The 70,420-nt window shown below is 46.3% G+C and overlaps 3 protein-coding genes across 8 annotated transcripts in view; 1 reads left to right on the top strand and 2 right to left on the bottom strand.

The window, feature by feature from the left end:
- The window catches only part of PRXL2A (peroxiredoxin like 2A), a 19,904-nt gene extending 7,461 nt beyond the window's left edge, over positions 1-12,443 (bottom strand). Inside the window, exons 1-4 of one of the 4 annotated variants that reach the window (XM_035715416.2) lie at positions 12,425-12,443; positions 9,746-9,847; positions 2,036-2,215; positions 1-16 (exon numbers count right to left, since the gene is read on the bottom strand). The exon at positions 1-16 is cut by the window's left edge and continues 76 nt beyond it. In XM_035715416.2, the coding sequence (XP_035571309.1) occupies positions 1-16; positions 2,036-2,213 (194 nt within the window). In that variant the 5' untranslated portion in view covers positions 2,214-2,215; positions 9,746-9,847; positions 12,425-12,443. Of the gene's footprint in view, positions 17-2,035; positions 2,216-4,928; positions 5,090-6,912; positions 7,207-9,745; positions 9,848-12,424 lie in introns of those variants that run through there. The other 3 variants (XM_025434328.1, XM_025434329.3, XM_025434330.2) reach the window with 3 other exon arrangements.
- A 24,695-nt stretch (positions 12,444-37,138) lies between these two features.
- Positions 37,139-47,028, bottom strand: DYDC2 (DPY30 domain containing 2). The gene is given in 5 exon segments (XM_025434900.3): positions 37,139-37,651; positions 41,763-41,885; positions 42,240-42,396; positions 42,718-43,056; positions 46,901-47,028. Coding segments are annotated over 4 exon segments (549 nt in total). The 5' UTR covers positions 42,726-43,056; positions 46,901-47,028; the 3' UTR covers positions 37,139-37,390.
- Positions 46,962-61,851, top strand: DYDC1 (DPY30 domain containing 1). Of its 3 annotated transcripts, none has more exons than XM_025434903.2 (7): positions 46,962-47,111; positions 50,648-50,803; positions 51,282-51,383; positions 57,213-57,305; positions 58,832-58,888; positions 59,347-59,451; positions 61,768-61,851. In XM_025434903.2, the coding sequence occupies exons 2-7, from the start codon at positions 50,657-50,659 to the stop codon at positions 61,795-61,797; spliced, it is 534 nt and encodes a 177-aa protein (XP_025290688.1). In that variant the 5' UTR covers positions 46,962-47,111; positions 50,648-50,656; the 3' UTR covers positions 61,798-61,851. The 3 variants fall into 3 exon arrangements, with proteins under 3 accessions (XP_025290688.1, XP_025290689.1, XP_025290690.1); XM_025434904.3 differs by lacking the exon at positions 46,962-47,111 and adding an exon at positions 47,136-47,288; XM_025434905.3 differs by lacking the exon at positions 46,962-47,111 and adding an exon at positions 49,293-49,439.
- The last annotated feature ends 8,569 nt before the right edge of the window (positions 61,852-70,420 follow it).

Raw genomic sequence — 70,420 nt, 5'->3', positions numbered from 1 at the left:
TTGAAAGTCCTTGGTTCTGGGGAGAAAAAGCAACTTAATACTCTCTCCTCCTGGCCCAGCCTCCCCTCAACCATGAGGCAGCTCATAAATGGCACCAGCCTAGCAGAGGACTTGGAAACAGGAAACAGGAACTAGTCATAGTCACCCTTCAGAAGAAAATGAACACAGTGTAAGGATCCTACTGTATACCCAAAAGGGCCCTCCCCCATTGAAATCTATTGGCAAACTTGAACATCCCAAACTGGAACATTTCTGAAAAAATGGCAAATTCCTTTGCTGGTATCAGTGGACACTGTAATGATGCTTTCAGGCAGATACATGGCCAAAACCTGAAAGAGATCCTGCACTTTGATCAAAAACACCCTTAACTTTTATTTATTTTTTTATACCCCTAACTTTAAAAAAAAAGTATTCTAAATAAATAAATAAATAGATAGATAAATAAATAAAAGTATTCAATGGGAATAAGTTAACAAATTTTTATGAAAAAAAAATTTTTTTTTAGATTTTATTTTTAAGTAATCTCTACATCCAACATGGGGCTTGAACTTACAATCCTGAGATCAAGAGTCACATGCTCCACCGACTGATCCAGCCAGGGACCCCAAATCGATTCTTTTTTTTTTTTTTTAAAGTAGAGCTTGAAGTCATGACCCTGAGATCAAGACCTGAGCTGAGATCGAGTCGAACACTTAACCGACTGAGCCCACCAGGGGTCCCCTTACAAAAACAATTTTTGATCTAAATATGTTAACTGCGCTATTTACAGAGAGGATAGAGGATGCCCAACATGGCAATGCCTCAGGGCAGTACGGTTCTGCACCTCAAGCCAGGCCGTGGTCAGACAGGGCCTGCATCTGGCGGGCTGGTCTTGGAGACACACCAGCTCCTCCCCAAACCTCAGTTTCCTGATTCGTAAGTGTAAACAGCTGGCAGCTCCACTGTGACTGCAGGGGGCATCAAGGGATGGGTAGAGGAGTGCCCCCCGCGGTGTCGGCTAACACAGAGTTTGCGAGGGCTCGGCAAGTACTGACTCCTGCCGTCTTAGCATTTCTCGGAGGAAGCTGTGTTCCTGTGGGATGCTACATGGAAAAAAAAGGAGCAGGCTGGGTCCTGTGATCGAATGAGACCAGGAAACCCTGGGATGAACACAGCCAAACGGGGGTCCCTCCACAGGGCTTCTTCGTCCTCCAGAAGGTGACCTAAGCCCTCATTCTGTGGTCACAGTCCCTGCCTGCCCTTGACAATCAGCTTCCTCAGTTACAGAACAGGTGATGATGGCCTCCCTTGGAGGGGCCAACCTGGAGGCCCCTTGGGTCAGTGAGCCCCAAGTTTCATCAAACTCATGCCAACTTTATCCGCACCACTGGCATCCCTGAGCTACCAATGCCACGAGCACACAGTGGGGCAGCAGAGGAACCACATGCAAACCTGTGGCTCTCAGGTGTCCACCAGGGACTCCAGGTGGGCTCCCCAAGAGGGAGACAGGTAGGTCCATTCTCAAAGTGTGACCTTGTGCTCCCCACCCTGCCGCGTGTGTGCGGCAGCACAGGTGAGGAGGGCTGCCCAAGGCTGTACCGGTAACAACCCAGACACTGCACTTCGGTAAGCAGGGGCCTGTGCTGAGCATCAGGAACGTGGAATTGCATACAGTGATTCTCAAACGTAATGGACCCAAGAGCTCCCTTTTTATGAAGATCCAGGAAACAACAGCAGATAGTGAAAAATGCTTTTGATAAGAGAAAGCTAAGTGTAAGATACCGTGTCCAACAAGATCACAACTGCATACTGTGTACACATGGAAAGGAATGTGCAAAAATAAAAATGAGTGCTGTGTCCGGGTAACGGGCTTATCAGTAATTTAAAAGATGTTATCAAATCTTTCCTAATGTTGTTATAGTGCCTTCTCAATTAAAAAAGAGAGAGAGAGAGAGAGAGAGAGAGAGAGAGAGGGACCTTTTATAAGGAAAACAATGAGTAAGTCTGCATCCCGGCACCTTGGAAAAGTACTGAGGCCCGTGGGATCACCGCTTACCCTTCTCCAGGGTTTTCAGGTCTATGTCTTCCAGATACTCCAGCGTCGCCTTCTGGGACTTAGACAGAAACACGTCTGTGTTGGCCAGGAGCAGGGCCAAGGCAGCCGCCCCCAAGGCCCCCGCGCCAATGGACCACATGCCCACGCTGAAGAAACTCGGATCCTGGAGGAAAGACATTTCTGGAGATTGAGAGGAAGGAAGATGATGTTACTGCTTCCACGTTGAAAGAGCTGGAGTCTGGTCTCCGTGCAAGTCTCTGGCTGGGCAGCCGAGCAGGAGCCCAGAGGCAGAGGACGGGCGCAGGGGCGTCAGAGACGGGGCCGGACCAGGGCATCTGAGCACCTGCCACTGCAAGAGCTTGGGGTTATAACAGACACGCGGAGGCTCCTGCCCCGAGGAGCTCGCACACGCATCTGAAGTGAGAACAGAGAAACGACAGCCCCCTGAGCCGCCCGGCCCGCCGTCCGTTCTCCTGTGCCCAAGGCCGGGGCTCCAGCTCTGTGGTGTGTCCACGCCAGGTCCCCTGGAGGCAGCCTCCTTCCCTTCCCCTCCCTGTCAGTGGCTGCTTTTCCTTCATAGTCCGGGAGTCTCTGCTATCACCCCCCTTGGGGACAGGCAGCTTTCTCTTCTTTGATCAAAAAAGCACTCAGAACACCAATCACACTGTTTTGTTACCTTATCCTTCTTCCTCTTCTGATTACAACTCTCCTCCCATACCCTTCCTTCAGCTCCCAGACAGTGCCCAGCAGGCCCTCACTGGTGGGTGGGAGGGAGGGCAGGCAATCTCAGTACTTCCTTGCAACTGAGAATAGCTTTATATTTCATTCATTACACAAATAAAATAGACTCATATTGAAAATAAAACAAAGGTCAAAAAAGAAGCAATACCAGGCAACCCCAGTGACCCAGTGGTTTAGTGCTGCCTTCAGCCCAGGGCGTGATCCTGGAGTCCCGGGATCAAGTCCCATGTCAGGCTCCCTGCATGGAGCCTGCTTCTCCCTCTGCCTGCGTCTCTGCTTCTCTCTCTCTCTCTCCATGTCTGTCATGAATAAATAAGTAAAATCTTAAAAAAAAAAAAAAAAAGCAATATCTAAAACCAGAGTCAGTGAGAAAGTAAACCACCCCAAGTGTCTACCAGCTATTGAACGACACAGGTGAACAGCGGTGCCCACCACTGAACACCAGTGTCTAATCTGATGTGCCCCCTGCCATGGCAAGAACTACACAGCTGTCTGTCGAACATAGGGGAGTGGACAAGAGCAGGCGTTACGTAGGAGAGAGCACGCTGCTGGGTATCTGGCACGAGGTGGCTGCGTGGGTCATGGGGCTCTGCAACTCAAATGGGGTTCCAGGCGGGTCCCACAGAGCCCAGCCTTGCTCCAGCTCATTCCTGGGGGCCTCCCTAAGGCTTCCTCTGGTTGGGAAGCCTCGTGCTTCTGAGCGGGAGCTCCTCGAAGCAGCACACCCCTCAGACAGCAGCAGGTACCCCACCTGGCCCTCCTCCTCCTGGCAACTATTGAAAATACCTGTCCCCATGGCCCTCCAGCCAGCCTAGGGTCTTATACCGGAGCCTTCCTTCCTAAGTACCAGCATGACTGCGTGTGGAGATCACTGGGTACAGACCCGGTGTGTAGGTGTGTGGCACACCTAACCAGACATGTGTCCCCTACAGCACTCAGCTGGGGAGAAGATTTCTCCAGAGGATTACGCAAAGGCCCAGAAATCCACATGCCACTGCCAGAGGATGGGCTTTGAGAGATCCTCCACCATAAGGTGGGGCTGGGAGTACCTGGTGGTAAGGACTTTGGGAAGAGAGGGCAGGCCAGGCTTATGTGGGGCCAGCGTGAAAAACTGGAATTTGAGTTAAGAAATAAAAGAAATGGCCCCCCAGGCAGGGAGGCAGGGAGGAGGAAGGACCACATGCAAAGAGCACCACAGAAAGGAATCTGGCATCTGCACGCTAGGGAAGGGGAGAAGCGGAGGCTGGTGTGTGCTGCCAAGAGGGACCGGACTGGAAGTTTCTCGCAGCCTCACTTCTGCCGGCCCAGCAGCATGGGCATCGCATCGAGGTGCAGATCTCAGGCCTGCCCTCGGACGAGCGAATCATCGGCTGCCTTTCAATCGGACCAGGCAGGCAGTTCACAGGCACACGAAGCCTGAGAAGCACAGTCTCAGCACAGAATCCAGGACTTTCCACTTGGGTGGCAGGAAGCCAAGTACAGGCTGGCTCCCTTCTCCCAGCTCCCCGCGGCGGGTGGCGGGGCTCACGGGGGACACAGCTCCTGCCTCCTCCCCGAACGGCCCGCCTCGCCCGTCCCACCCCCCAGACCCGGGCAGCCCCACCAGAAGGCTTCCTGGGACTCTGCCCGCCTCGCCGCCGCCAGCCATGGCACTGCCCACAGGCCCCACACGAGACACGGACCTACGGGCTCTGACTCAGTTCCCCTGGACTCTGCCCCTCAGTTCGTCTCGGAACTGCCGGGCCCACACCTGCCAGCGTGGGACACAGTGGGCACCTGGAACTCAATGGAACTGAATGATGAGGACGATGACTCATGGAGAGCCCAAGTTCTTGGGCCAAGTGGGAAAGAACCTTCCAAGGTCGGCTTCCAGTTCTTTTGTGAAACAAAGTTACACATTACTGGATTAGAATTCACAGAACAATTAGGGGCATTCATGGCTCTCACCCGCATGCTGTCAACAGGAGATCCCCCAGAGCCTGGAACAATTGCTACACCTTCACTGCAACCCAAACACGCCTGGATCTCCTACATGTGTGCGTGATTCAGGAGCATACAGCGCGGCCTCTGATCACAGATCTGATCATGTTTCTGTGGCAGCACACAAAGACCAGCTTACGCCTACCCTACCCGACACAAGGGCTCGCCTCACCTCCTGAAACACTTGGGTGCGTTGCAGGAAGTCCATAGAGCCTCGCACTCCGCTCCACGTCCTCCCAACACACCACGGCTGCTCTTACCGGCCAACAGGCTCCATCTTCCCACCAACAGCCTGTTAGCCTGTCTGCTCGTGACTCAGGGAACAGGACTCAATGAGACTCAACATTTATTTCCCATCATTGATTCAGCACCAACCTGTTCAATAAATGGCAATCTGGGAGGACGTACAACGGAATGATACCCAATCCTCAAGGACACACAGGCCTAGAGCACAAAGAATAGAAATTCAAGTGGAAAGGGAAGCCACCTTGGGCTGGGTATGAACACAAAGCTGTAGGGGTGAAAGCCAGCTCCATCTGATCTGGAAGCACCCAGAAGGAAGTGGCTCTGGGGCTGCTGTGGGACTCAGGGGCTGAATGGAAGGCCTAGGCCTCGCCTGGGCTGAGTAAGCCTGGGGAACACCAGGCTGGCTGGGGGTGGACATCAGTGCTCAAGGCACCAGGAGATTGCAAGCTTCCATGTCCCAAGGGCCCCCCAAGCCCTTACCTCAAGTTTAAGACAGAATACAAGATGTGGATGTGGCTTACCACCCCACCCCACCTCGAGCTGTGACCCAGGAGCATGGACTTCACTCTCAGGCCCAACAGCACTAAGAGGTGAGAGCGGTATTAGCTCCAGGGGTGAGTCAGGCCTCCCCGTGAACGTGCGCTCCCCGTGGGCCTCTAGCAGCTGGCTCTTCTGCTGGGGTTAGCGGTGAAAACTGACCCCTGCAAACACCTAGAGAATGTGCAGGTCCAGCCCCTCAGCCAAGCCTCCCTGAGCTACGAAGCGATTCCCATCCTGGCACGTCTTGGAGCATGGACCGCTGCAAACGCTGCAGAGCGAGACTGACCGAGGATCCTGGATCACAGCTCTTCCCACGACAAAGAGAGAGGGGAGGGGAGGGGAGGGGAGAGGAGGGGAGGGGGCCTCACTCCCTCAACAGAACAAAGCATGTCCACATGGGCCTCTAAGCTACTGGGGGAAATAGGGAAGCCAGTAAATTAGCATCTATTTGGTGTCACTTGACACTCAGGGCCTAATTTCATTCACACAACAGTCTTTGATGCAGGTATTACCCTGTTTTGCAGTTGACAGCACAGAATTCAGAGTTCAGGACTTTCTCCAGAAAGAGAGGGCCAGCAAGCAGCAGTACTGTGGCCTGGACCCAGATCACTAGGGTTCTGCAGCCACACTTCTACTACTGCCGTACCTTGCCACCCCGCGCATTCATTTGTGGGTTTCTGGGGGGTCAAGGGGGATGATCCCCTCTGTCTTAAAGAGCATTAAAACAGACTGACTTGTTTTCCCAGTCATCAAATACAGCCAAACTGTTAAAGGAAATTTACCATATGGCAGATGTCCCTTCTCCGTCCGCCCCCCCATCCTCATCCGTTCAGAAAAAGGTCAATTCTCCGAGAGGCAAGAGCGAAGTCATTTACAGAAGCCAGCCCCCCACCTGACCCGGCTGCAGCCCTCAGTTCCCAATGTGGGGCTTCTCTGGTCTCATCCTCTCCCACAGAAGGTGGTGAAGCGTGATAAGACCACAGGCAGAAACAACAACGGTGGCAGCTCAGAGTGGCCGCTCTGGGGGCTGGGGAGAGAGCATGGTGTTGCAGGGAGAAGACCCAGCTGGGCTCCCTAGGCTATGCTGGGGTGCCCCCCTCTACCAGCCTCATTTTCCTCCACTCCAAAATGACAGGGTGGGACCAACTGAATGCTAAGGCTCCTTCAAGCTCCCCCGGTGCCATCATGTGGGTCTATCACTAAGAGCTCCTTTGGAGTCGCCCCCTTCTTGGGTCCCCATCAGAACTCTCCCAGTCCATTCCAGTTTCCACACTGTCTCTTCCCTGCAGCCTAGAGCTCCCCAAGCCACTCCCCACCACGGTCCCTGATCCCCAACCTGGGCAGTTCAACCCTGGGAGCAGGGCACTCACCATCCACAGCGTCCACACTCGCGCTTCTGCCGACAAAGAGGCTGACCCAGCAGGAGCCTCGGGAGGCAGGCTGCCGGGAGGGCTGGGGGCGGGGCTCTGGAGTCCCGCCTCTGGCCTCAAGCTCTCTCTCTCCCACCATGGGCAGGACCTGGCCACCCAGAAACCCTGGGGCTCCTTCAGCTGTGAACACTCAATCTCCAGAAAACATCGAAATGGGACAGCTGCCAAGGCCCCCAGCCCTTCAAATAGCTGAACACAGTTTGAGTCATTTGCAGTCATGCAGACTGTAACATTTATCAAGTGCCAACAGACCTTCCCTGCTAGCCTATCCGGCGCAGATGAACCAAGTGAAGGCCTTAACACAGCCCACGTGCCACGCTGAGAGCAGTGGGACATGTCCCTCTCGCTGCGGCTCATCGCCCCACACCCAAGGAGTCAGCTGGCACCACCCAGGCCCCCCACCTGCGCTATCAGTTCTTTCCCCTCCCTTTGCCTTCCCTTCTTGCTTCCCCGCCTACGCCTACGTGGCTCCTCTCACCCTCACCCTCACCCCTTCCTGAGGACCTCACCTACCTCCAGCTCACCACTCCCACGCCCTGGTATTGACTTCCAGGTTCTGACTGCTGTTCCTGACTCAGAGTTTGCACTTGGGGGTCCTGTAGGTCAGCAACTTTGCACCATGTCCAAAACTGACCTCCACCAGAGTCAGGGTTTCTTCCGGAGTTCCCCAGCCGACCCAGGCATCTGGCTGACCGCTCAAGCTAGAAGCTGAGAGACACCACACTCCTTCTCCCTCGCTGCCCACCTCTAATCAGTCAGGAAGTTCAGTCCATCCCATGAAACATGTTTGCCTCCCGACCCCCGGGTCCCTCGTCAGCCTCCCTGAGCCAGGTGGGCCCAGGTCCCTGTCACTGCGCCGGCCAACTCTGAGAACTACAGAACAGGCTTGGCCCAAGCCAGGGCATCTCCTGCTCGCTCTCCAGGCTGCAGCCAGACTCACGGTACAACACCTTGACCTGCTCGAGTCCTCGCCTTGTTCTGGGCTCTCAGAACTCCTCAGCGGGGCCAACGTGGCCCTTCATAGCTTAGCTGCAGGCCACTGTTCTGACACTCCGTGAGGTGCAAAGACTGTGACGTGTCTTGTTAGGCCTCCCAACTGTTGCTGTGTTGTTTCCTTCGCCCAGGATGCCCCTCCCCGCCATGCAAACCATGTAAAGGCCCCGCACAAGCAACACTCTGTTCTCCAAAGTGTCTTCCTGAAAGCCCCAACTATCAGCTGTTCCCTCACCTCTGATGATAGAGCAGGCATGTGGAAAAACACACACACACACACACACACACACACCTCTGCACACCACACAAGCAAATGAACTCCGCATGTTTTAGTTACTGGCACGACTTTGTACACAGTGTGGTAGAGCAATCTGAGGGCAGGGGCTGCTGTCTTATTCACTCGTGCACCCCCAGCACTTAACACAGATCCTGCTAATCAGCAGCCCTTCGAGGTCTAATGAAATTATCTGAACATTATCTTTTAAACTCCATGTTGGAACAGACTTGGAGGCACCCAATTTCAGCTCAGTAGCAGGAAGTAATTTTGCACAGGGCTGGCTTGACCTTAAATAAAACACTCAAGCCTGGGGTTTAGGTGATCTTAGGTTGGGTGCTCACTCCACTGTTCAATGGCAAGGCAATCTGACATAAGCTATGAAGACACTCTGTAGCGACAGAGGAAGGAACTAGCAGCAAATCTATGAGGTTATCCCGGTTCTGACATCCAAAGACTCTAAAGTACCGCACTGGCTGCAAGTCCAGGGTTCTGACATCCAGAAAGCCTTGGGGGCACCTGCCACCACCGCTCTCCTGCTGGGTGTGCAGTCTCACTCCCTGTTTCCCCAGGACTAATTCCTGCCTGTTCAAGGAGCTGCCTCTGGGCAGGAACTGATAAAGTCTTCATAAAACAAAGTATCAGCACTGGGTGGGATAATTCATGCCTGAAACAAGTAGAGACAGCATCATATTCTATATACAGAGGGTATATCTGCCCAGCCCAGCCCCACCCAGGGAATCCTCCCTCCCCAGAATGAGCTGGCTTGAGACAGGCCAAAAGGAAGAAAGGGGTGCTGAGGAAGGCAAAGGAACCTAAGAGTGCATGTGGGCCTCCTTGCCTCCAGCCCTCAGTGAAGAGGCTGGAGGGACATTTCATCTTCCTTCTTTGCTCTCCTGTCCCCTCTCCTTCCCTTAGAGCTCTGATCAGCCCCTCCGTCACTGAGTAAATGAGGAAACTAAGGCCCAGAGAAGGGGCTGGCTAGTCCAAGGTCACATGACTGTGCTGGGACTCAGGTCTGGGTCTCCCAACCCCCAAACCATGATTATTTATCCTGCATTAGACACTCCTGCAGAAGCTGAAACAGGGCGGGGCGGGGTGTTGTGGGGTCCAAGGTTCAGAAAGACGGGGGTGAGGGGCGGTTCCTGAATTCTGCTCACTGGCCTGAAGAAGGCTGAAAGCAAAATTGCTCCTGAACAGGGCCTGGGAAATCTATGGCTAGAGGGAGCACCAGTCTTTTTCACAGGCCTAGTGCTTTGCAAGCAGCTTACAATGCAAAGCCCATGTTTTTGCCCACTTCGAGCTGAGAGGCCATTCTGCATCTCTCCTCCCCATAGTAACAAGGTCCTGTCACTCCTGGAGGATACAAGGACAGGCTGAAATATGCCAGTTTAGCAGGCTGGTGACCTAGGGCCCCAGGAGCAGTAGAGGATGCATTCCCGCCCACCCTTGTCATCAAGGACCATGGACCTAGCCACATGGAGCCGCAAGCTCTCTCCTACTTGCCTCAGTCTCCAACTTCCTGTTCTGCTCCGTGGGGTGATGGTCTGTCAAGCTCTGGCTCAGCTGTCCTCTCAGATGCCAGAGCCAGGAAGTTCTGAACAGATGCTGAAAGCAGAACAAGAGGACATAATCGGCTACTGAGAAACCGTGAGACAAAGACAAAAATCCTCTCATCAGTGATTGAAGCTACAGAGCCCCCAAAATACGTGGCCATTCTGTCCCTTGCTTGCACAGCCTCCTGACTGGGCTCAGAACACCAGCTCTATCAAGTTCTATGGGTGCTGATGGGAGGGCAAGGGCGGTACCACAAAAGACCCTGGGCTTTGGGATGAAATTCCTGGGTTTCCACTCTTTGAGAGGTCACCTGTCCTTCAGTATCTCCTTCCTAAAAACAAGGGAACTTTAAGGGGTTGTCCAGAAGAATTTACAAGAGCATCATACAACACGATAAAGTACTGCAGGATACTTTGATTTTTTTAGTACTGCAGAATTTGAGGCATGCTCTTTCTCTTCTTTAAGGGGCTCAGATTCACTCATTCTCCGCAGGCAGGTAATTTGAAGAACACAAAACACTGAACAAGTTCTCCAGCTGTGCCACTCTGGCTGTTTTACTGCAGGCCTGCCTCCTGGCTGTACCTCTGGGCCTGGAGGGAACCATGGCTGGTCCCAGGCCCCTCTGGCCTAGCCGTCCACTCTACGAAGCATACTCCCTGCCGTGCCTGTCAACACTGTCTTCCAGACCAACAGCACCAGGGAAGGCAAGGGTACTGTCCAGCTGAAACCTCCTGGGCCAGAGGCCACTGAGCCCAGAGGTGAGGCTGGTTCCCCCAGCCTCTGGACAGTTGTTGCCACACAAGCCTCAGCAGAGGGAGGCTTGGGAGTCTCTCAGCTCCACATTTCACAAAGAGGCAAGAATTTGGCTGGCAGGAGAGCAGTATTCTGAGATACTGACAGAGCCTGGGGTTTCGAGCCCCAGAAATCTAGTTCCTAATCAGTGACACAAGCTGATAAGACAATCATCAGAAATGTCTTCCGTCAGAACATGAGAGACTAACTAACTTCCTTCCTTCCTTCTGTCAGAAAATGAGAGACTTCCTAACTCTGGGAAACGAACTAGGGGTGGTGGAAGGGGAGGTGGGTGGGGGGTGGGGGTGACTGGGTGACGGGCACTGAGGGGGGCACTTGATGGGATGAACACTGGGTGTTATATGTTGGCAAACTGAACACCAATAAAAAATAAATTTGTAAAAAAAGAAAAAAGAAAAAAAAAAAAGAAATGTCTTCTGTACTCCTAGGGGACAATGTCTAAGATCTGAACGCAATGGCAAGCCCTTGCACAGGGGGACATGGGAAAAAGTCACACCAGGAATAAAAACCTACATCAAATTCCTACAGGTTGTAGAACCTGGACAAGGCACTATTGTAGAACCTAGACTCATGCACCGAATAGTAGATAAAGAGTACCCGTATCTTTGTGATTACTGGAAAATAGTCAATGGTGAACGATTCCCGAATGACCTTCTACCGAGTTGTAAGAATCAGATTAAAGGTACAGATGGTGCCTGGGTCGTGCAGCTGGTTAAGCAACAGACTCTTGATTTCAGCCCAAGCCCTGATCTTAGGGCTGGGGCCCTAAAGTGGGGTTCCAGCTCTGCACACCAGGCTCCCCTCGCAGAGGGCTTGGGATTCATCCTCTCCCTCCCCCCTTCTAAAAACAAATCTTTTGCAAAAACGTATAGATGGTGCTTTGTAAGCTACCTCACTAAAGCGCAACACAAATACAAGGTATAATTCTTGCTTCTAGATTAGTCAAGCATTGCCCCTAAAATGTAGTCCATAAACAAAATGGTAGCTTTCTGATGACTGGGTGTGCATTCAGAATCCCAATTCTTGGGCTCCAGGACTAAGCGAGAGCAGGAGCATCCAAGCAGGTTCCTAGACAATGTTTTTCAAATAAATCCTAGATGATTCTTTTTAACCATCTGCCAAGTTCAAGGGAAAACACACTGAAATAGAAAACTAAAACTAAATCGAAGTCTAAGAAACTGAACCGCGGAAACAGCATGGTCTTGAAGGACAAAAGGCCCAGAGTCAGCTGGGTCTGAACCCGGGCCAGCCTCGGGCTCCCTCCACCCCCCCCCCCCTCCCGGGAGCCCGGGGCCTTCACCCTTTTGCTTCCTCTCCTTCACCTCCCTGCACCTGCCACAATCCGGACAGGGTCAGATCTGCGCCTCGTCCATCTTTTCATTCCCAGACTTCAGCACAGGGATTTTACATGCACGCTTGGGACTCTTTCCAAGCCTGGCAGGGACGTGTCACTTGTAAAAGGAGGGAGCAGGTGCATGTAAGAAAGAGAAAAAGGGACCGTAAGGGAAGGGGGGGAACTGGGTGGGGAGACATCAGAGAGGGAGACAAACCAGGAGAGGCCCCTGACTCCGGGAAACACACAAAGGGTCGCGGAAGGGGGGGCGGGCGGAGGGAGGGGGTGCCTGGGTGCCGGGCACCGAGGAGGGCACGTGATGGGATGAGCACCGGGTGTTATAGGACCTGTTGGCAAATGGGATTTAAATGAAATATTAGAAGAAAAAAAAGGGAGGGAGCAGGTGCCTGAGATTCCGAAGGAACCGTGGCCCCATAAACCCCGACCCCACGGAAGCCGGTCGCGACCTCGGGGGGGCTCACCTGCGGCTGGCCCGCCCGCTCCCCCGGGGCTAGAGCCCGCTCACTCGGGGCCTGGGGACCGGAGGCGGCAGCGGGGCGGGGCGGGGCGGGGCGGGGCTGCGGCGCGGGCCCCCGCTGACCCGGGCGCTGGGGGCGCTGGGGGCCGCCGGGGCCTCGCAGGTGCGGCCGCGCCCCGCGGCTCCGAGGAGCGCGCACCCGGCCCGGCCTCGGTTTCCTCACCTGCGCCGCGGACGTCACGTGCGCGCGTGCACCTCGCCCCGCTCCCCCCGCCCTCCGGGGCCCCGGCGCCCGCAGGCTCCCGCGCCAAGCCCGCCCCGCCCCCGGGGTCCGGCCCCCGCGCCTGCGCCCCTGGGCGCCTCTCCCACGTGACCGGCCCCGCGCCTGGTAGGAGCCCGGCCTCCACGCCACCCAGGCCCCGCCCCCTGTGGGCGGAGCCTCGGCCCCGCCGCCGTCCTGCTGCTGCGGCGCCGCGCCTCTCCCACGTGACCGGCCCCGCGCCTGGTAGGAGCCCCGCCTCCACGCCACCCAGGCCCCGCCCCCTGTGGGCGGAGCCTCGGCCCCGCTGCTGCGGCCCCGCGGCGGGTGCGGCGGGTGCGGCGGGTGCGGGGCTCGCTTTTCCCCCCGCTGACAACCCTCGACCCGCCGCTCGCGCGGTCCCTCGTCGCTTCGTTCAGTCCTCCGTGAGCGGTGACCTTAGGCCCCTGACCCCTTCCGTAGGGGCACTGCCGTCGCTGCCTTCCTTGGATCTGAAAGCACCTGCCCTGGAGCCCTGGGCCCAAGACACCTTTTCAGCTCGGGGATTTTTTGAGCAGGTTTTTTAGGGACTCTTGAGGAATCTTTCCGACAGATGCATTCCGATGAGGGTCCCTTCAAGCTTTAGGGACGAATTCAGAATTGCTAGACCGTAACTCCATTGCACATTCTCTTCACACACACACACCCATCCTGGCCATTGGGCAGAAGATAGGGGGCAGTGGCCTGGAGCGCGCGGTGGCCTGGAGCACACGGTGGACTGCAGCACGCAATGGCCTGGAGCGCGAGGTGGCCTGCAGCACGCGGTGGCCTGGAGCTCGAGGGGGCCTGCAGCGGTGGCCTGGAGTTCGCGGTGGCCTGGAGCACGTGGTGGCCTGCCCCACGTGGTGGCCTGGAGCACGCGGTGGCCTGCAACACGCGGTGGCCTGGAGCACGCGGTGGCCTGGAGCACGGGCTCCTGGGATGTTAGTGGACTCCTGGGAGTCTGAGTAACATGGTCTGGTTTGGCCCATACTCCTCTCTCCATTCGCTCATTCTGTACTCCTCATATATTAGGTGTCCACAGTGTTTCATGAAAGTAGGCAATTGGGAGAACACCTTTTCAGAGACAGGAAGAACTGACTCACACATTTAAAATATCACTGGGACAGTGGGGTCAAAAGTCACAGTGTGGAATGGAGTAGCAAAGCGGGTGGACAAGCCCCATCTGCCTGCAGGGTCTTCCCCTCATTCACCTAACGCACCACTGACTGGTGTGCAAAGTTCAAAGGCTTCCCTGATTTATCTTGGCCTCCAACTCAGTCTCCAGGTTCTTTGTAAACTTATAGACCTGAAGGGCCAACTCAAAAGTTCTCTCCTTTACCCAGACTGTGAGTTCTTTTGCTCATCTGTGGCACCCCAGAGTCTGGCCCAGGGCCAGCAGCACCAGGACATACTTGGGAAGCGTTATGAAAAAGAGAGTGTTTCTAGATTGGGAGTGAGAAGGATCACTTTAGGGGATCATGCAGCCTTCTTGCAGGAGTAGGTAGATATTTAATTCGAAAGCCTGGAAATGAGGAATCCCTGGGTGGCTCAGTGGTTTAGTGCCTGCCTTCCGCTCAGGGCATGATCCTGGAGTCCCAGGATCGAGTCCCACATCAGGCTGCCTGCATGGAGCCTGCTTCTCCCTCTGCCTGTGTCTCTGCCTCTCTCTCTCTCCCTCTCTCTCTCCCTCTCTCTCTCGCTCTCTCTCACATGAATAAATAAATAAAATATTTAAATATATATATATATATTAGAAAGCCCAGAAATATTTGGTATAATTTGGTACAGGGTAGGTATACTCATGAGACAAGACGCACGTTCTCACTCCTACCTCATTCCTCCTCACCCCTTGAGGGGGAGGGGATAAAGGCCCATTATCTCCACCCTGCAATAGGATCATCAACAGTAGGAAGGTTGCAAGGAAGAAGGGCCACTTGGAACAAAACAGGAAGCCATTTCCTTTGGGTCTGGGTCCCCAGAGACCAGCCATTAATGACAGAACTATTCAGGAGTCAGAAGTAGCAGAATCCTGAGGTGGGAATCTCCCTGAGGTTTCAGCTGAGATATAATTAAGAAATGCAAAAAGCCATGATTGTATTTACACTTCTGTAACATTCCAAAGCTCTGAACTTCAAAAGCCAGGCTAGATCTGATAGCTAATTAACACACTCCTGATTTGTCCAAGAAGGCACAGACTGAACTCATTAAAAAACAGTCATCAGACCAGAAGAATAAGTTATGGGCAAGTAGGCACAGGAAAGAAAATTTACAAAGCTCAAGGATTAAAAACAAAAACACCAATCTGCCAAGTTTTAAAGAAAAAAGTAATTCCAGCTTTGTAAAGGCCATAAAATAGCCTACATTTTGAATTTAAGGGAGTAGACATCAAGGTTGACTAGCTTTGTGACAACTTCTGTAACTTTGGTATATTGTCCTCCTGACGGGGATTAGGAGAGTGTTTTGTCCTTCACGAACCCCATAGGGAAGGCAGAAAACGTTGCTAGCAGGAAGGAGATGTGGGTAAAGACTTGTGATTCTTACAGCATCGCAACTACTTCTAGATTCAGCTAGCTTCGTCTGCTCACTCAGCAGCGATCCATGCCAGCAGTGTAACACAATTTTTAAAGCTGATTGGTCCTGCAGTCTGTCTGGGCTCTGTGAGAACAGTTTGGGAAGCAGCTAGCATTAAAGTGAAAATAAAGCAAAAAATGGGTGCTTGACTTCATCAGGCCTAAATTCTCATTTTGTGGATACATGAAAGTCTTAGCAAGATCGAGAAATATATGAACCACAACAATGTGCACATATCAGCTGCAAATATCTTTTTACTTGCCAATATCCCTGATTCCCACTCTTTCTAGTTTTTGAAAAGTATATAAAGATGCCCTACTTCCACAGTGTGCCTCACACCAAAGCCTTCCATGAGGACATGGAGTCTTCAATAGACATAACCAATGGCTTACCAGGTGGATCAATGACTAACTGGGGGTTGGATGGTGGGATCATTCCATTCCCAGGTTGGGGAAATAAGACTGCCTCTAGTGTGCCCTCTAATCATCGTTTGTTCTATTCTTTGACTTTTATTGAGCCTTCCTTTGGCTGGGCAACTTTGATTTGCAAGAAACAAGAAAACCCAACTCAAACTGCCTTGAGATTGTCCATAATAGACACCAATGTTCCACGTTCTTTAGCTTCTCTGCTTTGTTATTCATGTCTTGGTTTCATGTTTGGGCTGGTTCCTCCTGTGGTCATAAGGTGGCTTTCAATAACCCAGTATGGGGAGGGGGCATTTAGACCCAGGGGTGAACCAAGCCCAGAACCTCACTCTGACTGGCCAATCGCTGTGGCCAGCTACTGCCTCACTCTGCTTGGTCTAACCTGGGTTAGTTTCCATCTCATGCATCATGTAGAAGTGAAATAAATGTGTTAAGGTTTTCCTAAGTCTCACAGGCAAAGTCTAACACTTCTCTATCATTTTTGGACTCAGAGTCACTGATGTTTGCATTTGTCACACAATAGTATCCTTTGGCTGTTAGGAACACTGGTGATGGAACATTTCTTAAACAGTGCTCCACTATTGTCTTCTGCTCAAAGTTGGCAAGAAGTTTTGATAAATAGATTTTTGACATCTTAATGATAGTCTTTCAAAACACATGAATTGATGGCACCACCTCTCATTGCTTTGGAATTTATTTTATCTATTTCAAGAGTTTGAGTAAATTTTCCATTGCATTACAATCCTTTTGCATGTATCCTTTTGCAAAACACGATAGATTTTATTTGGGTGGGGGGGTTGGGCTTTCTTTCGTAGTTTTAGAAAGCTCTTGATCATTGCTTTGCAAGAAAATAGAAAAATGAAGTCATTTCTCTGATGACAGATTTCCTTTACTAATACCAAATTTATGTTCCACTGCTGCTTATATGCATTTCTGCATTCACAATAACTTTTTCACTTCAGTGCCAAATCATCATGTAATGTTTGAGAAGATTTTTATACAGCAATTAAACTTAACTCGTGGAGCATAAACAATGTGCACTTGTAACTGAATGCAACTTAACTAATACAGAATTCAAATTTGTTAAGGACCCTAAATGTCTGAGAGTAGTTATGAAAGATACATGAAAGAACAATGAGGCAAAACTTGCCTTACCAAATATCAAAATACATGATAAAGTCATTGTAACTCAAATGAATATGGCTATTGTCTAAAAATCTTGCTTTATCTGTAGTTTCTCAATCATGGTATGAATTTACTTCACCCTTTTTTTTTTTTTTTTTTTTTTGCTTGAATTTAAAAATGGGTAGACCCAGATAGTAACAATGGGATTTAGGGTAAGGAGACTGAGATTGGTCACATGGGCCACCATTCAGACTCACATGATTGAGTCTCAACAAAAACTGTGGACACCAAGGCGTGGGTGAGCTTCTCTGGTTGCTAATACTCTGTATGTGTTGTCACACATCACTCCTGGAAAAGTAACGCTGCTCATGACTCCACAGAGGACAACTGGAAGCTCTGAGTTTGGTCCTTTCTTAAACTCTGCCCTCTGAATCTCTTTCTTAGGTTAATTTTCATCTGTATCCTTTAACCTATAAAAAACTACAACCAGGAACATAAGAGCTTCCAATGAGTTCCTCCAGTGAATTAGCAAACCCAAGTGTGACCTCAGGAGCTCTGAACTTGCAGTTGGTGTCAGAGGTCAGGGTAGTTTGTTTCAAACTCACTGTCCTTGTTAGGTGTGGGGGTATCTGGGTTATGTTAGCATGGTAAAACTGGTTAAGAACTTGATTCAGTTTATTAAATTCTACTTTTCTGAAACATCGCTCATTTCAACTAACTTTTAAGATGTATTTATTCAAAGTCGTTCCCTAAATAATTTTCTCAAAACTCTGCCTTATAGACTTATGTCCCATTTCTCAATCCAGGTCTCAATTTCTTTGTCACTTTATTTTTCTTGAATTAAACATCATCTTCATCTTTATTACATATAAATATTTATTAAGTTATAGTTGAGGTAAACACATTTTAAGTGTTCAATTTGAAGAGTTGTGACAAACATATACAGTCATGTACCAGCAACACCGCAATCATCATAGAGAATGTTTCTATTTCCCCCTATAGATCTCCCATGGCCTTTGGTGGCCAATCCCCTTCCCCAGGCCCCTGGCCCCAGGAAACCACTGATCTGCTTTCTATCACTACTGTTTTGCTTTTTGTAAAATCTCATATAAATGGAATCACGCAGTATGTCGTATTTTACGTCTGGCTTCTTTGACTTAGAATAATGTTTTTGAGATTCAGCCATGTTGCAGTGTGCATCAGTATGTTATTCTCTTAAAAAAAAAAAAGATTTATTTATTTATTTATTTGGTAGGGGTGGAGAGAGTGAGAGAGAGCATGAGTGGGAGGAGGGGCAGAGGGCGAGGGAAAGGGAGAAGCAGACTACCTGCTGAGCAGGGAGCCCAACTCTGGGACTCTATCCCAGGACCCCGGGATCATGACCTGAGCCGAAGGCAGATGGTTAACCAACTGAGCCACCCAGGAGCCCCAGGATGTCATTCCTTTTTGTCGCTAAGAAGCATCCCATTGTATAGATATGCCAAAATGTATTTATCTATTCACCAGTTGATGGATATATTTGGGTTGTTCATAGTTTTTTGGCAGTTGTGACTAAAGCTCCTATGAACATTTGTATGCAGCCTTGGTCTGGAGATATGCTGTCATTTCTCTTGGATCAATACCTAGGAGTGGTTATATGGTAAGTGTATGCTCAACTTCATGAGGCACTCAATCTGTGCTCCCAAGTGTCTGTATGATTTTCATTCCCACCAGCAACATATAAGAGTTCTAGTGCTCCACATCGTCACTAATATTTGGTATTGTCGATGGCCTACTGTGATTCCCTCCGCTGTTAGCACACCTGCCCTGAGACCCTGAAGCCACTCTCCGTGGTTTGATGCATATGGTTCAGTCTCTACAAAGATCCTGCAGGAATCCAGAGACTGAGAGGACTCAGACCCTCCATCATGTTGGGTGTCTCTAATCCCATCGCTCTGTTGGTCTTAGAAATTGCAACATCCCAATGCACCTGGCTTCTCCAACCTTTCCTCCCCTCGTATATTGGCTTGTTTTTCTTTTTTTCCCTAAAGAGATACTCCAATAGGTCAAGGTCCTTCTCTCAGTTGGCTGGAAACAAAAACTCTTGCTCTTCTTTCTGTGTTCACAGGATCCTACCTCTTCAGATTCCCTGTCCTGGGTGAACAAGAAGGAATCACCGCCACCAGATAGGTCTCTAACCCTATCTCTATCCCAGTTCTGGTTCTGTCTCTCTGTGTCTACACCTAGCTATGTAGGTCTGTCTCAACCCACTGACATTGTATGTGCCTCGAACCAGGGTCTCCTCCATGCAGGTTGCCATCAAGTGGTACCTATGCCACTGCGATGCAATACCTTTCTCCATCCTTGGCCTTAGGCGCTCAGGTCCACAGGGCAAGCTGTGGCTTCTCTCTGGTCAGACAAGGTGGACACCCAGGGAGACCAGGAACCTGACTGGCTCTGCACTGGGCTCCTGGTGGGAGTCCCTGTGGGTAATGTGGCCCTGTTCTGGAGCACCCACCCTTCATCAAGAGGGCCTCATGTGTCTTAACCTCACATGCCATCTATTACTCAGCCATACTGCCATTCTTACATGTTTCCAAACAGTAGGACATCTCTGCACACATGCTGTTCCTCTAGCCCAGATGGCCCTTCCTGCTGCTTTCCTGCTTAACCCTCCTCTTCATTCTTCACTGCCCAGGTCAAATATCATCCATGCAATGCTGCCCCACGCAGTCTGCCTGAGGTAGCTGCCTCTTCTGAGCTCCCAAGGTTAGTTCCCTCTTCTACTACCACAGCCCCTCCCTCTGCCTCCCCCACTGGACCAGCGTATGCTCTTCATATCCACCCTCCCAGACTGGGGCTTGGGGTGGTTATTAAGGCTTGGTTCTCCCCATATGTATCACCCCTGAGACAGGAATTCTGATTATGGAAATGAACCCAGCCAAGGAAGTTTCAATGCATCAGCCAGGTTTCGTTACAGTTTTCTCTAAAGAGGATTTGGGGATTAGTGACTGAAGTTACTTCTGTACCACAACCAGCAGGCACACCTTTGCTAAAAAATTAATCATCTAACAAACACCCACCACCCCACTGAGTCATTGTGCTGGAGGGGCAGGTTCCAATATTTAGGAACATTGCTGCAAGCCTGATCCTTGGCCAGACCTTTCAACCGTGCCATTTAGGAGAGAGAAGCAAACCTTTATTTCAAAGGAAAATATATGGATTCGAAGTGTTTTTCCCCTGGGGGTACAGTATACATGACTGAATTTGAAGGATGTTTTTCTGCACAACTGGCATAAAACCTTCCATATTTTCGCAACAAGTCCATGCATGACTCATCCAGCAAATGATTTATATTAATAGATACCCATTATCCGTAGAAAGGGTTTTCTGGATAATGTTGTGACCGAAGTTGATAATTATGCTACGGAATGCCAGGACTCTCTCCCGGAGTGGCCCAGACTTAGGACTGTCCTCTCCTCCCTGTGGCGCAGCTTTAGGAATTTGTTGAACATCAAAATATTACTTTTGAGTTTCCAAATGTCCTAAAATAAACTTGCCCTGCAGCATCTGATGTGTTCATTTCAATTTGTTCACTCTTAAAGATATTCTGTGTTTTGGGGGTATTTTTTCTTGTTTGTTTTTTTAAATAAAGCAGTAATAAAACATGCAACCAGACTTGTTGCGTCTTAAGCCTGGGAGTCAAGCAGAGTCTCAAAAAGATATTTGCACACGCACTTGTATACCAGCATGATTCACAATAGCCTGGAGTTAGAAGCAACCCAAATGTTCACCGATAGGTGACTGGGTAAACAAAACTTGCCATATATATATATATCGGAATATTATTCAGTCTTAAAATGGGAGGAAATCCTGTCACAGGCTACAACATGGATGCACCTCAACGACATTGTACAAAGTGAAATAAACCAGTCACAGAGTGACAAATATTGTATGATTCCACTTATATAAGGTATGCAAAGCAGTCAAACTTCTAGAAACAGAAAGTAAAGTGGTGGTTACCAGAAGGGCAGGGGAGGGGTGGATGTGGAGAGTTGTTTAATGGGTATGAAGTTTCGGTTTTACAAAATGAAAACGTTCTGAAGATCAGTGGTGCAATGAGTGATGTGAGTATACAGCATATTGAAGTGCAGGCTTAAAGATGGCTAAGATGAGAGATTTTATGTCTTGCAATTTTTTTTTTACCATGATAAAAAAAGTGGAACAGCAACAACAGCAAAACAAAGTCTGAAGGCTCTTCAGGATCACCTGGTCTGTCCTACTATTTTACAGATGATACAGAGATCTACCCACAGCTGGCCACTTCCTGTGCTCCAGCAGCCTGCCTTTCCAGCAGTTCTGTTGAGTTTTCCTCCTCGTCTATCAGGGAAAGGAGGGACCCAAGGTCCTGTGGTGCTCCCAGGGCAGTGGGGAGAGGGCCTACAAGGCACTTGATTCTCACCACTAGCAGTTTGTTTGTTTTTTTTCTCATACGACCATCAGCCTCTTGGGTGGTTCATTTTTACTGGGTACAAGTGTAGATAACTGTGGAAACAAGTCACATGCCCCTTTGAGTCCTGAAGAGGAGAGAAACCCAGAGTATTGCCAAAGAATGGCAGTGTGAGCATACCCAGTACCTGGGAAGCCTTTCCCTGTGCCCTGGATCTGGAGTCCCACTCCCAGCAGACACCGCCCTATACCAAGTCAGAGAGTTTCTGGCCTGTACATTGGGTTGTTTGTTGGCTTGAGTCTGCATGCAGACCTTTCTGCTCAGGCTCACAGAGGCTCTGCTGCATCTTTACAGCCTCCAAAATGTTCTCACTGCAGAGCTTTAGCACCGCTGAAGGTCACATGCTGCTAGGTATTCAAGGCCATCTCTGACCGGACCCTAGTGTACTTGTCCAGTCGTATCTCACTGGAAGCCAGCACTGCATAACGGCTTTAACTAGGGATTGGGGTCTGGGTTGAATTCCAGTTTTAACAGCCTTTAAGAAACCTCTCTTAAAGAATAGAGATGATAGTATTTAGTGTGCGGGAGATATGATGAGGTGATGCATTCCAAACCTGAGCCCGGAACCCTTAAAACAGAAGCAGTCTTTGAAGCTCCTGGAACTGGAGCTCTTGTCAGGGCCACAGGTGTCCTCTGCTCCAGCAAAATAGGCACATCTAGACATGGTCTGTGCATTCCCACCTCTGCTGCTATCTTATTTGCTCTTCTTCCTTCCCGGGCCATCTTCCCCAAATCTCACCAAGGCCCAGATCAATGCCACCCGCTTCTTGAAGCCTTCACTGACCTCTCCAGGAGGCAAATGTCTGTAGTAGTGGTTGACTTGTATGGCTCCGGGCTATAATTAGCCATAAGGAAACCATGTTACCCGTGTTATAGGGTCTTGCTAAATGCATCTACAGGGGTGGTGGAATGTAAGAAGTTCCAGCACCGGAGATAAAGGCTTAATCTTTCTCTAGGCACTTTGGAAAGTTCTCTGAGCAAATTCCACAGTTCCTCTCTTCACAGGAATTCTGTGAGACCTCAGGGAGGTGCCTTTGTGACACCGTTTGTCAGCTACTGCAACCGTTAGGGAAGATAGAGGCTTTTTGAGTATATTGAATGGAACCTTCTAGATGGCTGCAGGCTGTGTTCTGATTTATTCAGCAAATGGAACACTGGGTGCTAAGGTTGACTTCCCTCTGCACCACCTTGGGTACATAGGGCTGACCTTTGCCCCTGTATTCCCTACCCATGTTTAGATACAAAGGTCTAGGCTAATTTTCCTTTCCTATCTTCACAGCAACTTCTCCTGCTTTGGAGTCTCTGGGGACTTGGGGTTCCTCTCTTGGGATATGATTCCAGTCAGCTTGAGTAATTATTATCTGGTATATGATTTGCTCCTTAATCGGATTAGAAGCACCTTGGATAAAGGATTATGTTGGACAAATTTCTCTATGTGTGCAGAGCCAAGCATGGTATCGGCTCATATTTGGTACTTACTGGTCTTGTGTTAACTCTTATCACAGTGAAGACAATAGCTACCAGTTGCCATATACTCACGACTGGCCCCGTTCTGCGTTTTACATCCATCATCTCAGGAATCTTCACGTCAGTTCCGTAAAGAAAGCATTACTATTCTCTGAAAGATGAAGATTAGAGAGGTTCAGTGACTTGGGGAAGGTCACAGTGCAAGGAAAACATAGAGATAGGGTATAATTCATTTCCACATAAATGGATAGATGCACGGATGGCCAAGTGAAACACATATTGACACATCAATTTCCACCTCACACCTGAAACCAGCCATGCAAGCCTGAGGACAGCTGGCCTCCTCCAGACAATAAGGCCCAGCATCATGACATGGTCTGCCTGTCTGGGGGCTGTGGTTTGTCCAGACCCAGGTTGGGGCTGCCAAATTCATAAGCTGCCGCACTGAACAAGATGATCTGCACTGTGGCTTCCCTGCCTTCTTTAGCTTCATCTTCATAGCTGGCATCAATTTACTCTGTAAACTCCACGAGGGCAGGGGCTTTCTCTCCCAGGACGGTGCCTGCACCAGGGAAGTGCTCAACAAATAGCCGTTATTTGTAAGTTGCTCCTTATATGAGGTCTACTTATATTTTCTTTTTTTTTTAATTAAAAATTTTTTAAAGATATTTTAATTTATTTGAGGGAGAGCAAGCAAGCCCACAGAGGGAGAGAGAAAGAGACAGAGAGAGAGAGAGAGAGAAGGAGACTCCCCACTGAGCAGGGACCCCAACATAAACCTCATGACCTGAGCCGAAGGCAGATGCTTAACCCACTGAGCCACTGAGGCTCCCCTTTTTTAAATTTTTATTTATTTATTTTTATTTAAATTCATTTAGCCAACATGTAGTACATCATTAGTTTCCGATGTAGTGCGCAATCATTTATCTGTCGCCTATCACACCACATGCCTTCCTTCATGCCCAGTTACTCCATCCCCCCACTCCCCTCCCCTCCAACCACCCTCAACCTGTTCCCCAGAGTTAAGAGTCTCTCCTGGTTTGTCTCCCTCTCTGATATTTATATTTACTTAATGAGAGATTTGGAGGCTGAAGCAGGGGGATTTTACACAAAATAAAGTCGTAAGTAAACTTCCATGGAAACAAATGCAAAAAAAGGCATCCTGTCTGCCATCTATCAAAAGTCTGTCTGTCTGTGCCTGGTTCTTTGTGTAAGTAGCCACGTGGGCCGATGAGCCTCCTTGGGGAGAGGCCTTCTCAGACCACAGTCTGTGAAGTGCTGGTGACACCATCTGGCTGTGAGAGGAAGCACAGCCTGGGGCTTAGGTGGCCTTAGAGGGGAGAAGGGTGCAGGTGCTGGGGAAGGAGGTGGGGGTGCGTCCCCACAGCGCTGACGCTGCTACAGGTTTGAAATTATGTGATGTTAGCCTAACCCCAGCGGGAGGGATGGCAGCAGCCCCTACCCCGGAGGATCTGGCCCCGTGCCACACACACCCCTCTGTGCACTGTCTGTGACTTAACTCATTTCAGTGTCACCGGGGCTAGTGGCAGCCAGAGGTGGGTGATCACAGGTGGAATTAGCAGAGACTGACTTTCCCGACAAGGAGGCCCCTGATGCTCTATGCCTCGCAGAGGACAGTTAGAGCTGTGCTGATGGTGGTTGTGTTAGTGACCGAAACACTGGCTGCGGGCATCGGATCATGGCCATTGCAAAGGCTGTTGCAATCATTCTAATTGGAAGGGCAGCGTTATGACACGAGAGCAGGTTCAGTGGGTTAGACGTGCAGAGCCTCTGACAAGAACTTAGGCTCCCGAGACCATCCGGAGGGCACCAAACAGTGTCACGTTGAATGCACTTCATCTGCCCAGCAGAGAAATGGAACCCCACGACCAGCAGGCACACAACAATCTCAACTGCAGGGAGGTCAGTTCCCTTCCCAGGGGGAAGGACCCTGGAGAAAGCAGCCAGAAGAACTGCGGTCACATTCCAGAGGCTGGTGCACAAGAATCCTGTTGAAACCCAAACACCGGGGAATGAAGCATCCCAGCTAACAGTCACAAAGAAATGTATATTTCAGACTTCTATTTTTTTGAAGATTTTTTATTTACGGAGAGACACACAGAGGGAGGCAGAGACACAGGCAGAGGGAGAAGCAGGCTCCCTGCAGGGAGCCCGATGTGGGACTTGATCCCGGGTCTCCAGGATCACGCCCTGGGCTGAAGGCAGATGCTCAACCACTGAGCCACCCGGGCGCCCCAGACTTCTTAAGGTAAAAAAAATTGAGCTGCTTAGATTCATATGGATAAATTTTACTTTTATTTATTTATTATTATTATTTTTTATTTTTTATTATTTTTTAGATTTTTTCCTAATTTATTTATTTGACAGAGCACAAGCTGTGGAAAAGGCAGAGGCAGAGGGAGAAGCAGACTCCCCGCCGAGCAGGGAGCCCAACTCTGGGACTCTATCCCAGGACCCCGGGATCATGACCGGAGCCAAAGGCAGAAGCTCAACTGACTGAGCCACCCAGGAGCCCCTAAATGTTACTTAAAAAAAAAATTATTTCCTTAGTGGGAAAAATTGTTTTATTTCTTTTTAATTTTATAGCATCCATGATCATTGTTAAAGAAGTTTAAGTGATCCAGGAAAGTGTTAATGACGCCAACATTGAGCAACGGTCCTATGGCTCGGATGAGCGTCTCTGGGTAGGTCTCTGTGCACAGAGCGCACACACGCATGCACACAGGCCCTGAGATAGCACACCGGCTACGTCCTCACATATGTCTCTACGTTATTGCTTTTGACGGCAGCGCTATAGTCACCACAGAATGTTTTCGCAATGAATTCTGATAACGCCCCTGGTTGTCTCCATCTACCCCTCTGTCCCAAATACACAAACCACTAAACACCAAATCAAAGCTCTCCTTTTGCAATCGCCCTTAAAATGGTCAGTCTCTGCATCTATGTCTCTGCTTTTGGTGTTCAGGAAATGTCCCTCTCTCTGTTTTAAGGAAAGTTTCCACGCTAAGCATGGTGGAACCTGGGATGCAACCCTGAAAAAATTCTGGAGTTTGTTTTGACAGTTTTGTAAAACAAAACCCTTAGAGGGGACTGTGGGGGGCAGGCAGGGCTTGCAAAAGCTCCCTAAACCTGGAGCCCCTCCCCTCCCTCTGTCCCTCCTCCATCCTCTGTCCTGCCTCCCGTGGTAGTGGTGGCGCAGTCAAGCCAGAGGCCCCAAACCCCCATCACGTCCTTTCCTCCTCTTCCCGTTCACAAGGATGCTAAAAGGGCTCTGCTTACGCAGGGGGGAGAAATGATACGAGACAGAGAACCTTTATTTCTAGTTATGTGGATTCTGAGTCTTTTAAAACAGTTTTTGGAATAAGGCAAAAGGCCCCGATCCCTTTTACAGCATCTTTTCAAACCCCTGACCTTTCTCCCACCTCCTTCTCTCTGTCTGTCTCTCCTTTTTTTTTCAATATTTATTTATTTATTTATTTATTTATTTATTTATTTATTTATTTATTTATTTAGAGAGAGAGGCAGAGACACAGGAGGAAGGAGAAGCAGGCTCCATGCCAGGAGCCTGACGTGGGACTCAATCCCGGGACTCCAGTATTGCGCCCTGGGCCAAAGGCAGGCGCCAAACCGCTGCGCCACCCAGGGATCCCCTCTGTCTCTCCTTCTGTCTCACACACATACACTGACAGACACACATACCAAAATCACAGGGTCACGCAGACCTGCTACCACGGCCCCCCTGCTTGCGGGCATTCTAAGTGCTTTGGGCTTTTCATTACCGTAAACATATTTTGCTGGACAACTTTGCACATACGGCTCTGTACAGCTTGATACATTGACAAGCGCCTTCTCATGCCGCGCTTCCTTTGCAGGAGCAGAGGAGGAGCAGGAGGCACAGAGTGGCCAGAGGTTCCTTTCCCCACCTCTACCAGAATGCCCCAAGGGCTCAGAGCACTGTCTGGGGCCTACGGTGACGGTGATGGTGACGGTGACGCTTCAGCCCTCGGAGGCACCCTGCAGGTGGCAGGGAGCAGCGACTGGTTGGCCACCTCCAAGCCACTCTTCAGAGAGCAGAGGAGGCAAATTCACTGAGCAGGAGAGACCTAGGTGGCATCGTATGTGTGCTTACAGGACATATCACCGGGGATGACACAATCTAGGGAGGAATCTGAACTAGTATGTGGGATAAGATCGCTAAAATATGGGTAATCACTCTCAAGCAATAGTCTTCAGAGGCCATATTGAGCTGGGAAAACATGGCAAATAGCTGCTGTTTATTGAGCACTTCTATGGGTTGCCCCATGGAAACCCCAAAACAACCTTACATGGGAAATCCTACAAGTGTGCTGGTTTTAGGGGAGGCAGCATCTGGGGCACAGAGAGATTAGTAGCTTGCTTGCAGCATGTGGCTAGTAAGCATCAGGGCTTGGATTTGTATGCAGGTCCTGCTGAACCCAAAATTTTTGTTCTTAATCATTATGTTATGTTTCTTTCTGATTAAAAAAACAAATTACTTGAGGGGAAAATCAAGTAGAAATTGACCAATCGGGATCCCTGGGTGGCGCAGCAGTTTAGCGCCTGCCTTTGGCCCAGGGCGCAATCCTGGAGACCCGGGATCGAATCCCACATCGGGCTCCCAGTGCATGGAGCCTGCTTCTCCCTCTGCCTGTGTCTCTGCCTCTCTCTCTCTCTCTCTCTCTCTCTCTCTGTGACTATCATAAATAAATAAAAATTAAAAAAAAAAAAAGAAATTGACCAATCTTACTATCAATTCTTTTTGTTTGTTTGTTTTGCTTTGTCTCCCATCTTCATTGAGCTAAGAAGCTACACACCTCTCATTTTTTCCTTAGGTGCCCAGATAGTCATTTACGTTTTCTTCTGGAGTTTCCAAAGCATTTGAGGCTCTTTTAGTCTTGGTATTTTGTTACGTTTCGTATTGATGATCTATTAAGAAACAGTTTCTTAGGTGACTTCACCATTATTCTTTTCTCCCTTCTTTCTTTTTTTTTTTTTAAGTAGGCTCCACGCCCGACTCACAACCCCAGGATCAAGAGTCAGATGCTCTCTCGACTGAACAGGCCAGGCACCCTTCACCATTACTCTTCATGTCGAAGGAATATCATGTAAGCACAGTCCAGAAGTTAGTCTCCTGTAAAATAACCACTTTTGAGAAGGAATTTGAATCCGAGTGTGGGGGTATGAGGAGCAGTGCAGCTTTGATGAACAGCCTCCAGGGAACTTCTCTCTCATGATGAAACTTCTTTGAAACACTGGTATCTGCCCACTGGCCTTCCCTCCCACATCCACCTCTCCTGGAGAAGCAGTTTGGTAACATCCCCTCCCAGCTGCTGACTTGTCTCTGAAGGCAGACACACTCTGGCAACTTCATCCCTCTTTAAAGGGAAGTCTTTGGGAGTCCTTCTTTGGGTACTTCTCCTGAACGACCTCGCTCTATGGTGCCGGACTTTCATTTTTGTTTGCTGAGATGTTCATCTGAGTCTGGAGTCTTCTCTTGTGAAACCTTTTTTTTTTTTTTTTTTTTTTTTAGGTTTTTATTTAAATTCCAGGTAGTTAACATACAGTGTAACATGAGTCTCAGGAGCACAATGTAGTGATTCAACATGTCTATACGTCACCCTGTGCTCATCACAGTAAGTGCCTCAATCCCCATCACCTATTTTACTCATCCCCTCACTCACTTCCCCTCTGGTAGCCTTCAGTTTGTTCTCTATAGTTAAGAGTCTGTTTCTTGGTTTCTCTCTCTCTCTCTCTCTCTCTCTCTCTCTGTCTCTTGTTTCCCCTTTGCATGTTTGTATTGTTTCTTAAATTCCACATGCGAGTGAAATCATATGGTATTTGTTTTTCCCTGATTAATTTTATTTACCATAATACTCTCTAGGCCCATCCATGTTATTTCAAAAGGCAAGATTTCATTCTTTTTTTTTTTTTTAAGATTTTATTTATTTATCTGAGAGAGAGAGAGAGAGAGAGAGAGAGTGAGAGACAGCACAAGCCGGGGGGAGAGACAGAGGGAGAGGGGGAAGCAGACTCTCCACTGAGCAGAAAGCCCCCAGTGGGGCTTGATCCCAGGACCCTGGGATCATGACCTGAGCCGAAGGCAGACCCTTAGCTGACTGAACCACTCATTCGTGTTTATGACTGAATAATATTCCAGCGTGTGTGTGTGTGTGTGTGTGTGTATGTGCATGACATCTTCTTTAGCCTTTCATCATTTGATGGACAACTGGGTTGTTTCCATAATTTGGCAATTATAGATCTTGTGAAAACTTTTGAAAAGATTGTTTTTGAAGTAGAGGGCAAGCAAATTAAACTAAAAGTGGAGAAAATCTTCACACCTTCGTGGACACCTAGAAAGGGGTCATAGAACACGGAGGAAGACTGCCCTCTACAGCTGTGGCTTGGGTAACACTGACTCCAGAGTTCGCACTACTATGTGACATCTGTGGGACTACGTGGCCCGGATGTGCTTTCCCTTGGTTATCTAATTTTCCTGAAAAGAGATTAATTGAGACCATGGAACTTTTTTCAGCAGAGGTAATTTCTACAGGAGAGACAATGCTGAGCACTTCTTCCTGATGGGCTTAAGCAGATGGCATCGTGAGCTCAGTGGCAGCTCAGCCTGGCTCTAAACTACTCCCGATTCCTAAGACATTTGTCTTGGCTATCTTTCTCTAAAGATTTTTTTTTCTCTTGATTAATGTTTGCCAGGGAACTTCACTGAGTTGGATCCTCTCCACAGATTTTCTGACAGCATATGCTGGGGAGAATTGCCCTGCCTCAAAGTATTCATTACTTGTTCCTCTTCTAAAGAATTGCTTGGGAGATTTTTAATCTGACTAATCTTATACTTGAACCTTTTAATCTCCAGATGGCATTATTTGACCAGACTCCTATACTACTATTTGTGGTGACATTTGCTGAGAAACTTGTTCTTTCTTGGGGTCTTTTTACTCAGTAGCTCTACCCATAACAATGATAATTCTTTGGATATTTTGTTTTGAGGGGATCTGGAGGTGGAAACTAATGTGTCTAAAGTCACGTTCTCAGGAATATTGTCCTGCAGAACCTCGTGGGCAAACCTGTTACTCCTGAAGAGTAAATCCCAAGAAACTCTGCCCAGGGGCTTGCCCTTATACATGGGTTAAATTCCTCTTGATTTCACGATTTACTTAGTTTTATCATTTCTCAGTGATTCAACAAATCATCCTTCAGAGGCGGCCTCTTTTGAGGTTTTGTTCTGAACATTTTGATCTTGGGGCATTATTTTTATATATGAATTTTCTGAGTGCCTTCCTTTCTGGCCAACCCTATTGGTGGAAGCTTCTCTTTCTAATGCCATTTTCTCTGTAATTATGTCCTAAATGGAACAGTTCTTCCAGACCAGACTTTTGGGGGGAATTTCCTTCTGCATTTCTGCTAATTGGATCCAACTGCTCCTGAATAGACTTGTGAGAGAGCATATCTTTGTCGTCATCTTTTCTGCATGATAGCCTCCCCTGAGGGAGTTGCTTGAGGAGCTGGTCCCAGTCACATTTGCCCACTGATGAGATATCCACTGATGTCACTTAAAGAATATGCCCCAATCACGTCTTTAAAAGAGAGAGAGAGATTGAAGTCACCAAGTATAAGTGTATTATTATCTAAGTATTTCTTCACTTTGGTTAATAATTGATTTATATATTTGGCAGCTCCCACATTCGGAGCATATATATTGAGGATTGTTAAGTCCTCTTGTTGAATAGATCCTTTAAGTATGATATAGTGTCCCTCTTCATCTCTCACTACAGTCTTTGGGGTAAATTTTAGTTTATCTGACATAAGGATGGCTACCCCTGCTTTCTTTTGAGGACCATTCGAATGGTAAATGGTTCTCCAACCTTTTATTTTCAGGCTGTAGGTGTCCTTCTGTCTAAAATGAGTCTCTTGTAGACAGCAAATAGATGGGTCCTGCTTTTGTGAAAGGGAAAATAAGGGAAGGGAGAAGAAATGTGTGGGAAATATCAGAAAGGGAGACAGAACGTAAAGACTGCTAACTCTGGGAAACGAACTAGGGGTGGTAGAAGGGGAGGAGGGCGGGGGGGTGGGAGTGAATGGGTGACGGGCACTGGGTGTTATTCTGTATGTTAGTAAATTGAACACCAATAAAAAAATAAAATAAAAGAGAGAGAGAGAGAGAGAGAGAGCTACGTGCATACACACACACACACACACACACACACGCATGCACACAACTTTAAAAAAATTTTTTTTTAAGTAGGCTCCAGGTCCAACATGGGACTCAAACTCATGACCCTGAGATCAAGAGTCACATGCTCTACCAACTGAGCCAACAAGGCACCCCCACATGCACTACTTTTTGAAGAGCCTTGTCTTGAATATGTTTATCCAAGGATTCAGGCCTCCAAGGGACCCTGTTGAGCTAATTATTTTGTGGCTAATTTTACTCGTGGAATCTCTTTATTCAGCACCTGGTTTTTGAGGGGTCTCATAAACACTGATTTTTATGTACTGTTGATGACAGTGATGAATATCGAGGAATTTTCCCTTGGCTAACTTTTCTCATAAAATTGCTTCCTATTGGTCATTATTCACAAAGGTTTTTCCTTGGTCAGGCTCATCCTTAGAATTTATCTCTCCTGGTGATAATTCTTGCAAAGTCTCTTCCCAGCTATTTGCATCCATCTAGTTAGTTTCTCCAGACAAATGGTGTGGAGATATTGCATTATGCCCCATTTTGGTTCTGGAATATGTCCCCAGGAGTGACTATCTGAGAGGAGGGGTGGGGATTGATGGCAGTCTGGCTGAAATGGCCATGAGTTTCATCATTAGGGGCAATGCTTTCTTACAAATTTCTCCCTTCTTGGCATGATATGTGGATTTTTCTTTTCTGGTGCCTCTTACAGAGCAATTTTTGCTCCAACGACCCCTATCTATGAACTGTCGTCTCTTGATATTTTTGATCATTCCATTTCACTTTGCCTCAACTTATCTACAAGTGTGATATTTTCAGACAATAGTGTCTTTGGATCCTGTCATCTCTATTCCTAAGAGTTGTCCTTTTGGACATTGGCAACCACAGAATTGTTTCCTTTTCTAAACATTCCTCTGGAACGAGTGTCTTTTGACCATGACTCTAGAGGACACAGACCCAAGAAACCCTATCAGGTGCCAGCATGACTTCTGACCATGACTTCCAAAGGTCTGCTTTCTGGGAACACTAACTGAAATTCTCTTCTTTCTGTGATATTCAGATTTGCCTTTTGCTGAAAGACATCAGAAATTTCTTCTTGAAAAACAGAGCTTGAAAGCAGAAAGACCTAGAGGACTTTCCTTTTACTAATATGAGACATGCAATGTGACTCAGTTGTAAGCCTCCTTGAGGAGCTACTGGCTCAAGCATCTTTTTTTTTTTTTTTAAAGATTTTATTAATTTATTCTTGAGAGACAGAGAGAGAGAGAAAGAGAGAGAGAGAAAGAGAGAGAGGCAGAGACACAGGCAGAGGGAGAAGCAGGCCCCATACAGGGAGCCCGATGTGGGCCTTGATCCTAGGTCTCCAGGATCACGCCCTGGGCTGAAGGCAGGCGCTAAACCACCAAGCCACCCAGGGATCCCAAGCATCTTCACACAAATCATAAATTTTAATACTGCCGTGCAAATCACTCACCGGTTTTTTTTTATTGACAAGTATCTTCTTAAAGCCACATTCTTGGTTAAAACAAGCTATTTCATTTTCAAATTCTTAATGAATCTGGTTGTGAGATCATAGCTTTTGTATTTGTTCCCCAAAGGTCATCCTTCTTATCCTCTTTCCAAACATTTTTTTTAAAGATTTTTTATTTATTCATGAGAGACAGAGAGAGAGAGAGAAAGAAGCAGAGACACAGGCAGAGGGAGAAGCAGGCTCCATGCAGGGAGCCCGACGTGGGACTCAATCCTGAATCTCCAGGATCATGCCCTGGGCTGAAGGCGGCGCCAACCCCCTGAGCCACCCGGGCTGCCCTCCAAACATTTTTAAAGGGGTATTTCTTTCCCTATAAGATATTATTCCATTTGAAAAATATTTACAATCTATACAGAAATATAAGAATGATATCAATCAGTACTTTTTACTCAAAAGAACATTTTCACTGGAAGACATTATTGTGTCACTGGGAAAAACTTTAGCTGGTGGACTTTATGCCTTTCACGGCTATAACAGCATCCCGAAAGGACCTAAGATGAAATTTTGAAGTATCCTGTTTGGGGTTGCAAATGCTTAGAGCATCGGTTAATTTTGGCTGATAATCAAGACAATAAAATATGCATAAGTGAGCGTAAATGCTTCTGAATAACAATGATCATTTGAAAGCTCTTTGAAGATTTAATTTCATCTAAAAGGTAAGAAGAAGACAGTAATTGACTTGGAGCAAAATGTCCATGGACAAGGGAATTAGACTTCCTCTCTCAGTAAGTGGGAGGCAACCCAGCCTGGCAGTCAAGTGCGTGAGCTCCAGACAGGCAGACCTGGATGCCACCTCCTGGCTGTCTGACCTTGGGCCAACCATTCCTCTCTCAGCCTCAGTTGTTTCCTGAGCTGTAACGCGGGGATTATTAGAGTGCCCATCTCGGGGAGCTCAGAGAGCTGAATGAGGTAATGTAATTAAGCACTTAGCGTAGTGCCCGGTATATATTAAATATCCAACATGAGTCAGATAGTTGTCTTGAAAACAAAGACCATGCTTCTTAAACTGTATGTTTCTTTCTTTCTCTTTCTTTCTTTCTCTCTTTCTTTTTCTTTCTTTCTTTCTTTCTTTCTTTCTTCTTTCTTTCTTTCTTTCTTTCTTTCTTTCTTTCTTTCTTTCTTTCTTTCTTTCTTTCTTCAGATTTTATTTATTTATTTGAGAGAGAGAGAGAGAGAGATTATGAGCAAAAGGTCTGACTCCATCCCAGGTGCCACCCAGGTGCCCCTGTATGTGGGATTGAAGAAACAAATAAATGAGCCAAGGGGGGAAAAGAGAGAGACACACACACATACACACACACACACAAACCAAGAAACAGGCTCTTAACTCTAGAGAACAAACTGATGGTGACTAAGGGGAGGTGGGGGGGGTAGTAGGTGATGGGGATTAAGCGGTGCCCTTGTCGATGAGCCCGGCTGATGCATGGAGGTGTTGAAGGACTCTAGTACGGACCTGAAACTAATACCACATGATATGTTAACTACACTAGGGTTAAAAGAAAAACTTAAAAAAAAAAAGTATAGAAAGTCTGATTGACACATGTCCTTTGGGGGGAAAGCATTCCATCTTGAACCTTTGCCCTTTGGGAACGGTCCTGATATTAAAGTCACTTCAAAATCAGCCATTATTTTGGAGCAAATTGATGCAGCCCCTTCCTTTCTCCCTGAACCGTTCTGGTCTTCTCCTTCCCACTCTCTGTGGAGCGCTCCCCACCCCCCAGCCTCTCCCAGATCCCACTCTTCCCCTGCACCCTGAGCCTCTCCGGCAGCTCCAACCCGGGCACCCCGTGGATGCCCTAGTGAGTTCTCCTCCTGCCTCCGAGCCTTTGTACATGCCCTCCTCCCGGGGAAGTGTTCCACGCGGTGTCTTTCACCTGCTGTCATGCACTGTCTCCCCCTGCACTGGACTCGCTGTGGTTGGTGGACATCTCCCCTGGACTCAGCACGGAAACTCCTGCCCATCGCAGCTGCCCATCGGGGGGAGGCCTGTGAAGAGAGCTGCCAACCATGAGAGCTAGTGAGGAAAACGTGGTTGTCCATCCTCGGGGTCGTCTTTAGTTGCTCGCTGAAAGCAAAGCCAGCTGGGTCAGAGGCAGGATATGTAATGTTATCTTAGGAGAGAGGCGAGAAAGACCACACACTGCGTGAAGGCCTCGCACTTCCTCTAGAGGACGTGTCCATGGGAAGGGGCAGCCCGGGCATTGGCAGTGACCTCCAGCCACTGCCCTGGGGAGAGGGGAGGGACGTGGCTGTTTTGCTTCGCCACTCAGTCCCTGGGCAAACCTAGCTCTTGGTAGAACCTATGAGCCTCTGGTCACCCGTCATGATCCAGTGTGTCCTGAGCCATGGACCAGAGCCTTCTTTGCTGGGAGAGGGATGAGCCAGGCCGTGAGCCCATGGCCCTAACCAGGTGATTTCCGAGGCTGCTCCTCCAAGGGCCGTGCCCATGAGTGAAGTCAGGCCCTTGAGGCCTCACTCTGGAACCAAGGTGTTGGGAATTGGAACACTGGCTCTCCCGCTTCCAGCCACGTGGGCTCAAACAGGCTCACTGCCGTCTTTTGTGCTTCAGATCTTTCATTTGTCAAATGGGAATATTAATGGTATGTATTTGAAAAACATGTGTCTGATTGGTGTCCAGTATCTGGAATATGTATAAAGAACTATACTATTTTCAACATATTAAATTAGCAGAAAATAAAAGTAAAATAACTAGCTCAGTACAGCAAGAGGATCAAGAAGTGGTCACTTTAGGGGGCGCCTGGGTGGCTTGGTTGGTTAAGTGTCTGCCTACGGCTCAGGCCATGATCTCAGGGTCCTGGGATCGAGCCCCACGTTGGGTTCCCCTCTTGGTGGGGAGTCTGCTTCTGCCTCTCCCTCTGCCCCACCTCACTATTCATGTTCTCATTCTCTCAAATAAATAAATAAATAAATAATCTTAAAAAAAAAAAGAAATGCCATTTTTGAATGGTAGTATACATTAGTCTAGCTTTCCAGGTGGCAATGGGGCAACACTGATTGCAATTAAAGATAAAAGATAAAATTTTCTTTTTAAAATGAAAGCTCCAGTATATTAGTGAGATAACTGAGGGTGTTTGAAAATGGAGTGTACATAAGGTGAGAATTTTATCAACTTTTTAAAAATTAAACTTTTTTGGGGAGGGAGAAAGGGAGTCGGGTACAGAAGGAGAGAGGGAGAGAGAGAATCTCAAACAGGCTCCACGCTCAGCACAGAGCCCAACACGGGGCTTGATCTCACAACCCTGAGATCCTGACCTGAGCTGAAATCAAGAGTCAGATGCTTAACTGACTGAGCCACCCAGGAGCCCCTGTTGTCACTATTTTTTAACTCTAGCTATCCTGACCAGTGTGTAGTGACGCACCATGTTGATTTTAATGTGTATTTCCATAATGGTTAATGGAGTTGAACATATTTTCATGGACTTATTTGTCATATGTATATACTCTTCAATGAAATGTCCATTCATTTGTCCCCAAGATGCAAATACCTTTTGATTTAGCAATCCATAGGTAGGTCAGCAGAGGCCTGCTAAGATTTGTGCCCAAGAAAGTGAATTGTAACAACTTTTCAGAAACAAAATAACAACAGAAAAGGCAAACTTGGCAAGAGTACAACAAAACATTAGTAGAGATTTCTTACATTTTCACCACCCAGTGGTATGATCAAACACTAGGGCCAAAGAATGATCAAAGGCAAAAGTATGGAATCCTTTAAAGTGGACAAAAGTTACAACTTACCCCACACAGATTGTGATGTCCAAGAGAAGACTGCCCCCAAGTAGATCAGCTTCCCAGACTACACCTTCTTGCTGGGGATGCTGCAGATACCACCCCATCCACCCAAGATGCCCGTGGGTCCTCTAGAAAGCTCTCTTTGCTCCCATGTGTGGGGTTTTGGATCCTCTGGCTTTTTCCAGCTACTCTGGAAAGTGTGGCTGCCTGCCCACCCACCAGGTGCAAATTAGAAGTAAGGACCTCAGCACCCGCCCAGAGCACTTAACCCAAAGACTGAGTGGGTCCAGGCCACTCAGCGTTTCCCAGGTTTGCTCTCTGTGAAAAAGTCCAACTCCATTCTTTTGGTGTCTGACTGCCGACAACTTTTAGACTTCACTGTTCCCTCTTCCCCGCCTCTGGGCAAGCTGATAAACTCAGGTGCTCTGATTTTGGCACAGTGGGAGTTCCAAACAAGACAAGCTTCTCCCCAAGGATAAGAACTCTCCTACCTGGGCCCACTCCTGACACCTGTGCAAACCCCAAACCAGTCTCCTTTCCTCGCTACCACAGGCCATTTTCAAGCCAGCTTGGGAAGCCCATCCTCTTCTTCCCCAAAAGCCTCATCATGGAAGTGATAACCATGTCATACCCTCTTGGTGTGTGGCCACAACACTCTTTGAGCTTTACTGTCATTGGAGCTGTATTAAAATACCTATTGTCAGTAACACAGGGATACTCTAGGACATGTGTAAGCACTCTAGGCCTGACTGGCAAGTTCACCTAAAGTCAAGACATGAACACATGAGATGGATGGGTTTTAACCATTTCAAAAAAAAAAAAAAAAAAAATCAAAGAGGAAAAAGTCTTTTGGTTACTTATTTAAAATCCTCATGAGTTTATTTTATCCTATCAGTAGTTCAAATGTTTACATGATTCAAGTGTTTTCACAGCTACTAGAACAGACCTTCGGCTGGAGAGTCCTGGCATGACACCTCCTTCCACAGCCCTCCAATCTTGGTTTAATCCACATAGTTACCATCTTCAGGGCCTATCTGGCCATTTTCTCAGTTTGCAGCTTTGGGAGAAGCATCGTGAGAATCATCCACTTTTTGATAACTTAAGAAAGAAATTTGGAGCCAGGATACATTTGGGGAGCAATTTCATGCTGAAAAGCCTAGTAATTTATTTCTTGCAGAGTTTTGACATTACAGTCAGTCTGGCCAGATGACTCTCGAGGAGGAATCTATTGAGGCATTCCTGGAATCATACTGGAAGTACCTGGCAGAGAGTCCTGTTTCGTGGCATCCTTCTCAAGGGGTTTTGTGTTCTCTTATATGAATGCAGTCTTCTTTGTGGAACTAGCTACAGATATCAGTGGCTAAACAAAACAAAAAAGCAAAAGAGTCATTAGCAGAGACTAAAACACACTCAGCATGCCAAGAACACAACATTGTCATTTTCATGCCCAAGACTAATAACTAAATTGAAACACATCTGCTCTAGCAAAGCATAAAACAAATCAGATAGAATCAAGATGATTCATCAATAATTTTACTGCCTACCAGAACAAAAATCAACACCATTGAAAGGAAACAACATAATCTAGATTCCCTATAGAGTATCATCTACAATGTTCAGCACACAAGTAATAATTACTAGACATACGAACCATATTCTAGAAAAAAAGCATATAATAGAAAGAGACCCCAATGGGACACCTGGGTTGCTCAGTGGTTGAGCATCTGCCTTTGACTCAGGGTGTAATCCCGTTCCAGGGATCCAGTCCTACATCGGGTTCCCTGCATGGTGCCTGCTTCTCCCTCTGCCTGTGTCTCTGCTTCTCTCTGAGTCTCTCATGAATAAATAAATAAAATCTTAAAAAGAAAGAAAGAAAGAAAGAAAGAAAGAAAGAAAGAAAGAAAGAAAGAAAGAAGGAAAGAAAGAAAGAAAGAAAGAAAGAAAGAAAGAAAGAAAGAAAGAAAGAAAGAAAGAAAGAAAGAAAGGAAGGAAGAAAAGAGATCCCAATGCCTGGGTGGCTCAACCAATTGAACATCTGCCTTTGGCTCAGGTCATGATCCCAGTGTCCTGGGATAGAGCCCCAAGATCGGCTCCCTGCTCAGGGTGAGTCTGCTTCCTCTGTCCCCTACTCCCTGCTTGTGCTCTCTCTCTCTCTCTGCCAAATAAATAAATAAAATCTTAGAAGAAAGAAAGAGAAGAAAGAAAGAAAGAAAGAAAGAAAGAAAGAAAGAAAGAAAGAAGAAGAAAGAAAGAAAGAAAGAAAGAAAGAAAGAAAGAAAGAAAGAAAGAAAGAAAGAAGGAAAGAAAGAAAGCCCAAAATGACAAAGATCATGGACTTGCAGCCAAGGACTTAAAATGGCTATGAGAAATATTTTCAAAAATGTAAAGGAGAAAAAATGGGCACAATGAGTGAAAACGTAGGGTAGATAAGCAAAGAAGATGGAAATTATAAAGGAACCAGATAGAAATTCTAGAATTGAAAAGTATAATATCTGAAATGAAAAAAAAAATTCACAGAATCTCTAAATAGTATATTGGGCATTACAGGAGAAAAGGTCAGTAAACTTGAAGACAGATCAATAGATATTATCCAAACTGAAGCACAGAGAAAAAAATAAAATAAATAAATTCAGTCTCAATGAGCTACACATAGTCTAACATCTATGTGATTGCAGCCCCTGGTGAGGGCGGGGTCTATGGAGCTTAAGCTCTCCTGGTCGCCTGTCCTTACATCTCTGTGGGACACTGTACAGAGGACACTATTTGCCCATGTGACCTATAAGACCCTTCTAACTTCAAAGTGCTATGAGTCTGTGCCGCAAATCTATGCATTGACTCCATAAAAATATATTTATAAAACATTTGTAAGGCTACCTTTTTATAAACAAAGGGATTGTTTTCAAACTTAGAATTATGGCTTACTGACTCAAAACTGCCTTAGCTTAAGAAAGAGAAACCAAAAAAAAAAAAAAAAAGAAAGAGAAACCAATACAAGGGTGACTTTCACTAGCTTTTTTTTTAGGCCTGACTCAAACGCTACCTCTTCTGAACATCTCTTCTTGATTCCTATAATTGAATATGATCTCTACCACACATGGGGCTGTTTCTACTGCTCTTTTTGACACACCCACTGGACCAGTAGTGTTCAATCCGGGGTATTCAAAGACTTTCTAAGGTATATGCAAGCAATGATGGTTTTAAGACATTAAGGGAACTTTTGCAAAGCTTTGAGTATGTACATAAAAAACCCATCAGCAGGCTTGCTGAAATTTTATGCAACCTATCTTGGGCCTATTTGAGACCAGATTTAATAGCACCAGTGACTCAAAATCTGAAAAATGTCCAGTGGCAAGGAATAGTTTGCAATTTGCCTTGAGCCAAGGAGAAATGAGACCTTAGAATCTCATTTTATTTGAGGGACTTCCACTTTTTTGCCCACTAGCCACCTCTTTCCATTTTTACTATGAGAGTAGCTCTCCCTGGCCAGGTAAGCTTTGTGTTAAGATCCCTATTGGGTCTCCCTGATTCCTTCTAACAAAAGGGCATCAATTTGCACACGAATTCTTTCTTAAAACTGAGAATTTGCTTAGTCCAGGCAGCCTGCAGGCTCTCACTCCCATCATCCCTGACAATTGCCTTTGTCTCACAGTTGGCAGAAGAAGGCATACCTTTTACTCATCTAAATCTTGCAAAGGAATATTGCCACAGGGTGTAAAACTCCTGGGTGTAACTCAACGGGAAAACTCAAAACATTAATGTGAGCAAAGTTTTCTTTAATAAAGACTTCATAAAACTAGGGTGGAGTTTTGGGAAGTATTTCCCTGCCTTATATAGAGAGGTATTTCTGTTAACAGGAAAGCTGTGGCCTTAGAAAGGGATGAGAGGGGGCAGCAAGGGGATGACAACTTCTGCTTCATGACCTCCCCCTACTCTCTTCCAGAAACCGTTCAAAGAATGAATTATTCCTTGGGGAGAGTTCCTTTAGACTAGTGTCAAACAATAGCATGAAACTACCTTTCTTTTGACTTAATTTACCTACCAAACATCCAGACTCAAAAAATAAATCTACGGGGACGCCCGGGTGGTTCAGTGGTTGAGCATCTGCCTTTGGCTCAGGGCATGACACTGGGGTCCCAGGATCAAGTCCCACGTAGGGCTCCCAGCAGGGATCCTGCTTCTCCCTCTACCTATGTCTCTGCCTCTCTCAATCTGTTTTCCATTAATATATAAATAAAAAAATTTAAAGGATAAATAAATAAATAAAAATAAATCTATGAATTATGAGGCGAGCTGAGCATAGTGGCGTGAGTGTATATAAGCCAAATAGTTTCATGTCTCTTCATCAAAGTCACTTTGGAAACTAGCAAAAGCTAGAGAAGTGTACAAAAAGGCACTGACGATTTTAATGCACAGGATACAGTGATAGCTGGAAGGATGTCAGATATCAGGCCCTGTGAGTCAATTCCCTATCCAGGTATCATGCACTTTGTAGAAAGCACAAAATCAGCACAAGGTGTTTTTCAGAAGGTGGTGGTAAAAATCGTGGGAGATAAAAGATATGCTTGTCAGAATAATGAACACACAGCAGTTTCCAACTACAAGAAGGTAATACTTTACCACCAGGATTACGGCATCACAGAGAAGGCATCTGCAGCTTGATAAATAAATAGCAGACGGTAACTGAAACACTTAAGTAAGTAGTATATAATAAATAAAATGATATATACTGAAAACCGTATTTGGTTTCTGAAATACCGAATAACTTTTGAAAAGGGTTCCAAGGTGGCACCTGGGTGGCTCAGTGGTTGAGCATCTCCCTTCAGCTCAGGGCGTGATCCCAGGATCCTAAGACCCAGTTGTTCCCAGCAGGGAGCCTGCTTCTCCCTCTACCTATGTCTCTGCCTCTCTCTGTGTCTCTCGTGAATAAATAAATAAAATCTTTTAAAAAGAAAAGAAAGGGGGCAGCCTGGGTGGCTCAGCGGTTTAGTGCCACCTTCAGCCCAGAGCGTGATCCTGGAGACCTGGGATCGAATCCCACGTCAGGCTCCCTGCATGGGGCCTGCTTCTCCCTCTGCCTGTGTCTCTGCCTCTCTCTCTCTCTCTCTCTCTCTCTCTGTGTCTCTCCTGAATAAAGAAATAAAATCTTAAAAAAGAAAAGTAAGGGTTCCAAAGATCCTGTAAGGAAATATATTATTTCCAAATGACTTAGATTTTTACAAAATCCAATTTTTTAAAACCAGTAACATCTAAAGTAGTTCCTGAAATCTAAAATGGATTTGCCTTTCAACCTTTCCTCTTTTCGATCACCAGGATCATCAATACAATTGATTTACAGATAAACATAAGGAGATAGAAGGATGAGCAAGGTGCAGAGCCTCAGTGTACTGTGCGCTGTGGCCTTGCTGGCCCTTGGATTTCCCAGTATCCACCACTGGGGTGTCACCTGCCCGCTGCTGGGTTCCTCTTCCCACCTTGTGAGACTTCTCACTCTTCTGTTGAATCTGACACTCCTCTTGCTTCAGCATTTCTGTCATTTCTGTTTCTTTGAGGCTATTACCATATTCTTCCTGCAGCAGGATCTTCGCTTGGCTCTCCTGGGGTGAGGGGAGAGCTGAATCAGGCCAGCCCCTGGGAAGCCTGGACAAATGGGCCTGCCCTCACTGGGACAGACCACAGGCCCAGGCCCTGTGGGCCTCCCGAGTTTGCTCCTGTGACCAGCTTTTGCTGGCTAGTGGCTCCAAACCCACCAATCCCACAACTCCTCTGAGCTGGATTCCTTCCTCACCCCCAGACTCCCTGCACTTCAGGAACATCTGGGCCGAAGGGATCTCACAAGCGGAATAAACCAAGAACCTTTCTGGGCTAGGCCTGGAATCCTGCTTTGGATTTCAAATGACTGTGAGAAAGCTAGAAAGCCCTCCCCAAGACAACTCTGTGCATATACACACCTCCTCTTTTACTTTAGCTATTTTCCTGTAATGATAAAGCCAGTGAGCCAGGTACTCTATAGGGTCACTGGGCCGAACCTTCGCCACATCCGCCAGCGCCCGGCTCAGGCAATTTCCAAAGCACTTCTTCAGGTACTCTGTTTCCATTCTTGTGGACCTGGAAACATCATAGCAGAGTCACATTACTTTATACAGCAAATCTGATTTTTAAAATAGACACATTCTAGGCAATTTGAATTCATTTCAGGATAAATATGAGATACTTCGGGATGCCACCCTTCCCCCAAAAAACAACAAATACATACTTGTCAATTACTCTTACTGATTCAAATGGACTTTTTTTTTTTTTTTTTTTTTTTTTTTTTTAAGCTCTCCAGCTATCTTGTGTTCTCAGATAATAGGTCCTGGGGGCTCATGAGGACTGAGAGGAGCTTGATTTATCAATTGGTGGTTAAGGGTGGCTAAGTTCTCTACTTACCCACACATCTCTACCCTTGAGTAGGGAGGAAATAATTGAGCAGGTGGGAGGTCCGAAGAGGGGCTCTAAGGACCCAGCAAGCTGTGCTATTTTGAGGTTGGAAGCTACAGTCATCTGTGACATAGATAAGACGGGTGCCCAAGCAAGAAACTACAGGAGGTTGAGCTGATGCCCTGGTGTTTACTATTAGCCAGATCTCAGGAGCTGGAGGCCATGTAGCCTGAGTTAGAGCACAGGTTAGGGGTGGCGGTGAAGAGCAGCAGCCTGAACACGCTCCAGGAACAGATGGACCGAATTCCAATCCTGGTGCTTGGTCTCTCTGAGCCTTGGTTTTCTCATCTGTAGAACAAAATAATAAATGAATGTGCCTCATAATTGTGGGGATTAGAAGAGATAACAAATATATGTAAAGCACTTAGCCTGGTACATGGTGTTTTATAAATATTAGCTATTACATTGGAGACTGTGACATAAAATGAACTAACACCCAACCTGTTTCTGACCAGCTCCATATTTCTTTTTTTTTTTTTTAATTTTTATTTATTTATCATAGTCACAGAGAGAGAGAGAGAGGCAGAGACACAGGCAGAGGGAGAAGCAGGCTCCATGCACCGGGAGCCCGATGTGGGATTCGATCCCGGGTCTCCAGGATCGCGCCCTGGGCCAAAGGCAGGTGCCAAACCGCTGCGCCACCCAGGGATCCCCCAGCTCCATATTTCTGAAGTTTATGTATTTTAAGTCCAAAAGAGCTAATAATAAAGTGACTAATGAAGGTTCGATTCCAGTCTTAACATTTTCTGGAAGTGTTTTTCAGTGTAAGGAAGGAAAGATACATAGATATGCATATAGAAAAAGAATACCTCCTAGCTTTTTCCATTGCAAAAGCCTAGAAGTAAAAACATTTAAGTGCAATGAACACGCTGAGCATAGGGAACTTGATCTGAAATAGCCTTTGTCACTTAAGAGCAATCAGGGCTCCTTAGAGAAATGGTGAATTCCAATGTTGGGGCAGGGAAGGCCCAAGAAACCTGGAGCATTATCTCATCCATGTTAGAAAATAAATGGTTTAAGGACACAGGAGCCAGCTGGAAGAGGGCTGCTACTAGTCCAATCAGGGGCAATTTAGACCATTGAAATAAATAATGACTATAATGGATTATAACGAATTGAGTAAAATTTTAAAATCTGTGAATCAATATAAGAGCAGATAGGTGAGTGAGAGAAGGGGAGAGAAGGCAAGTTCTTAAGGTAAAATGTCAACTAATAAACATGAAAGAATAATGGATTTTTTTTTAAGTCAACATTCTGTAACCATTATAATATAACTGCATCAAGCCAGAATCATCAGTGAGTCCTAAAAATCAATGAATATTTGATAAAGAATAGGATATTCATATAGTCTCAAAGTTTCTCCCCATAAATTATGTATCGATTTCAAGAGAAAATACAGGAACTTTACAGTGTTGAGACCTGCATAACCTCAGTTAAGCCATCTAAGTAAACATCACTAATCAAGGGACAAAATGACATCATGTGTCTCCTGGTGGGACGCACTTCTTAGCGGGATGAAATATATTTCTGTGGAGTCCTGCCAAAACGCAAAACTTGAGTCTAATTGAGGAAATAACGAACAAAGACAAGTTGAGACAGTTTGCTACTGGCCTGTACTCTTAACAAATGTCAAGATCGTGAAAGACAAAGAGGAGGAACCATTCCAGATCAAAGGAGCCTAAACAGGCCTAAAAATGCATGGAATACATGATTCTGGATTGAGTCTGAACCAGAAAAAAGAATTTTATAAAGTGTTATTGAGGAAACTGAATGTGAATTGTGTATTACATAATAGAAGTGTATCATGTTTGGGCCATCTGGGTGGCTCAGTCGGTTAAGCACCTGACTCCTGATTTCCGCTCAGGTCATGATCTCAGGGTCGTGAGATGGAGCCCACCCCACCCCCCAATCAGGCTCTGTGCTGATTATGGAGTCTGCTTAAGATTCTGTCTCTCTTCCTCTGCGCCTCCCCCTGGTGGGTTCACATTCTTCCCCTCCCCCCCAAAATAAAAAGTGTGTCAAGGTTAAATATCCTGATTTTGGTCACTGAAATATGAGTATGTAAGAAAATGTAATTTTTCTTTGGAAATACACAGTGTGGTAGGGCTGAGTAATGGCTCCCCAAAGTGTCTAAATCCTAATACCCGGAACCCATGAAATATGTTACTTTGTATGGCAAAAGGGACTTTGCAGATGTGATGAAGTTAGGGATTTTGATTTGGGAAGATGATACTGGATCATCAGGGAGGGACACTGTAATCCCAAGGTGTCTTTATAATCGGGACACAGTAAGGTCAGACAGGGAACAAGGAGATGTGATTGTGGAAGTTGAGGGAGAAAAGGTGATGTGATCCAGGGTCATGAGCCAAGGATTGTGGGTAGCCTGTGAAGCTGGAAAAGGCAAGGACATGCATGCATCCTCCCCTAGAGCCTGCTGAAAGAACCAGCTCTGCTGACAGTTTGGTTTCAGCTCTGTAAGACTTATTTTTGATTCTGGCTTCAAAAAGTACAAGAGAATAAATGTGTTTAAAGCCACTGAGTTTGGGATAACAGTGGAAGGTGGGGATGGGGGTACATGGTATGCTTCTGTGAACCTGTGGCCCACCTGAACCAGTGCACTGGTATGAACAATCTTCTGCACCCCTTTCACTCAAAGTGTGGTCCCTGATGAGCAGCATCGCATTACCTTGTGGAAATGCACATTCTCAGGTCCCACCCCATACCTCCACAGTCAGAGTCTGCATTTTAACAAAATCCCCACGTGATTCAGTTAAAGATCTACTTTGCCTTTATGGCAGGAGAACCGCCCTTCCCAGGGAGCGGAATCCCCACTCTGCCACAAGCCTCTCCACTTTCCAGCCCCTGAGCGCCTGCTCTCCTGTGTAGGCCGCAAATCCTTTCTGGAGGAAGCATCTGCTCTAAATTGCACGTTTTCAACCATGGTCTCCATGAATTTTGGAGCCTGACGGTTTACTAAAACTTGATGCAAAGACAAGAGAGCCAGAATGACAGAGCCACAGCTCAGGGCCAGGAGAGGGAGGGGCCAAAGAGGTGCCTTTTGCAGCCCTCTCTCCACAAACTGAAGGGCACATTTAGCAGAGGAGAGGGGCCTAGTTTTCCTAGAGCTCCTCTGGGAGTCCTTCACACGCCCTCCCTGTTCACCGCCTAGCAACCCAGGAGGCAGGCTGGGAAGCACAGAGGTGGCCTTGCCACACCACACTCCCAGGGCTAGGCGCACGGTGGGTGCTCGCAAGTATTTTTTGACTTAATCTCCGAAGGCTCTGGCTTGCTGGCCAGGGCAAGAGCCTCCGCTCCTTCCCAGCTGTCAGCGCCCACTCTGGTACTCCTGGCCTTAACCGCCGGGGCTGAGGCCGCTCCTGCCCAGCACCGCCCAACACAGATTAATCCAGAACCTGGGAAATGCTAGCAGACGGTTGTCCACAAAACACTAGGTCAGGGAAGACCTGCTGCGGTGGAGGCGGGGCCTTCCGGAGGCAGAAGCACCTGTGCTGGTCCCAAGAGGGGCCAGGCGGGGTCACCAGCAACCGCAAAGGTGCGGAGCCGGCAGGGGGCCATGGGACTTTCCCAGCCTGGGTGGGCAGGCGCCCTCTGCGGCCTGTCCCACGACCCCGCCGCCCCGGCCCTCCCAGTGCACACGGGCCTGCCCGCCGCTGGCTCCGTCCTCCCAGCCTGCAGGTCTCAGGCTCGGCTCCATCCTCCCAGCCTGCAGGTCTCAGGCTCGGCTCCATCCTCCCAGCCTGCAGGTCGCAAGCTCAGCTCCGTCCTCCCTCCCGCAGGTTGCAGGCTCTGTCCTCCCAGCCCGCAGGTCTCAGGCTCGGCTCCATCCTCCCAGTCTGCACGTCGCAAGCTCAGCTCCGTCCTCCCTGCCCACCGGCTCCGTTCTATCCTCCCAGCCCGCAGGTTCTAGGCCCTGCTCCATCCTCCCAGCCCGCAGGCCGCAGGCCCTGCTCCGTCCTCCCTCCCGCAGGTGGCAGGTTCGGTCCTCCCTGCCCGCAGGTCGCAGGCCCCGCTCCGTCCTCCCTCCCGCAGGTCGCAGGCCCCGCCACACCCGCGCCCGGTCCTCCCCGCCGCCCGCCCGCCCCCCGCGCCCCTACCGCGTGCAGGGAGCCACCTGGGTCCGGGGCGCGCGCTCGTTGCCTAGCGACGGGACGCGCCTCGCGGGGCCGGTAGGTGCGCGCGTCGGGTGTGCGCATGCCCAGCGCGGACGCCCAGCGCCCCGCCCCGCGGCGGGTGCTTGGGGGGGCCCGCGGCAGCCGCGGGTGCGGGCTCGGCCTGGTGAGCGGGGAGGGGCCCCGGCGGCGCCCGGGCTGCCCGGCTGAGAGGTTAGTGCCGCGCCCTGGCAGCGCCGCCGCCTCCGGGCCCGCCCCGCCCGGTCCTCCGGGGCCACGCAGGGCGGAGGGGGAGGGGACGCGGAAGGCCCGAGACCCCTCTGCAGACCCAGGATGGGGAAACCATGCAGGCTCCCCAGGTCGGAGGGTGCCAGGTAAAGCCCGGCACAGGTGAGCTCCAGGTAGACGACGAACCAGCTGGCTTATGCTGCCCTGTGCTAAGCGTTACTCCCTGTTTCTCCAAAATTCATATTGACCCGGGCATCCTATATATATATATATAGGATATAATGTATATATATTAGATTTTATTTATTTATTCATGAGATTGACACAGGCAGAGACACAGGCCGAGGGAGAAGTAGGCTCCCCGAGGAACGTCTGATGCGGGACTCGATCCCGCGACCCCAGGGTCACGCCCTGAGCCGAAGGCGGGTGCTCCACCACTGAGCCACCCAGGGGTCCCATCCGTATTATTTTGTGCCGCATCGGGCAACTCCACCCGAACCCCCTCCCCTCCCGCCAGGCTGGGCGCCCCCCCCCCCCCCCCCCCCCCCCCCCCCCCGCCAGGCTTGGGCAAGGGACCTCTTTGTATCTCTTGTTCGGCCTCTCCAGGCTTGAGGGAGCCGTGTCTCTGCGAAAGGCCTTTCTTACCTGGAGCCGAGATGAGATGCCTGTTAGTGTGTCTGAAAAATAACAACCTGTGAGTTGGGTTTTATCACCATTTCGTGGACAGGAAACCAGGGAAGCCAAGTAAGGAGCTTCCTGGGCTCTGCTATCCCGTGCCCAGGAGGATTCGGGATCAGATTCTACTCCTAGCCCAGAAGTTTCTCCCTTGGGGACATGGTCCCTTTCCCGAGTATTATCCTTCTGGAACAGCAGCACGAATCTGTTCTTTCTTTTATGTTTCAAGTGACATTGAGATGTCACTGTCGTCATTTTTGTCTTTTTGAGTGTGTCGCGTCGAAGAAGCACAGTGAGGATGCTGCGTCTCACACTCGCTGATACTGTAATTCTTCTCTCCGTGTGGTGAAGACACCAACGCCAGCTTGAAAGGGAATTCGGTTCATTCGTGCCAGTTTGCAGAGCTTAAGTTTTTATGACCACGTTTATGGGCACACATACACACATTCCTTTCCCCACTGCTTTCAACAAAAGAGGTGGCTTACTCTATAAACAATTTCTGCACCTTTTTAATTCACTTTGCACCGTGTCCTAGAGATCACTCCCTATTTTAAAGATCTTCCTCGTGCCTTTTATATGATATATATGCACCGTCATCCATCGTGTTGCTGTGTCTCATCAGTCCCTTAATGATGAGCTTTTGGATGAGGCTCCAGTTTGACTGTTCTAAGTAATGGAGCAAAATAACCACATGCACATATCATCGCTCCATATTTTTGCAAGTTAAGATCCGACAAGTGAGATCAATGGTTTAAAGGGTAAATACTTACGTAATTTTCTAGATACTGCCAAATTCCTCTGCGCAGGGGTTATACCATTTTGTACCCTCACCATCGTCAAATGAGAGAGAGCACTTTGGGGATTGAAGGATGAACCTCAGGAGGTTGTTGTTTCTGAAATTTTATGCAGAACATTTGGTGCATTTGTCCAGGGACAGGCCTAGACATGCTGGCATTCTGTTCTCTCATGTTCAGCTCATACCTGACCAATGATGCGTATAGTATATATTTACTGAATGATGAAGACATTTCATTAGATTCTTAGAAGTGACTGGTTTCCATAAGGGTAATTTGAGAGTGATAGTTTTTTTTCAAAGCACCGGAAGTACAGTGTTTGCTATATTCTTTCCTCCCTGCCTCCTTCCTTCTTTCCTTCCTTCCCTCCCTCCTTCCTTCTTTCCCTTCCTTCCTTCCTTCCTTCCTTCCTTCCTTCCTTCCTTCCTTCCTTCCTTCCTTCCTTCCTTCCTTCTTTCCCTCTTTCCCTCCCTCCCTCTCCTTCCTTATTTCCCTCCTTCCCTCCCTCCTTCCCTCCCTTCCTCTCCTTCCTTCCTTCTTTCCTTCCTTCCCTCCCTCTCTCCTTCCTTCCTTCCTTCCTTCCTTCCTTCCTTCCTTCCTTCCTTCCTTCCTTCCTTCCTTCCTTCCTGTCTGGTCTAAGATTGTTCCTGTCCACCTTCATAACTGCATAGACTGGGACATTACTGGGAGGATGGAGGAAGTCATTCACGTGCCTCCACGGAGAGCCAGCACGCCTGCCCTGTGATTAAAACACACTCCTTGAGGAGCTGGAGGAGCTTGTCTTCTAGCAGGAGGACAGACATGTGTGTACACACACGATCTCGGCGTGCATGACAAGTGCTGTGTGAGTCGCTTGGAGAAGGTGGGGCTTCTTTGCGTTGCTTGGGAAAGTCCAGGGAATGAGAGAGGGCCAGCATCTTGCAGGCGAGGAGATGTTTCCTCAGCTGGGAGATAGAGAGAAAGCGTTATGGGCAGAAGTCTTGGAGATGGCGGTGTGCAAGGCGTGGCTGTCAGGATGGCAGACTGCTGAGGGTTGTCAGAGCCCAGGATATGCTGGCGGCAGGGGAGAGGTCTGGGGTGAGCCTGAGAAGAAATTGGGGCCAGGGGATCCCTGGGTGGCTCAGCGGTTTAGCACCTGCCTTTGGCCTAGGGTGTGATCCTGGAGTCCTGGGATCGAGTCCCACGTCGGGCTCCTGGCATGAGCCTGCCTCTCCCTCTGCCTGTGTCTCTGCCTCTCTCTCTCTGTGTGTCTATCATGAATAAATAAATAAAGTCTTAAAAGAAAAAAAAGAAATTGGGGCCAAAGTGTGAGGAGCTTCATATGCTATTCCTCGAAGGTTGAATTTTTTTGTTTACTTTTTTGTCCTTGGAGATTCATGGACTTTTGGGGTTTTTTGTTTGTTTGTTTTTATTTTTGAGGTAGAGTATTATGATATTATGGGTATTATGATTTTCTAAAACTACCCTCGTGGCTTGGGAGGAACATCTGGGTCACAAAGATTATGACTCTGGAATCAAGAGTTGGGTACGAATCCCATGTTCACCACGTTGACCTACGCCCCTTACGCCTGGGCTTCCTCACCCGCACAGTGGGCTGATGACACTGATTTTTGGCCCCTGTTGTGAGGATTGAGTGAGACATGCCCTGCTTGGCACATGGCCGTCTCACAGTCATGACGGTACCCTTTTTTCTGACTTTTTTTTTCATCTTTTTTTGTTTAGTTCCTTTATCATTTATTTCTGCTCTAACCTTTGTTACTTTCTTCCCTTTGCTGGTTGGGGGTTATGTTTGTTGTTCATTTCTGAATCTCAACCTTGAGATCCTACAGGATTTTGAAAGTGCTTCTTAGTAGTGGTAATTGTTGTGACATCGGTGGAGTCCTTTTGGAAATTGTTAGGTGTTTCACCAAGCCAGCTTGCTAGTGTCATCCTTGGTGGGAGGTGCCCATGACAGGATGCAGTGCTCCGTTGGCCTCACTGGACTCTGCTTTTAGTGTGACTTACTGAACATTTCCTGCATTAATGCAAAAACATTTACCTTTTTGAAATCAGGGGGGAGAAATGGAGTCGACATATCTGCAAAAGCACCTTGGGACATGTCTAACTCAAGGTCTTGCAGAAGTGGCAAGAATTCGCCCAGTGGATCCAATAGAATATTTAGCATTGTGGATTTATAAATATAAGGAAAATGTGACCATGGAGCAACTGGTAAGTAGGGATCTTCTTTTAGAAAATTAGAAGAATAAGATAACTGGTCCAGTTTGTCTACTTTTTTAATAAAAAGTTCAATGTTATTTCTGTTATAAAAATAGTAAGTATGTTTATTATAGAAGAAACTTGGACAATATGAAAAAAAAAACAGAAAGAATAAAAAATACCCCAGAGAAGATTTCTTTTTAGATTTTTAGGTATTTTCTTCTAGTCTTTTTTCTGTACATTTCCTATGCACTTGTAGATTTTGTTTTTTACATAATTATGATCATACCCAATGTATAATTGTAATTTTATGCTCTTTGTTCAAATAAAACACATATCTCCCCAAATTATTGCACCTTTTCTAAATGGTTGAATAAAATTTGCTTCCCCTTTTCCCTGTCATTGGTGATTAACACTCTTTCAAGATTGTTTTTACAAATTATTCTGCCTCAAATTAGTCATGTGGTAATTGCTTTTAAAACCCTGCTAGAGACAGAAGGAAATGGCTAACTTGGAGCGGGAAAGAGAACTAGCTGAGATTGAGCAGGAGATGATGGAGAGGCTCAAAGCCGAAGAACTCCTGTTTCAGCAGGTGAGACATGCATGGGAGTTTGGGGGACACTGGAGTGAGCTTTGTCAGCCTCAGTGTGGTGCAACCCAAATACTGAAAACCTCCCCATCTCTAATTAGTTAGCAGTGGCTCTCTTCTATCTTCGTGTTCCTGTGTTTCTGTATCTGTGTCTTCTTTGCCGGAGAAGCAGCAGCAGTGGAGTGGGAGGAAAACCCAGGGAGTGTGCTCTCATGAAGGTCAAGGGGAGAGACCCAAGGGGTCAGCCATGCCTACTGTTGGTTGAGTGAGAGCAAGACTGCAAAGTGCTCATTCAAGACCATGGTGTGTGGGGGGTGGGATGTAACAGGGAAGATGGTGAGTTTAGGTGATGCTTTCAAGGGGATTTTTCAGAGAAGGAGGTTGGGTTTTTTTAAGAGCAGAGGGGCAGGAGGGGGTTGATGTTAAGAGGGAGAGGATGGTCTAGGTACATGTGGGTGTATAGGTTTTATGGCACGAAGTTTAAAACAGTTTCTTCATGACTCTTTCTTCTTTATGAAGTAGGGATGATGATCATCTTCCAAGAATGAGGCGATAAAATGGCAGGTGCGGGGAGAGTGGTGATGGTTTTGAAATAGTAGCTTTGTAGAATGGTAGCATTGACTGGGAAACTTAGCATTACCTGGTAGCATTGAGTACCCTGTCAGAGTTAGAAACCAGGCATATATTTTCTTAAAGATTATTTATTTATTTACTCATGAGACACGCAGAGAGAGGCAGAGACACAGGCAGAGGGAGAAGCAGGATCCCTGCAGGGGAGCCCGATGTGGGACTTGATCCCAGGACCCCGGGATCATGCCCTGAGTCAAAGGCAGACGCTCAACTGCTGAGCACCCCAGGCGCCCCGAGACCAGGCATTTATAATGTTGCCAGCTAGTTTGGTTTTATGATCCTGTAATTTTTCTTCACTTAGGCCTGAAGGCCTGAGTGATGATGTGCAAGGGGCAGCGCCTGTGACTGACGTGGGTTTAGGGTAGCACGTTGGGGAGCTGAAGGTGCTGGGAAGAGAATGGTTTCAGGGATGAGTCATGGATTGTAAACTAGACAGGGAAGGTTCCAGAGTGGCTTTTGGACTAATTTAATTTATGGACAGCTTCTGAACTAGATCTAAGTTATTCCTATTGTTCTGCCACACGGTCCTTAACTCCAGGGTCTCGACTCCAGTCTAGAAGCCTGTTGTTTGGGTGTGTGAATAGAAAGGAAACTATAGACGTGGCGAATAGCTTCTCTGCCTAACCTGTCACCTCTGCTACTGGGATAGAACATTCTAGGCACCCGAGACAGATAAGGCTATTGAAAACTTCACTGCTCCTGAATCTTCATTTTTCAATCGTTTGGTTTATTCTTATTTTTTTTTAATCTTTTTTTATTTTTTTAAATTTATGATAGTCAGAGAGAGAGAGAGAGAGAGAGAGAGAGAGAGAGGCAGAGACATAGGCAGAGGGAGAAGCAGGCTCCATGCACCGGGAGCCGGACGTGGGATTCGATCCTGGGTCTCCAGGATCGCGCCCTGGGCCAAAGGCAGGCGCCAAACCGCTGCGCCACCCAGGAATCCCTGGTTTATTCTTATGTGGAAGTTGCAGAGCGTGGAGCCAGATATCAAACAATCATCCAAATGGGCAAACATTCTGCTGCAGAATTGCCCCAACTTTGAGTGAGAATCTGCTCTTCCTCTTTCAGCTTCTACAACTAGTATCTGTCCCCTGTCTCTCAGACTGAGGAGAACATCTTCCTCAAGACAATTCCATCACAAATGTGGGGGTACTTAACTTTCTTTGGCTCTTCTACTTACCTTACTTAGCGAAAATTTGGCAATCCTAGAAATCAAGCACTTCTCTAGCTGTATCCTATTGATGGGTGTGAAGGGATCCACTGTACACTGAACCCTGAGCATTGTGTTGGGATTGGAAGATAACAAGAACGTTCTGCAGAAGATTTTATGACCGTTAAAGAAACAGCTTGGTGGCCAGAAATAGACGGGAGAAGGAAAGGGAGCCTGTGCAGAGAAGGTCTACAGGAGAAGAGCTTAAGAGAGAGTGAGGCCGAGATGCACAGAAACAGAGAGACGCTCTGAAGTCACCGTTGAGTCAAGTGAGCCTGAGTGTCAAGACTCCGGTCACCTCCATGTTGTTCTCATAGTCAGTGCCACTGGGTTGAAATTCCTTGAAATTTTTGGCACTCTCCAGTAAGCCCTGGGCCCTGTGAACAGGAAAGTGCATTGGCTGCCATTTTCAACCTAAGAGCTCACTTAGGAGGTAAAACCTTTTTATTTGTTTGTTTGATCGATTGATCAATTTGAATATCTTTCTAATGGTTTTACTCCTATGTGAAGAAAGGAATTGAGTTTTGAAGTTTTCTTGAAAACGTTAAGAAACTGGTTCTGTTGGCCAAGGTGGTTGGTATTTAACAACTGTAGTTTGCATTGTTGTTGAGAGATTAGTTATTTTACTTCCTCTGCCAGTATCTGAAATTGGATTGCAAGCGATGTTCTTGCACTTCCGCAACCTATCTCATCACTTTTTTCCCAGTGTGGATAATACAGGGTTACCAAGAAATTCCCTTTACCAACCCTCTGTAAATAAAGAATAACCACTGTTTATTATCTATTTATAAAAATATTATCTTTAAAAAATTCATCTGCAAACTGTAGTTTTAAGATGCTCTTAATGGGATTGGTATGTGTTATGATATATTATGTAGACATAGCAAGAGAGAACACATTTCCACAAATGTTCTATCGATGAAATAACATTTAAAAAAATAATTGAATACAATTTTCCTTTTGGAATATAGGCTTACTGCTTAAGAGAATTAAATTATATTTTTAGAGATAACATTTCATTTAGTTGGAGTTCAAAGTTAATGTTCCCTATCATCAAAATTGCTTAAAGACATTTATCTTTTAATGGTGATCTGTAATGAGATTTCAGTATTTCATCTTTGAAAATAGCTGAGAAATTGGTCCTGCCAAATGCTGATATCAGTCTGGGTGCATATAATTTTGACCATATTTATCTCTTGGAATGCATTTGTAGAATTCTATTAGATTTTTATCTTGTTTTGCTTTTGGCATGTCATTACCTTCCAGATTAATCACTTCCAATTGAGGGTTGGTAAAAGCTTCTCAATTACACAGTTAAACAGATTTGGCGATATGGGAATTTCATTTGCACTGAAATCCAGGCCACCAAATACTCTGGGTCTGTAGTTTGAGCTCAGGAAACACATCTGCTGCAGATTTGTGCGGGAATGAGGGGATCTAGTTTCTTGTTTTAGGTTTTGATCACATGGGGAGTGTATAAAGCAGTTTGACATGGTGATTCAAACGTTAGTTGTTGAAATGGCTTCCTACAGTGTTAAGTTTTACATATTAAGGGCTGTTTTGCCCTGTAAGCTTAGTTCGAATTGATTTAAAAACATTATTAAGTCTGCAGCAGGGATCCCTGGGTGGCGCAGCGGTTTGGCTTGGCGCCTGCCTTTGGCCCAGGGCGCGATCCTGGAGACCCAGGATCGAATCCCACATCGGGCTCCCGGTGCATGGACCCTGCTTCTCCCTCTGCCTGTGTCTCTGCCTCTCTCTCTCTCTCTGTGTGTGACTATCATAAATAAATAAAAATTTAAAAAATTTAAAAAAAAAAAAGTCTGCAGCAAAGGCTTATTTCCAAAGCCATTTAAAGTTTGATAATAGTGATTGAGAATGATTCTTCTCATTCCGAAAAATTTCAGCCTTGGTCCTAAGCCCAAAAATGCACAATAACACATTACCACTGTGAAGCCATGCAACTGCTGTGTGCTAGGGCAAGCCAAAATTTATTCAGTTTCAATTTCTGACAAAAATTCACAGAACTGATGATGGTTGCATTCATTAGAGTGAATGAAGGAACATTGTTGACACTGCTGGCTCAATGGCACATGACAGATTCAAACATTTTCTGCAGAGGACCTGCTGTTGAATAATATAAAGAATACTCATAGGCTTTCAACACTGCATTTTCACGAGCTTTGTAAATTTGTCCAACTAAGCTTCTTTCTGTTCCACACACATTATTATCACAATTGATTGTGACATATCTTAACAGATTTCACTGCTGATTGTACTGAATAACGTTTCTCAATTTCTTTGGAAATATTTCTTGGGGCATCTTGGTGGCTTAGTGGGTTGAGTGTCCGACTCTTGATTTTGGCTCAAGGTCATGATCTCAGGGTTGTGGGATTGAGCCCCAGGTCGGACTCCACCCTGAGCATGGAGCCAGCTTAAGATTCTCTCTTTCCCTCTCCTTCTGGCTTCTCCCTATCATGTGCACACACATTCCCTCTCTAAAAAGAAAGAAAAAGAAAAAGAAATTATTTCTTGCCTGTACAGGCTGATCTTTCAATCACTTAAAACTCAGCATTGATACCAGTAAACAACAACAACTGATCAGTGTTGGGAACATTTGTCTACCCATTAAGAGCCAAGGAAAATTGCTCCAAATAATTTGCCTTGTTTTTAATTGACTGTTGATGTTGCTCCCAGTGTCATCAACTCTTTGAGCAACTGTTTTCACCAAAAGGCTAGTAATCTTAATTCATTTTTTTCTGGACACTGAAATCAAACATGTTTTAATTAAATCACCATTGGGAAATGAACTTGTTTGCTTGGCTAACAAATGAGCCACTTGCAAACTTGCTTTCGTTGCAGCCTCATTTTTATTTTTAATTTTTATGAAGAAATTCTACTACGGTGAAATAATTCTAAGCTCTCTAACATTTCTGACCTTTATTTTCATGGGAGTTGAGAATATTGTGATGATAAGTATTTAGTCTGGTAATACTAAAGTTTATTGAATTCTTTTTGTGAAGTATCCTTGCTTAAATAAACACCATACTTTTTTGCCATTTAATTTGATAATAAAATAATCTATTCTCCACTGTATCTTAAAGGGACAACATTTAAAGTCTACTCCTTTTCTTGTTATGACATGTTGGGTATACACCGATTTAAAAAATGTCATGGCATAGGGATACCGTGGTTCCAAGAACTATTGAGATAAACGATGCCACTGTGATTTGTAGCATGCTGGGGAGCAATCCAAAGTGATGAGAGCGCCATCTATGGTCACTGTTGCAACCACTCAACCAACTGTGCTATTGGGCAAAAATAATCACAGACAATAAGTAAACAAGTGAACATGATGGTGTTTCAATAAAACTTTATTTATAGGAACTGAAATTTGAACTGTATATAATTTCCATGTATCATGACATATTACCCTTTCAATATTTTTCAACCATTTAAAAATGTAAAACTTTTCTTAGCTCATGGGCTGTACTACAAATACAGAATTGAGTCAGATCTGGCCCACGGAATTTAGTTTGCTGACTGTTATTCTAGTGTGGCATGTATGTTGATTGGGACCAATATATTTTTGATTATCTATGGTTTTGGATAATATACTTAAGATTTTCTCATCCACTCTTCTGCAACGAAGGTTTGGCTACTTGAACACCCATCTATGCTTGGAAAGATTTTTATCTGAAAAAAGTACTGCAGTCTCACTTGTTGCTTCAAGAAGAACAGAGAAATAACTTGATTTTGTACGAATTTTGCTTTTCTACAAACTAGAAATTAAGGAAGCTTCCCTTTTTGTGTTAGACTTCAGGAAATACTTGTAAAAGCAAAAGTATTAGGTGGCTGTGATCATTTATTCTTGTAAGCTTCTGAAATTTAGGTAGGTATAAACTTAGTTATCCTGGGACATTTCAGAGTGATTAGAGTTAATTCCTTGCAATTGATCTGACTCTAATATGACTTATTTATTTCTGAATATTCAGCAACAGCTGGCATTCCAGCTGGAGCTGGAAATGCAAGAAAAAGAGAGACAAAGGATAGAAGAACTACAGAGAGCTCAAGAACAATTAGAGAAGGTAATTTGAAGTTTTATGGGAAAAAAAGTCTACTTTATTTAAAACCTTGTAGAATCCTCAGTCTGTTTCTTGCCGCTGTTATAACGTGGGATTCAGAGACATGCCACACATTAGCTATGTGACTGAGACAAATCTTACAACCTTTTCGATCTCAGTTTGCCTTTTTGTGAGATAATGTTACTGGCCGTACCTCACTGGCTTGTTGTTAGGATCAGCCCAGATCGTATATATGGACATGAAACTGCTTTGTGAGCAGCAGAGTTCTCTCATGGGGATATTAGCCACATTCTAGTCAAGGCACAGTTGTTCCTAACTGTGACAGCTGATGTTCAAAGTCGAAGTCCCTGTAACATTGAGGGTATTCTAATCTCTGAGATAGTAGCACATCTCTTCCTCGTGTTAGATGTATTATCAACAATAAGTTACATGAATGCTTCCTATGTTTCACTAAAAAAAATTATGCAGTAACATGTTAAAAAGCAGTCTGTCTCCATTAACTGTGTCTATATATTATCAGTTCTCTAGTTTGACCAGTGTTTCCTGGTATCCAAAAAGTATGTGTATGTCATATAGACCAAACTTCTAAATGACTGAGTTATACTCTTATACTGGATATTTCATATTGTATATTTATAATCAGCCAGCCTCTTTCTTTTTTTTTTAAATATTTTTTCAATTTATTTATCGTTAGTATTTTTTATTTGAGAGAGACAGCACGAGTGGGGAAACAGGCAGAGGGAGAGGGAGAAGCAGGCTTCCCACTGAGCAGGACGCCTCACACAGGGCTCGATCCCAGGGCCCTGGGATCATGACCTGATGCTTAACTGACTGAGCCACCCAGGCGCCCCCAGCCAGTCTCACTTATTCAAATGTGACTCCTCTATTTATCTATAACTAAAATAAAAAACAGAAGTAGGTCTTATAGAATATGTGTATTCATGGCTTAGATGAGAGCATCATTATTTAAAGCACTTTCTGAAAAGTTGGAAGAGTGAATGGAATTAAAAAATGAGAACCTTAAAAAGATAAATTCAAAGCCCTATACATGGTTTAAAAAACACATAGTTAACAAACCACAGATGCCGAGCTTATCTTAGTCTGAGTGCCATAGGGCATGGAGACATACACATATGTTCACATGCCCATAAATACACGGAGATACAGACCCTCTTTCCCTTCAGTGAAGATTCAGTGATGTAAAATGAGAGAAGAAAGGTTTCTGTTTTGTCACTTGTCACACTGGCTAACAATTTGGCTTCAGGTTTAACATTTCGGATCACTTCATTCTTTAGAGTTGTGTTTAATTATAAATAAAACATGGGTTTCTATTAGTAGCGAGTGTCAAATGAGACTACAGGCTACAGTCTTGTGCTAAATGTATTCAGATCAACCCTGTAAGAGTGATGACCTATTTGCTGTTAAATTGATCATAGCGTTGCATAAAAATAAAATCTCTTGAAAATGAAACGTGGAATCAAAATGGAAAGTATGTTCAAATATTTTTCTTCATGTTTATCTATTTATAGGAGATGAGAATGAATATGGAAAATATAGCTAAGAGTGAAGATAGTTCACATGCAGAGGTGAGAAGGAAAAGTTATCCTGTGTTACGTGAAATGCATGAGTGTGTGCATTCGGAGCTAAACTTCTCAATAATGAAATTATCAAAACTGACAGTCCACCTATGTGTTCTGGTCACAGCAGTTCACAAGTACAATGTGCTTTAAAGCAAAAATCTCAAAGTGGATAAAAATTAGACATTCATTTGGTGTTTGTATTTAAAAAAAAAAACAATGTTGTGAGATATTTATTGACCATATGTTTACTTACAGTGATAGATTTTAAATTTCTGAATGTACTTTTTAAACCAAGTTTCCAGCATTTATCTCTAGAACTCTTTCTCTGGGAACGGGTATTGGTTCAGTCCATTAATGTTGAATTTCAATGTTGTGATTCCAAAACTTCTTATCCAAATCAAAAGAAAATTCATGCATTCATTTTTAACTCATTTAAAATTAAACATGAATTTTAACAATTGTAGGATGTAACATCAGACTCAGGCAAAACACTAGCTGAAATCAGTGACCGATATGGGGCCCCTAACCTGAGCAGAGTGGAAGAACTTGACGAGCCAATGCTCTCTGATGTGAGTATCTTTTAAGAAAGTGTTTTGTAAAAAACAGACTTTTTTTTTTTTTACTATGGGAAAGCCTAGTGCAAATGAGGCCTGGGATGGTTGGCAAATGGGCCTTTTGTATCATAGAAAGAAAATCAGTTCCCTGGGTTCTGACCATATATTCCTGAGAGGCCCTATTGTGATCATGTGCTGCTGGCCACAGGGGTCAGGGTGGGCACATGACTGGCTCCTTGCAAATGTGTCAGCATGATGGGAAAGTAGCTAGAAGCTAATCTTGAGGTCATGCTGTGCCCCTGTGTGGAGGGTGATTTCTGTACTTTAGAGTTAGGCTTTGAAAAAATCTCAAAATCTCTTCAAAATATATACTTAAGATCATTTGGTGAAATACGTAATCTTTAAGTTAAATTTTGGGGGCCAGCTTATTGATTCTCTGTGGCAAATCCATTCTAGCTAAACATCCTAATGAAAGTGCCTGCTTTTATAGTATAAAGTACACTTGCTTGTTTAATCGACATACATGTTCTCTATGTATCATGCACTGTGCTTGATGCTGTTGAGCATAAAACACATTGTTATTTACCTTGCCTGGGGCGGGGGGCAGACAATTGGACAAGCAATTAATAGTCACTGCTAGAGTGACCAGGTGATTTATTGGCCAGAGCAGTAAGTAGGCTTTGGGAGTGAACAGGGGAGCTGTTAATAACTAAGCCAGAACTGTGGGTATAGACCAGAACTGTCTCATCAAAGGGTATATTTAGTGACCTAACCATGTGCTCTGACAAAGTGGGGAAGACAGCCCAGTGGAGGAGCCCTAACAGGGAAGGCTTCCTGAAGGAAGTTGGTGACTGGTTACTGGGGGGTGGGAGGTCTGAGAGCACAGCCAGTATGAGACTCCCCACCAGGGGAGAGTGGGGTGTGTGGGGCAGGGAGGGAGGAGAGACCAGGCAGGGGAGAGAGCAGGAACCAGGCCATGAAAGGCCTGGTAATGTCGATTTTATCCTAAAGGCAGTGGAGCTGATGCAGTCAGCGATCAGCATTTTAGAAAGGCATCTGTAAGCAGCAGGGAGCACAGGATGGAGAGAGACACATGAGGACACCTGTTAGGTGGCCAGTGCCGTAATCCAGACTGATACGGTGTTGGTGGTCTATTTGGAAGGGGGAGCTAGAAGGGCTTGGTGCTAATCAGTCAGTAGAGACGTTTTTATTAAATGTCTGCTGTGTTTTGGTACCATGTGGGGAGCCAGCGAATACCAATGAACATAACAGATGGGGTTCCTGAACCCTGCTCTCTGGGGCTCTGGGGGCTGTGGGCCAGGAGCAGGTGTGGAGAGACCTGGTCTGGATGAGTCTTCCTGAGGAAATGATGCTTGAGGAGTTAGCCTGAGCTAAGCACAGTAGGTAGAGAGAGTGAGGTGCCCTCAAGGAGCTGGTGTGGTCCAGCTCAAAGGCTGGGTTGCACGGAGCTCAGAGGTGGCATGACTCGAAGCTGGAGAGGTGGCATCATGTGCTCTGTATGATAAGTGCAGTGGGACTCATTGAAAGGGTCTATGTAGGGACTTTGAGATGTGGCTTTAGAGGAGGGAGAGAGGATTTGAGTGGGCAGGTGTGGAAAAGGGAGACCACTTCAGAGGTTTCACAGTTATCCAGATGCAGGATGACCAGGGCTGGGACCAGGGTACAGACCACAGTGAAGGGGAGAACCAGGTGGATTCAATACTGGCTGGGAGGGTAAGGCACAGAAGGAAGTCACGGTGATGCCCAGATTTCTGCCATGGGCACCTGGACTAAGAGCTTCACCATTTGTTGAGTTGAGTAATGTAAGAAGAGGAGGTAGGTTTTATGAAAATGATGGCTTCAGTTGTGAACACGTTGAGCTTCAGGGGACCCCAAGATATGCAGATGTAATTGACCAAAGACCAGTTGATATGTGGGGTACAGGTCCAGACAACAGGGGAGAGGTCCAGGCAGGAGATGGGAAGGCAGCAGTCATAGGCATAGGTGCTACGTAGGGATAGGAAAGGAAGCAAGGTACCTAGGAGAGAGTGCAGAATGTGCAGGACGGGGCTCGGGTAAATGCATTAGAAATTCCATCCTTAAGGAGTGGATCCAGGAAGAGGACCCTTTACAAAAAGAATAAGGATAGCAATAAGAAAGAGGAGCAAGAGAAGGAGAACAAAAGATGGTTGATAAAAGCTTGAGAACACAGTTTGTTATTATATCAAGTGTGGATCTTACTTGAAATAATTTGAAACTAGCAAAAGCTTCATTCATATCATCACAGTTCTAATTGTATTAAAGCATGTTTACTTTTTATTTTGCTTTTAGGTTGCATTAAACATTGATCAAGATTTGTAGGATCAACCAACCTAAGAGCAATAAATTTTTCTGCTTATTTCAAGTTTCAAAATATGAGGTTTCCAGTTGTATTTTTTTCCTCCAAACTTGAACTCAGCATTTTTTCCCCTTCTAAAGACAGCTTTATAAATGAGCCTCAAGGATAGCCTTAAAAGGTAAAGGTTGTTTTGGGATCCCCAGTGCAACTGGTTATCCATAGGATTCCTCTGACAGCAGGAGAGAGAGTTTGCCCAAGCAACCAAAAGGGACAAATGAGAAATGATCCGAAAAGAGCGTGTGTGTCTGCATGAAAACAAGATTGTTGAGGTAAAAGTTCTGATCTGGGAGGAGTGAGAGGGGCTGAACTGTGCAGGGCTCGGGAACGTTCACCAGGCTTTACATCCCACATTCCCCCCAGAAGTGGGCCTCAGAGATTTCTCCAGTTTGCTAGGCAATGATACTTTGTAGGACCATTAATTTCATGCTTCCTCATGGGGCTGGATGGGGAAGGATGCCAAGTACTGGGGTACAGAGAGGCAGCCTCTCTTCTGGAGCAACCAATGGGCAAAAGTACTGGTACTGCTGTTGGAGGGAAGCTGTCGCTGGACACAGGCCATGTGGGGGGCTTCCTTGAGTGGGTGCTGGGTGGTCCACAGGCCCTGATGGCTCTCCTGGCCCCTCAGAAGTTTCAGGCCTAGCTTTGAACTTTCTGTTTTTTAAGGAATGATATAGACATGGAAACATAAATGCCAGGAAGAGGCTTCTAAAAAAAAAAAAAAAATCTGCTTTTGGTTATCACATACCTTTCCTGAGGCCTAGTTGTTTAAATCAGAAAAGGGGGGGGGGTGATGAGGAATGCTGGTTTCATTAAAAAGACATTATCTTGTCATATCAGTTCTGTACATTTTTTAGAAGTCTCAAGTGCCCTGGAGAGATGGTTTCTGGGTCATGGAGGCCACCAGACACTGTGCCCCCCCAGTATGGATGAACTGCATCTGTCCACCCAATGAGCACAGGGTCCCCAGGCTCAGGCTATGAGGGCACTCATAGAGAGCTGGGGGTGGAAGGACAGGCTCAGAGGGCTCTGGCGCTCAGTAAAGCCCAGGCCACTCTGGTGCTGGGGCTTGACAGCAAGAGTCTGTGAGTGTCGGCTAATCACAGGGGGAGTTGCTGTGGCTCTAGGGTGGGGAGCAGTCTGGTTTGGAGCACTCCCCACCAGGTCTGGGCACAAGAGGGAAGAGGTAGAATGGGGTGAAAAAAGAGATGAAACTTTTTTTCTCAACATTTTTCTAGGCCTGGTAATTTTTGGTTAGATGTGAATTCTATCTTCTTGGGTGTTGGATATTTTTATTCTTATAAATATGTTTGTGCTTTGTTTCTGGACGTCATTTAGGTGCTTGGAAATAGTTGCATCCTTTCCAGTCTTGCTTCTGAGAAGCTTTGTTAGGTGGGACCAGAAGAGAGTGGGGTCTAGGGCTAGATTTGCCCCACCATCAAGGCAACACTCTCTGGGTGTACTGCCCAGTGTCAAGTGAGAAAATGATGAGAATTTTCGTTTTGGTTGTGGAAAGATACATTTTTAAATTGTATTTTTAAACCACTTTATTGAGGTAGGATTGGCAGCAAGAGAAATCATTCCCCTCTCTCTTCAAGCCATGGGTAGGCCCTCTCATTATTCCAGAGACTCTTACCTTAGCTTATCTCTTCCTCATACCCAGGCATTTATTACTCAGCTGAAGACTCAGGGGGACCCTCCCGAGGTATCTCTTGACTCCCAGCTCCTCCTCCTTATTCAAGGGCTTCACGTATATTCTCCCTCCTTGCGATGTAGCTTGTAAACAGTCGTGAGGCAGTGCCCAGGTGCAGCTGTAGGGAGCACCCTGTGTCTGGTTTCTCAGAGCTCACTGTCCTTTGCTGCCTTATGTTCACGGTCCTAACGCTTATTGTTTTATGTGTTTTGTGCTGGTTTTTCACTGTTTCACATGTGAGGGTAAGTCCTGGCCTTCTAGTCCATCTCTGCCTGAAACCAGAGTTCAAACGCCACAGACTTTTTCTCATAAAAATAGTGGTTCCTTTTTGCTTTCTAAACTTGCCTCATTTGGTGAAATGTAATGTGATTACCTTCTGAGAAGAATTTGGGAGGTTCTGGAGGTATCTGATGACTTCTATCTGTTACCTGGTTTGGAACCAGGCAGAAGGGGCCAAGTGAGAATCAAGGAAATAACTTTATAGATGCTAAAACTACATCAGAGAGGATACTTTGGACACCAGGCTGAGGCTCAGTATCCTATTCCTTTTGGCTAGTTTGAAGCAAAGCAGCTGGAAGACCATAGTTGTCTGTGTCCGCTGGACAGCCTGCCTGTTGGGCGTCTCATGTGGAGGACAGAGGCATGGTGGGGCTGTGGCCAGTTCTGATCCCTGAGAGTTTCAGGAGCAAGAGCTCAGAGGCCAGGTTTACCCCCAACCTTCGTTCTCTTGGAATAACAAAGAGAAGGGACAGCAATTGCCTGGCTTCCTCTTCTGCTTCACCCTTCTCTCCTGGGATATGACACCATATCAGCATTATTTTGGCTGAAATACATGACTGAAAGCCCTGGCTGGGAAGAAGCTGACAATGCTGATCCATTGTCTCCCATGAGAAGTCCAGAGAATGGGCAGCCCACAAACGTGATCAATCAGGGCTCCCTCCCTCTGGGCTCTGCCTTTCTACTTGCCCTTGGGTTCATCCTCAGGCTGATCCTAGTGAGGCTGCAGTAAATAATGCCAGGTGCCATATTCCAACACAGTAGCATCTTGTGGAAGTAGAGGGGAGAGTCTTCCTGGGGTTTTTATTTATTCCTAGCACCTCCCTGGCAGACTTGCCTTCCTGTCTCACTGATTGTGATTGCGTTCGACACTTATCTCTAATTTCATTTACAGCGAAGATAAGGAGTCATCACCCGAAGTACTTACACTGTCATCATCTTACTGATTCATTGATTTATAGATTCATTTATTTTCAATCGACACCAAAGGGTCACATGTGGTTACCAGGGTGGGGCTAGTGAGGCACCTAGGGTGCCAAATGGAAGCGCAGGTTCTTCAGTTGACAGGAACCTGAGGATGAGAGCCTCTTAAAAATTTTGCTACCAAGGCACCCTGTCTGCCTTGCCCCAGTCCTGGCCCTGCAGGACTTTATTTACTGTGGGAAACAAGCATAGGGCCTGACCTCTGCCCTGCAGAGCTTTTGTATAGTTGGCAATCACATACTATAGGCACTAACTGGAAGTACAAATAGAAGCTAAGAATTTAGAGGAGAATATGACTTGAAAAGGAGAGCATTTCAAAATAAACTTTGAAGGAGAAATAAGAACACATAAAACCCACAGAAATCTGAAGGAAACTGGACCAAAGAGAGATGGCTAGGAACCGGGGAGGGCTTGGTCACGAACCTCCCAGGTCTGGGCTTGAGACCAGGAAGCGACATGTGGGAAGAGACTCGAGATGGCTTTTGGGACTCTTCCCAGTTTCCATTATGGATGTGGAGGTGAAATTCAGGTTGTGTGGTTAAGGGTGTGGGTTTTGGTAAAGGAAGGGCAGGAGATTGATGTTGTCTTTTAAAGGAATTTGGTGATGAAGAGAGAGTGACCTGAGGGTGTATGGCCGGGTTGCACAGGGATTCTCTCCACGGGAGAAGTGAGGTTCTGCTTGTGCTCTGGCAATAGGAAAGCTGGCAAGCTGAGACGTAGAGAGTGGAGGTGGGACTCAGGAGGGTCCGAGCAGGAGTCCAGGAGTACGAGATGGGGGATACAACTAAGAGGGAGAAGAACACTTTCAAAATGGTGTTTTCTTCCAGGAGGGGGAAAATGGAGAAAAAGATATTTTAAGCAGAAAGGATGGACATGTGGGTAGGGGAGCAGTGCGCCGTCTGCATTCTCTCCTTCGGATCCTTTCAGTAAAGGAGCAAAGGGCAGAGGTTGGTCAGGTACTTGAGTGAGGGTGCATTTAAAACATGTGCTGGGGGAATGGACCCCAAAATGACTGTTGGACAACTCTGTGGGCCCACTGCAAGTTCACTCATTCAAAGCACTTGATGGGTGCATACTGTACCTCTCAGTTCCCTCATCTGGACCATAAATATAGTCCCCTAATAGTGCCTGCCTCTTAGGATTGTTCTGCAGATGACATGACTTAACTCACTGAAAGCTTTCTCAGCAGTGCCTCGTACTTAGTAAGCACTCAGAGAGTGAAGTTGCTGCTGTTGATGCTGTCTCGCTGTCTCGCATGCCAGGTGCTATGACAGTAAGGGCGATCTTCATCAGAGTTCTTCAGTCCTGTTTTCCAGGGGCCTGTAACAAACTCAGAGGGACAGCAGCATCTGTGGGCAATGGAGGCACCTTAGAACTGAGGATTGGTAGACTGTCACAGGACCATGGGGGTCTGGGGTCAAGTGTGAGCAGCAATGGAGTGTGTGGCTCTCCTGCTCGCCGTTCACTGAATGACACCACTTCACTCTAGGTGAGAAGTCGAGTGACCTTGTTCAAAAAGCAGATTCCCAGCCAGGGAATGGTGGGGGATCGGGAGGCTCAAGGTAGGAGAGGAGACAGCAGGGGCCATAACTCATGGGAAACGAGTCTGTGAGAGTTTGGCCCAGCCAAGAAGTTAGTGTTAAGGAAGGGCTGTGGCCCTAACAAGGAGCTTGACTATAAATTAGGAACGAGGTCAATGCCCATTGTCCAGGTTAGGCACCTACTTACTATAGAGACTGGAATAAGACAGAAGGGGGCTTTTTACTGGGTGGGAAGGGGAGGGGACTGACAGCACTTCTTCATGCCAGAAGCTCTACCGAGAGTCCATGGGATCATGGGGGATTAGCCTGGGTTTGAATGTGTGGGGAAACGAAGTTTCAGGAAGTAGCTGTTCAGAATTATTCATTAATGAGCCTTGGGGCGGGCCTTGTTGCCCAGTGCTGTCTGACGTAACTGCTGAAGGTATTTGGGTAGAGTAAGAGCTTTGGAAAATAACCATGTCTAGAATAGAGTTGACTTTATTCTATCCTCTATCTATCTATCTATCTATCTATCTATCTATCTATCTATCTATCTATCTATCTATCTATCGGAGAGAGTGTGAGCACAGGGAGGGGCAGAGAGAGAATCCCCCAACCAGGCCCCATGCTCAGTGCAGAACCTGATGCGGGGTTTGATCCCATGACCGTGAGATCATGACCTGAGGCGAAATCAAGAGTTGATGCTCTACCGACTGACCTCCTCAGATGCCCCGACTTTATTTTTTTAGAAGCCTTTTCCCCCTCCTCAGTTATTTAGTATGAAAGGTAGCTTCATTATTGTCCAGGTGCCCAATCTATAATGTGGGAGTCATCCTTGACTCTTCTGTGGTTGTCATACTTCAAGCCCAATATATGGAGCCTGATACTTGCTCTTTTTTCTGTCATGTTCCAAAGCCATAGGTAATAGGTTTCTTAGTCACTTTGCAGGTGTCACTGGTCTCCACTAACTTGTCAAAATATAAAAGATCAACTTATATAACATTATTCAGAATCATGTGCCAGCTACCTCCAGATTAAAGATTATAAGGATTTATCCCAGTTGCAATTAATGACCATGCACCCTTTACCTAGTTCTCCCCATTTCGACAAATCTGTTTGACCTAGCTTCCCATCTGAGGACTTAGCTAGTTTCTGAGAGCACAACCCAATATGAGAAGAGGGCAGTGCCTTTGAGAATCGCTCTTCCAGATGGTGAGCCCAGGGTATAGGCAAGAGGGTAAATAAGGATGTAAGCTCCAAACGACCAGTTTGGTAGGCTGTGGTATTAACTTCTTACACAGAAGTCACTTAGAGCTTCACAGATGTGAAAGACTCAGAATGAAACATACCCACAAAAGAGCAAAGATACAGAATTGATGGTGGGTGGGCAGGAGGAAAAATGTGAGCAGAGCAATGAAGACAGGAATGCCTGCAGGAAACTTGAAGAAGAGTAGGTCTGAGCAGGGATCTAGAGAGAGGGAAGTTCAGGGAAGCCAGTTTGGACCGGGTCGTGAAGCACATTAAATCCCAAGCTAAGTGTATTCCCAAGCGTATGGGAATGGAAATGAGATCTGGAAGGAAGAGCTTTGCTGGGAACAGGGGTGGGGGGGAGGGGGGTGGGAGGGGGGAGTGGCATCTGTCACAAAGCAATGTCTTAAATTGTTTTAAGTGATGGTGTTTAAGATGCTTTAGACTTAGGATGCTAATTTTTTTTAATTCGATTTGCCAACATATAACACCCAGTGCTCATCACAACATATGTCCTCCTTAAGGGCCTAGGATGCTATCATCATAGACTAGGCCTAGGGTAATGAAGGCCTGAGCCTGGTTTGTGGCCATGGAAAATCATTCTACAAACATTTATTAGGTATCTATTTTTTTAAAGATTTTATTTATTTATTCATGAGAGACACAGAAAGAGGGAGGCAGAGACACAGGCAGAGGGAGAAGCAGGTTCCCTTCAGGGACCTGATAAGGGACTTGATCCCAGAACTCCAGGATCACGCCCCGGGCCGAAGGCAGGTGCTAAACCGCTGAGCCACCCTGGGATCCTAACATTTTAATTTCTTAAGAAAGGGACCTTCTTTTTCTTTTCTTTTTATTTTTTTTAACTTCCTAGGAAATTTAAAAAAAAATAGTCAAGGATGGACCACTGAGAGTACAAATCAAACAAAACCACAAGCTTTTAACATTTTGTGAAAGTTTCACTAAACCAAGAATTCCCATATTAGCCATATGCTGAATCAAGTTTGTTTCTAATTGTGTACTAAATTGTAACTTTCTGCTACCACTAGATGTCACAAAGATTCAGTTTTTAAGAGCCCTACCTCTTGAAGCTTTAAAAGATTTCTTTTTTTTTGTGCAGAAATAAGGTTTTCTAGTATTCACAAGTATAATGAGCCTTAAAATTAGTATTATGAAATAATTTAAATATGCACAAGAGCACACAGAATAATACAAGCAATATCTTTTACTCCAACTCAGATTTAACATATGTTATTTATTATTTATTCTATTTGACAGGTTTTTTAAAATAAAATCTTACTTAGAGTTGATGTGGTTTGTCCTCCTCCACCCCATCCCACCCTCTCATTTCTTTTGCCCACAGATAACCATTATCATAAGATCAGCAGATGTACTTTCCAGCTATACACCCCTGATATTTTCAGACAAAAGTTTACGTATTTATCCAAAAATAGCGTAGATTTTGGGTGAGATTTTAACTTCATGTTAAATGGCATCATGATGTTAAATGCAGTCATTCTGCAACTTGCTTTTTCTCACTCAGCATTATATTTTCAAGATTTATCCCTGCCGATCCATGTGTATCTCACGTATTTCAACTGCTGTATAATATACTGTTGCACCTACTCACTTACTGGCAACTGTTTACACTGTTTTAAATGCTTTATTTTTTTATACGGGCATCCTGTACACATCTCGCTGGGCAAATGTGTGCATCTGAGGAAATTTCGAAGGGTCTGCGTACCGCCCCTTGACTGTCAAGGGTAAATTCTGTCCTAGTAAAGCCCAGAAATGTCAGGCCACCTCCCCAGAGAATGTATCAAGAACCATGTCCCCAGTGCTCTGGCCACGGTGTCCCATTGAAACAGGTGAGAGCCGACGGGTGAGAGTTTCTCCAGGGCGGTGGTTCTGGAACAGGAGCATGCATCGGAATCTGCTGGAAGCTTCTTCAAATGCACCCCGAGCTCCCTGGCAGTGCTGCTGCCCAACAATCACACTCTAGATGACACATGCTTGGGCAGCCGAGGCCAGCCTGTGCTCTTCCCAGTGTCCCCTCCCCAGCTCCCAGACAATGCCGGGTGGCTTTCCGAAGTGGCCACGTGAGTTGCCTGCATGCTCCTACTGGCGGGGCAGGGGGGCTCCCCTTGTGCCATTTACTTTCCAGTCACTAGTAACGTCACCTTGAACGTGTCTGGCCATCACAGCTGCCTAATATGGTAGCTCCTTGACGGTCAGCTCGTGGTCGCCCTGATTATTAGTGAGGTTGCAAGCTTTTTCGTGTTTATGAGACAATGGGCTCGCTCTTCTGGGAATTGTGTGTTCATATTATTTGCTTCCATTCGCTATTGATTTGTTTGTCTTTTTCTTATTGACTTTCTTTGTTGGTTATATGTGTTGGGAAATCTCTCAGGTGGTGGGTTGTCTTTTAACTTGGTTTATGGTGTTTATTGTTGGGCCAAAATGTTATGTTTTTCTTTCAGTTAAATGAACCACTCTTTTCCCGCTTATTTTTTGTGCTTTAAAAAAAAATATATCCTAAGAAATTAATGAAACATTACTCATTCCAGACTGATTGAAAGAATCATCTTTAAAAATTATTTTCAAAAAGAGTTTTCAAATTAATTTCTCTCAAGTATAGTTAGTAATCAAACTGGCAACCGAAAAAATAAGGTAAAGCATGATTTTACCATTTGTATTGAATAATAAAAACAATTCTAGTTTTCATTACTTGTACTTGGTGATAATGTAGACATGATATTTAAAGTGCTAAGAACGAACCGATTGCAACCTAAATATCACAACATACTTCTCCTCCAGCTAATGTGTTTGGCCTTTTAATTTAATGATTAAACACTTTCTTCAAGGAGATAG

This window comes from Canis lupus, chromosome 4 (assembly GCF_003254725.2).
Source record: "Canis lupus dingo isolate Sandy chromosome 4, ASM325472v2, whole genome shotgun sequence".
Lineage (NCBI taxonomy): Eukaryota > Metazoa > Chordata > Mammalia > Carnivora > Canidae > Canis > Canis lupus.
Note: the sequence above shows the minus strand (reverse complement) of the source record. Positions and strands in the feature narration are given on the sequence as shown.

What these genes read in the sequence shown, in the direction of transcription:
- DYDC1 (XM_025434903.2), top strand. Translation starts at nt 50,657, where the DNA reads ATGGAGTCGACATATCTGCAAAAGCACCTTGGGACATGTCTAACTCAA. An exon ending in AAGAACTCCTGTTTCAGCAG is followed by an intron (nt 51,384 to 57,212) that starts GTGAGACATGCA and finishes CTGAATATTCAG; the next exon opens with CAACAGCTGGCATTCCAGCT. An exon ending in AAGATAGTTCACATGCAGAG is followed by an intron (nt 58,889 to 59,346) that starts GTGAGAAGGAAA and finishes TAACAATTGTAG; the next exon opens with GATGTAACATCAGACTCAGG.